Below are 72,089 nucleotides of genomic sequence, written 5' to 3'. Positions count from 1 at the left end.
TATATATATATATATATATATATATATTGCATATATCATGTGTTTTATATTATCTTATCTTTATTATTTGACCATACATTTCATGAACATGTACATTAATATTGTAGTACTCTTTTTGTATGTCATGCATTATTTTATTACTTTTGTATATCATGCATTATTTAATTATTACTTTGTATGTTTGTACGTTTTGTTTATTCATTTCTCAATACATGTTATATATATATATATATATATATATATATATATATCTTTGTATGCATATTGTTAATATTTGCTACGAATATATGATTTTTATATGTATGTATCTAATGCACGATCTTTATATTATTGTCACCATTCATTTAAAGGCATGTATTATTTACCTACTACAATAATATGTTATTATGTATGATTTATAATATAATACAATTAATAACACATCATTTTTTTTTAAAATAAGGCCCCAAAGTTTTCAAAAAAAAAACATAAAGGCAATGCTTGGTGTTCGGAAATTTCGAGAAAGTAGTGCCCTAACTTATTGGGTTGCAGCTTTTCTCGTTAAGTTCGAATAATCAAGTACCCTTCTTAGTTCTTAAATATTTGCAAAATGTGAGCTACTGTCTTGGGATTGCAAAGCACTATGTCCTAACTTATTGGATATAGCGTTTTGTTGTTTCGAGATAGGGATTGCTAAAAAGCTAACTTAATATCAATACGTTGATACAAGTGAACTCTAATTTTCAAAAAAAATTAAAAACATTCTAAAAAGGATTGCATCTTAAAATTTTTAAATCTCCGACATTAAAGACACTTGATAATCAATTTGGTACCAATCTTTGGGCGTTACGAGGGTGCTAACCTTCCTCGTCACGTGCATCGACTCCGAACCCGTTTTCTGATTTCGTAGACCAAAACTAATGATTTTAAAACAAAATGTTTTAAAGGTGATCCAATCACACCTAAAAAGATTGGTGGCGACTCCTGTTTTCATTTTTAAAGTCGATTCCCATTTTCCTAAAACACGATTTAAAAAGGGTTTCGACACTCGATATCTCGCACACTAAGTGCCAAAGCATAGTCGAAGCTATTATAATCTCGCACACTAAGTGCCTTTCATAGTCGAAGCTATCATAGTCTCGCACACTAAGTGCCTTTCATAGCCGAAGGTATCTCAGTCTCACCCACTAAGTGCCATATATAGCCGAACTATTCTGATTCGCACACTAAGTGCTTTATATAGCTGAAGCTATCTCGATACACACACTAAGTGCCAAACATAGTCGATTGGTTGTAGCATACAATCATAGTAGAATATATGCTATTTATACAATATTTAAGAATAAAAACATAATTGTGACAATGTTTATCACATACGAACTTACCTCGGACGTAAAAACGATGAAACTAGTCGATTAGTTGAGTACTTTGTTCTTGCCTTGATCTAAGTTTGGGTTCCTCTTTTCTTGATTTATATTATAACAATTCCACTCATTTAATCACATAATCTTTCAATTTCATCCATAAACATATATTTAATCCAATGTCACTTTGGCCCTAAACTTTCACATTTCTTACAATTTAGTCCCTATTTCAAAAATACACAATTCACACAATTAAATTCAATTACATGGTAGCAAAATTTCCTAGGGACCCCTAGCAGCCCAAAACTTTCCTTTATTTCACAATTTAACCCCTCAATTTACACTTTTCTCAATTTAATCCCTAATATGCATTTTTACTCAAAATCGCTTTACAAAACATGTATATCAAGCACCAAACTTTCATAATTCATCATCAAACATCATAAAACACATGAATTCATCAATGGAAACTTCCAAAATCATCAACCAATTCAATAATTTAGGCATGGGATAGCTAGAACATGAAGCAACGATCACAAAAATATAGAAATTATCAAAAATCGAGCTCAAAACATACCTCAATTAAGCCACACAAGTGTCAAACCCTAAATGAGCTTCAAAATTTTATTTTATCTTGATTTTCGGTGGAATATGATGGTAATGAAGCCAAATTTTGGTTTTCTTTTATTAATAATAACATTAATAACCAAATTACCATTTTAACCTTAATTAAAATCATTTTAAAACATCAAATATAAGAAGATTTATGTCCATTGTCACTATCAATGGTCTATTTGAAACATAAGGACTTCACATTTAATAAGCCATAGCAAATAGACTCCTTTATCATATAGAATGCAACTTTTTCATTTTACGCGATTAAGTCCTTTTTCTCAAATTGAGTTATTAAACGATAAAATTAGCTCACGAAATTTTCACACATATAAATTCACATGCTTTAAAAAAATAATATTAAAATAATTTTTTGACCTCATATTTGTGGTTCCGAAGCCACTGCTCTGATTTAGCTAAAATCGAGCTGTTACACTAGGGTATCTTTTTCTTCCTTCAATGACACAGTAGTACAAGGGGCTTTGGGTAATGATGCACCTGAATTGGGATGAGGGCATTGATAGAAATTCCCCTCTATGAAGCTTCAAGATTTTGCCACTCATACCATTGTAAAAAAAAGTCCACCTCTCGTCTCACCTGCTTCAGAGACTTCTTCATGTACTATATTTACTATATCGTATTATGTTAATTATGACAAATTTATTGTAGAACCCCAAAATTTTCTTGCAACTATTACTGTAAGGGTCGAGCCACAGTTTTTTAAAAGGGCTTGAAGAATGCAGAATAACGTGATGCTATGCAAAATGAGATTTGTGCTCTGGAGGATAATGGTACTTGATCTATGGAAACACTTCCTCTTTGAAAGAAACCACTAGGTAGTAAGTGGCTGTACAAGATTAAATATAACTTCGATGTAAGTATTGAAAGACTTAAAGCTCGTCTTGTTGTTTTTGGTAATCACCAGGTAGAAGGTATTGACTATAATGAAACTTTTGCACCTGTGACAAAAACGGTGACTATTCGTGCTTTCTTAGCTATTGCAGCTTTGAAAAATTTGGAGTTACATCATATGGATGTCTATGATGCCTTCTTGCATGTTGATCTTGATAAAAAGGTTTACATGAAGCTTCCTCTAAGTTTTGCTCCTGATAAGTCTCGAATGGTTTGCCGTTTGCACAAGTCTTTCTAAGGGTTCAAACAAGCTCGTCGGTATTGGTTTGCGAAACTTGTTATTGCACTGAAAGGGTATGGATTTCTTCAATCATATTCTGATTACTCTCTTTTTACATAAATTAAGGGATTTGTACTCATTAATGTGCTAGTTTATGTTGATGAATTGCTTATTTTTGGGAACAATTCCACTACTTTGAAATCTTTTAAGTGGTATCTCAATTCTTGCTTCCATATGAAAGATCTTGGAGCATTGAAATATTATTTGGGGATAGAGGTAGCTCGTAGCTCTTTGGGGTTATTTCTTTGTCAAAGAAAATATTAACTTGATATTATTTCAGAGGCAAGTCTTTTGGGAGCAAAGCCCATCGGATCCCAATAGAGTACAATCATAAATTTGCGCATGCTACATGGACGGTTTTGTCTAATCCTGAGTTGTACAAATAGTTAATGGGTCATTTGATTTATTTGGCAGTGACCTAACCAAATTTGGCATACTCAGTTCATGTCTTATCCCTGTTTATGTATGTGCTGAGGTAGGAGCATTGGGTAGTGGCTTTGTGTGTTGTCCGGTACTTGAAAGGCTCTTTTTGCCAATGGATTCTTTTGAGATTTGATAGTGATTTGTCCTTGAAAAGATGGTGTGATTTTGTGACAGCCCAAAATTGACCCTAGTCGGAATGTGGTCTCGGGACCATAAAACCGAGGCATAAAAATAATTAAAAATTTATTTTGATGCCTATAATATGTGTGTGCTCATGTATGACATTTTATGATGATTGATTTAGTGTTATAAAGGTGAATTCCACTAGAAAGGACTTAGTAGTGAACTTTGAAAGTACGATAGGGAAATGTGTGATGACTAATTAAAGCATGCATGCAAAATAATGGACTTGCATGTCAAATTCCCCTTTTTACAAGTGATGGCCGGCCATGACAAAGAGATATGGGCTAAACATGTCATGAAACATGTTTTGTTTGGCATTAGGGAGAAATAATAAACAAATAAGCATGGGTAAGAAAAGAATGAAAAAAAATGTGTGTGAGAGAGTAGCATTCCCCCCCTTGCCGTGAGTTGAGAAAGAAGGAAGAAAAAAAATTGTTGTGTTCATCCATTTTCACTTCTTGGCCGAAAATACTAAGGAAAAGGGGAGGATTTTTGCTTCATGCTTGGTTTGGAAGAGATCTAGAAGGAGATTTGGCTAAGTTTGCATCAAGATTAAGGTATGTATGAGGTTGTGTTAGGAGTTTCATGCATGTTTTGGTTGCTAACTTGATGTGCATGTTAGCCATGGCTCAAATCTTTGTTATGCCATGGAAATGGTATTTGGCCAAAGTTGTTATGGTGATAAAGCCATTGCATGCTAAGTGTGAAGCTTGATGATGATGCATGCAATGATGGATTGTCTACTCTTGAGTAAGATTTTGAGTTTTCTTTTGTTTAATCATGATTGAAGTTGAAAAGGGCATGATTGTCATATTCGCCATGATGCATTCATGAGCATGGTTCATGCTTCTTGCATGTTAGTTAAAATTTGTGTTTTGGATGGCTATGGACACCTTGAAATTCGGCCATGCTCATATATGTATATATATGTTTGCACATGATGTTTTGGTTATGAATTAAGTGATGAATATGTTTGTTTAAAGAAGAAGATGTTGAAGAATGATTGTGAAATTGCAAGCACATTCGCCTAGCACACATATGAGTGCTTGATGCTATATTATAAGTTTTGAGCTACAATATGCAAAGCATTAACTAGTAAAATGCATGCTGTTTTTGTGAGGTATTAAGTGCATAATTGGCCTCAACATGTACATGAATATTCGCCTTGGGTAGCCTATTGAAGGCCTTAGCTTTTCCTTGATGCTCGAATAAATTGTATTGAATTGCTTGATGTAGTATAAAATGTGCATGACCATTGTGTATTCAAGCTAAAGAGTGGCCATATGACCATTTAAACTCCTTGTCATATTCGCCATAAGCTAGCACAATGAGGTTTTAATAAATTGAATTTGTTTGAATTAGCTCAAGAGCTAAGAGGGCCACAATTGGACAAGGGAAGGAAAAAGTGATCGAATAGCCGTAAAAGCCGTTCGACAACATCCGAGGTAAGTCCTCAAGAAGTGACCTTACTTGAATTATGTGGAATGAAATATGGATGTATTGATTATTGATTTATGTGTGTATGAGTATTGAATAATACCGGGCTAAGTCCCGGCGATTATGCTAGTGAATATAATTGTGTTTGAGCCTTAGTAACGAAAATGAAATATGTATGTCCAATGATTATTGATGTATGTGTGCATGAGAAATTGATTGATATCCGGGCTAAGCCGAAGACAATTATGCTGGAAATTATATCCGGTTAAGACCGAAGGCAATTGTGCTAGTGGCTACATCCGGCTAAGACCGAAGGCATTCGTGCGAGACATTCTATCCGGGCTAAGACCCGAAGGCATTTGTGCACGTGGTTATATCCGGTTATATTCCGAAGAATCTTGGGCTGGAGGTGAGTGTTGGTTGCTGTAATAAATTCAATTAGTACGCTCAAAAAGCCCAAAGAATAAGGTACGTTTATATGTGCATTGGAAAGTCGACATGTTTGAGCAACATTCGCTCAATCGACTAATGAATTTCAGCTATTGAATTGATCGATACTTTGTGAAAGTATATAATGATGAAGTGTGAAGTAAGAATGACTATGTGAATGAGTATTAATGGAATGATGTATTTGGTTATGTGAATGTATTGCTTTAATAAAAGCTGATTATACTCCTTGAGACTTACTAAGCATAAAAATGCTTACCCCGTTGCTTTGGCTCTCTGTTTTATAGATTTCGCTCGATAGCAATCGGATTCGGGGTCAATAAAGTCAAAGTCATCCACACTATCAACGCCTCTATTTTGGTATAAATTTTTGGTTGAACTTTGAAATGGCATGTATAGGACTACCCCTTGTTGGTTTAAATATGTTGTGATGTATATGTGTACGGCCATGCGAAAATGGCTCGTAAAAGTGAAGTATCAACTTAGACTATTTGCGGTTTGTATATATATATGGTGTCATGATGTGACTATGGATTGGGAATGGGAATGATGGTCACATGATCAGCCATTGGCATGGTTAAAATGATCATATGTGAACCTATGTATGGCAAGACTAGTTGGTTCATGGAGACTACAAAATAGGTAAGACCTACCTTAAAACAGATGCTGCCAGCTGCAGTGACGTGAATGTGAAAAATCACCAAAATTTGTAGGAATGGTATTAAATAGTGAATAAGCTATGTAAATGAACCTTGATGAGTCTATTTTCATATGGAAGAAACGAAATGGTCGTAGGAGTTACATGTTAAGAGATATTAAAGCTATTGTGAGACAGGGCCAGAACGGTTTCTGGGTCCCCTGTCGAAACTTTAAAAATTTACTATAAATTATCCAGAAAGAATTAGGAGTCATGCCTTATATGTACAGATTCCATTTTGAGTCTAGTTTCATTAGAAAGAAACGGAACCAGTATTAAAGCCCTGTACAGTGAGATATTCAAGTTGTAACGCGCGAAGGTCAGAGCAGTCGATCCCTGTAACATGGGTGACTTTAAATAATAAACTGTACCAATTGGCCTGACCAAAAATTCTAGAAATAAATCCATGGATGGATATATGAGTCTAAATTCAGGGAAAATTTACGAAACCAGTTTCCGAGTTTTGAAACTTGAGATATGATTTTTAAGGCGACGGTGACGCAGTTTTCCAGCCCGACTGGAAATGTAAAATTGGTGGGCAAAATATGTGGACTTGACTTATTAACCCCTCGTGTCCGACACTGGCAATGGTCTCGGGTTCGGGGTGTTACAGATTTTGATTGGGTTGCTTGTCCGTTAACTCGATTTTCGTTTACCAGTAGGTTTGTCTTTCTGGGACAATCTTCTATTTTCTAGAAAACTAAAAAACAACATAGTGTTTCTCGTTCTTCTACTGAGGCTGAGTATAGGTCTATGACTTCTATTACTTGTGAGCTCAAGTGGCTGAAGGCCTTGCTATTGCGCTTAGGTATTCATCATCCTAAAGTAATTCCTTTATGTTGTGATAGTCAATTTGAGCTGCATATTGCATAGAATCTCGTATTTCATGAGTGTACTAAACATATTGAAGTGGATTGTCACTTTGTTAGGGATGCAATACAAGATGGTTTGGTTGCACTTTCTTATGTTCCGACCTTCATTCAGTTGGCTGACATTTTTACAAAGGCGTTCAGTAAACCACAATTTGAAAATATTCTCAGCAAGTTAGGCATTTATGATCTACATGCTCCAACTTTAGGGAGGTGTTAGACAATTATTATAGGATATTATCTTTTAGCAATTTGATTTCTAATTAGATGTTATAAGATATTATCTCTTAGCAATTTGATTCCTAATAAGATATTATTATGAAATATTATATTTTAGTTATTTGATTTCTACATAACTACTATTATATAGAAATATATATTATAGTTTGATAAAGAACTATATATTATATTATACTATAGCAAGGAATGCTAGAATGATTATTTATTATATTATACAATGGCATGAAATGCATAGAATGATTAATCATTATGCTTTTAGACTTAGTTTATTTGTATAGTGAGAATATATTTAATGTTTATAATTATCTATTCATTTATACACACTAGAATGAAGTCTCTAGGGATTTTGTATTTTGTTAAAATTTACTTGATTAATTATTAGTAAAGTTTACATTTAAATTAAATTAAATTAAATAATAATTAAATTTTATTTATAAAAATATAAAAATAATTTATTTTAACTTATTATTAATATTTTAATATATAAAATATCATTTTGAATATTTGTAATTAATTAATATTAATTATTTTTAAAATATAATTTAAATATAAAATAACCATTATAAATTTAAATATATAATTTTATCTATTTGAAATAAATTTCAATAAAAATGATTATATACTTAAAATAAATATTACATAAATATATGAGAGTATAAATAATGGCTAAAGATGTCATTTTGTTAGAAAATGTTTTTGACAAAGGAAAACATAGAAACAAAATGCTTTTGCTTTTGAGTTTAAAAGTACTTTTAAACTAAAAAAAGGACTTTTAAACTAAAAAAAGTATTTGTTTAACATTGTTTATGGCTACAAAAATATTTTAAAAATTAATTAAAAAAAATCCTAAGCATGCACTCACAGCTACAAATTAATGAAAAGCGATGTTTGATTACCCTTTTCTTACACAATTTCTTGGCTTATTTCTTTTGCTACTTTACCGTCTAATATTCCAGCCTTTAAAATGTAAACAAGAAAAAGAAAAAGCTTGAATCATCCAAAGGAAATGGATTATAAAATCGACATATCTTGAAAATTAAATTATAATTGTTGTCATGTTCATGGCATTCATTATTATAGTTTACCTTTATTTTAATGAATTGTGTGCAAATTATAAAATGTAATACAATAAAAGTTGAAAAATTTTTGGGGCATTAAGAGATGAAACATTTATGGTGAAAATTTTAAGCCTTAAATTTTTAATTTACTTATTTTAGTTTGAATTTTTTTTTCCATATCAAATGCTGAAAAAATATTCTTTTGGCCACTTCCACTCTTGGGCCCTAGCTGGTTGCACTCTCAAACAACCCCTAGGGTCAGGCCTAAGACTACTATTTAGGTAATTTAAATAATTACCTTATTTGGTTTGACAATTTAATGAGGAAGATTTTTGGACCTATTAATGTGTTGTTTTATTGAAGATACTATGGTCTACATTAGTTTTTGAAGATTGGGTTGGATTTAAGTGAATCAAATCAACCTATTGAATGTGCAGGACCGATCAAGACTTTTTCGATGTTTTAGAAATCAAATCTTCGATTGATTATGGTTTGGATGTTGTAATTGTAATTGTTGGAAAAAACGAGTTCGAAAAATGTAGCGAAAAATAAATTTAGGGAAAACAAAGTTTCAATGTTTTTCCCAAAATAAGATCTTGATTGTGATATCTAAAGTAGTGAACACTTAATCAAAATTATATATTTTCGATTCGTCTAGGATGAGTAATTCGACTGAGCAATCTTCTCCGCTATCCTCAAGCTCATGTCTACCGAGTGTAGGCTCACTTCGAATTAGAAATTTTTTCACAAAAATTACCAATGGGGTAATTTTGCAATTTCTCTAAAGTTTTGAATCAAGTTGTAAATGAGAAAAATATCTCTAGAAATTTTCTGAAATAATTTTTTTAAAGAATTTTCTCTCTACAAATTTCTCTTGAATTCAAGTGTATGTCAAATAATGACTCAAGGCTCTCTTTATATAGAAAGAGTTTAGAAGTTCAACTATGATTAAACTTAATCACTTTAATATTAAATTAATATGATAAATATTAGATTAAATTTAATATTAAATCTTATTAAAACAATAGAATGTTTATCTTGGATAAACATTAGATTAAATTAATATTAAATCTTATTAAAATAATATAATGTTTATCCAAGATAAACATTAAATTAAATTAAATATTAAAATAATCACTTTAATATTAGATTAATAAAATACTATTACGATAAGTATTTAATTTAATATTAAACTATTAAAATAATATTATTTTTGGAATCGTTAATTTGAAATCAAATTCTCTGGAAGAGTCCCAGTAGGAGTGTAACTCTTCCACCGCTCAACCATCAAAAACCAACCACCGTCAGCCACTAGGATGCCACTGTCGCAGCTACCGACACCGGCGTGTCTGGTGATGCAGGTGCGACACCCTTACGACACCTCGAGACGGTTCGGCTACTGTCGGTTTGTTCAGGTCAATGACGACCCGATCGGTCTGGTCTAGTCACTGGTTGGACTGTCAGCCCGGTTTTACATATCGGGTCTAGTTCGACCAGTTTTTGGGTCTTGGTCTCAATTTTGGGCTCCTGAGCCCAATTTATGATCTCAGGTTCAATTTTCAAGTTCAATTACCTATTGGGCCAATTGTCTAACTTGAAATTTAATTTATAAAAATATCATATTAATTTTAATTAATTTGATTAATTTAATTTTACTTGATCAAAATTAATATTTCCAAAAATCACTTAGATTTTCCAAATTAATTTTTCAAGAAATTTCTGTAATCAAATTCTCTAGTTGAACAATTCTCACGACCACCTAATTTAATTCCACATCAAATAAATCGACTCAACTAAATCATTTCCAAAGTCGTAGAATTTTATTCAGATTCAAATACAGTCTGATCGAGCTTTTGTTGAGCTAGCAAAGAGACCAATTGGACATATACAATTAGGTCATAGTAATTGCAATTATGTCCAGAAGCATCATTCTGATAATTCACAATTACTTAATCAATGAGTCAGTCCAGAAGAAGTACCATGATTGAAACCTCTTTATTGTATACTCTTTATGAAAGCAATTCATCCAACTACTTTTTCCAATACCTCGTCATGTGTGTGTTACCCTCATATGATATCCTTGATTCCTTTGAGTTAAATCTGTTCATTCAATACAATCCTATTTTATCTCATTGTCATTATTGTATCTTCTTAATGATTAATATGATCACTGTCAACAAATGACTATGATAAATTGCTTGTTCAAGAACAAGTAACCCATGGTCATGTTCTATATTTATCAATCCACATAATGCCAATGAGAGAATATCGTTAACTCTTTCATTGAGCTATGAATTCCACTATTGCTAGTAAAACCATGTCATACATAAGTCATGTACCTAGCATACTAGCTATGGGCTCGATCATCTTTAGAGCATAAGCCTCCACTTTTATCAAAGCACGTGAGTTACATACCCATGGTCAATGACTAACTCAGGATTTAGGTAAATCACACCATGAACGTTACAAATAAATTACTTCACAAACGGATTCAGAATTAATTCATCTTGGGTCCAATCCAATGTATCATTCTACCAATGAATACATTTATGTCTTTACTCGTGGAGTCAACTGCTCTGATAGCCAAGACTAGCCATCTCCTCAATTGGAATTGTAGACAATATAATAATCATTCTCAGTATTTGAATCAAATGATCATTTCGATTCTTTTACGGGATTACGGACTTATTTAGATTATCTATTGAAGTAAGTTCTTTTTCTTGCAATGTAAACGTTCTTATAGTGTCACTTATCTCCAGTTTGAGCTTAAACAATCAATAAGCTAATATTTTCTTTTTGCTATGCATGCAAAATATAAAAGACACAAATACAAAAGAAATAATAGTGAAATGTGAAATTAACTTTATTTATTTATTCGTTGTTCAAATAAATAGAAAATAGTTACATGTTTACCGCAATATGGGCACATTTCCCAATAGTAATAGGTATTTTCAAGGATTTATTTTGTATTCACTTAATTTCTATGTTAGCAAGCCAAAACTTATATATGTTTTGAGGCTTGTCTAGGTATGAAAGCTAATTGAGTGCATTTTATTCTATTAATTGTGGAATTGTTTTGTAAGATAGTGCAAACTGTTACTGTAAACATTTTTTTGTGTTTAGTTCCTAAGTTCTCAGGAGGATTTAGAGATGAGTGTTCTAGTATATAGGTACGAAGGTGAGATCTCTATACTTGGGAGTGATAGAATGTGTATTACTTGTTGTATTTGTGGACAAATATAGTGGAATTACTCACTGAGCTAGGATCTGTAGACGTAGGAAACTAAACTGCGCAAACAAATCTTTGGAATTATTTATTACTTTGTTTTCAAAATTTTCACAGTGGCTAGTCGTGGTAACCACTGCAATCTAACACTTTCATTGCAATTATTGTTTGAAGCAAGAAAATAGCTTAAAATATCCTTAAAATTAAATATTGCTAGGATATTATTATGAGATATTATCTTTTAGCAATTTGATTTCTAATAAGATATTATAGAATATTATCTCTTAGCAATTTGATTAATAATAGGATATTATTATGAGATATTATCTTTTAGCAATTTGATTTCTACGTAACTATTACTGTATATATATATATATATATATATATATATATATATATATATATATACCTTGAGGTCTACCCTAATCTTGTCATGGCTTCTGAGCAATGTTTTTGACACAATTTTTTTTCTTTCTTTCTTCATTCTAAATGGCCGACGATGATACTTCTCCACCACCGCCACCACCTAAAATTGAACCTAACTCTCAATTTTTCTTGGGTCCTCAAGATCAACCCAGTGACTTTATTACTCCTATTATATTAAAGCTCGAAAATTTTGATGATTTGGCTCATGTTATTCATGTCACTTTGTCTTCTCGACACAAATTTGGATTTCTTGATGGTACCATTACAAGTCTTGTTCCCTCTTGCTCAAAGGATGATTGGGTTACCATCCATTGTATGCTTGTGTCTTGGATGATTTACATGAATATTTTTTCATTGTCATTGGTCCACGTATTTAACAATTAAAAGCATATATTAGTCCTTGTGAACAAAAAAAGACTACGAGTGTTGTAGTTTATTAGTAAATTAAAGGTTTTGTGGGATGAATTAGATAATCATGAACCTTTGATTTTTTGTAAGTGTTGACGATGTTTATGTAACTTAAGGAAGGCACATGAACAACATCGTGAGCATGATCGACTTCATCAATTTCTTCTTGGTCCTTATTCCGATTATTATGCCCAGATTAGGTCTACACTACTTTCCTAAGATCCTTTGCCTTCATTTTATTGGGCATTCCAAAAATTACTTAGGAGGAATGCATACATGGCATTACATTGATCAAGAAAGAGAAGCTCAAAATTTTGGTATTTACAGTGTGCACGTAGGTTCGTAGCAAAAGACGAGCTGATCGTATTGATAACTCGACCTTGTTGTGCACTCATTGCCATTGCGATGGGCATGAGGTGTCCACCTGTTTTCACTTACATAGCCGTCCAGATTGGTGTCTTGAGAAGTATGGGAAGCCAAAGATAAAAAGTGATGATCACAGTGGCAAGACAAGTGTCGCATCTTGCGTGCAACAAGTTTCGCGTGACAAAGGAAATGTACGAGCCAATGCTACTGTCGTACATACTAGCTATAGAGCAATATCAACGCAGAACACAACAAAGGCAGCACTAGTGTCGGAGGGGGTAACACTCCTGGTTTTACCACTGAGCAATGGTAGTCTCTTTAGGTGGTGTTCGGTAATAAACAATCAACATCCACTTGGTTGAATGGTAAGTCCAAGCATAATTTGATTATTGATATGGGGTGTTCAAATCATGTTATGGGTGATCTTATGTGTTTAACGAATGTGAGATATGTTGTATCAAGTTCCGTAGGACTCCCTGATGATCAAATAATGGTGGCTACCAAAGAATGGATGGATAAATTGAAGGAAAAAATTCACTTAAAATACATTCTTTACGTTCCAAAATTAAACTGCAATTTAATTTTGGCTTCCCAGTTTATTGATGATATCAATTATTTTGTCCAATTTTCTACCAACATATATGCTATTCAAGACCTTCATTCGAAGGGGCTGATTGGAGTGGGTAAGAGATGGAATGGACTTTACTACTTTCAATAGATTTTGATGGTCAAAGCGATTTCGATTGAAGTTTCATCTTCTTTGGAATTTGGAATAGAAGATTGGGTCACCTCTCTACGAAAATAGTAAAGTTACTTCCTTATGTTAGCAACTCTAGAGATCATTTGAGTAAAGCATGTGAAATTTTTCATCATGCTAAAGAAACTAGAAATAGCTTTCCAACTAGTGAACAGAAAGCCACTCATATTTTTTATTTAGTTCATTGTGATTTATGGGGGTTTTATAGCACACTTTCATCTTGTGGATCTCATTTCTTTTTTACATTGGTTGATGACTTCTCTTGTGGTGTTTGGGTATATCTATTAGTTAATAAAAATGAGGTTTTCAAAGTTTTCATATCATTTATTGCTATGGTTGATCATCAATTTTCTCAATAAATAAAGTGTGTTAGAAGTGATATTGGGGCAAAATTTATTTCTCTTCAGGACTATTTTCTTGCAATGACATTATTTTTCAAACATCTTGTGTTAGTACTCCTTAACAAAATAGGATTGTGGAGAGAAAACATTAGAATATTTTAAATGTAGTTCATGCTTTGTGTTTTTAGGGAAATCTACTTATATCTTTTTTAGGGGAGTGTGTGTTGGTTGCTTCTCATCTCATTAATCGAACTCTTTCACCTCTTCTTCACAATAAAACACCCTATAAAATGTTGTTTGGTAACCCTCTTTTGTTTGATGATCTTCATATGTTTGGTTGCTTATGTTTTACTAATAATTAACGTTCTAAGGGTGATAAGTTTGCTAGTCAAAAGCCAAAAGTGTGTTTTTCTTGGGTACCCTTTTGGAAAAAAGGGTTGGTATTTATATAATCTTGATTCTAAAAAGTTTTGTGTCCTACAATGTGAAATTTTTAAAGGGTTTTTTTGTATTTGGATGAGAATGTTGCAACCATTGAGCCTAACAATGTTCCCTTCCATATGGGAGTGCAAACGCAAATTTTTATACATATTTTTGTGAGTCAGAGGTGTTACAACCCGCGATAGTTCCTCCGCTTGCTACTCTGCAACCTATAAGTTCGCCACCTACGAGTTCTCCGATATCATTGGTTACTTCTTCTTCCTTCAATGACAAGATGGTATAAGGGCTTTAGATAATGATGCACTTGAATTGGGATAAAGGAATAGGGAGAAATTTCTCTCTATGAAGCTTCAAGATTTTGTCACTCATACCGTCATAAAAAAAAAAGTCCATCTCCCGTCTCACCTACTTCAATGATATCTTCAAGTACTTCATTTCATATAGTGCATTATTTTAATTGTGACAAATTTACCATGGAACACTAAAGTTTTCTTGCAACTATTACTGCAGGGGTCAAGCCACAGTCTTTTAAAGAGGTTGTGGAGAATGCAGGATGGCGTATTGCTTTGAAAAAGGAGTTTTGTACTCAGGAGGATAATGGTACATGGTTTATGGAAATACTTCCTCCTAGAAAGAAACCACTAGGTAGCAAGTGAGTGTACAAGATTAAATATAACTCTGATGGAAGTATTGAGAGACTTAAAGCTCATTTTGTTGTTTTTGGTAATCACTAGGCTGAAAATATTGGCTATTCTGAAACTCTCGCACCTGTGGCTAAAATGGTGATTGTTTGTGCTTTCTTAGCTATTGCAGCTTTGAAAATTTGGGAGTTACATCAGATTGATGTCCATAATGCCTTCTTGCATGGTGATCTTGATGAAGAGGTTTACATTGAAGCTTCTTCCAAGTTTTTCTCCTAATAAGTCTGGAATGATTTGTCGTTTTTGTAAGTCTTTCTATGGGTTGAAATAAACTCCTCAGTGTTGGTTTGCAAAGCTTGTTACTACACTGAAAGGTTATGGATTTCTTCAATCATATTCTAATTACCCTCTCTTTACATACATTATGGGATCTACACGCATTAATGTGCTAGTTTATGTTGATGATTTGCTTATTTTTAGGAACGATTTCGGTGTGTTGAAATCTTTTAAGGGGTATCTCAATTATTACTTCCATATGAAGGATCTTGTTTGTAACACCCCTAACCCTTATCTGTTGTCAAATTAGGGTTACAGGGTATCACCAGTCAAAAACACATTTTCAGATAATCACATACACACACACTTATAATAACTAAAAAAGATTATTCCTGAAATTTCAAAATATTAATCACGCATATAGACATATACAGAACGTAATTATTACATACTTTATATCAAATATATCAAGTCAAATTATCATATACAAAAATATTCATAGAATCAATGCCAAGCCACAAATAAACCAAAATTTTCTTATTCAATGCATCTTATAACCGAATATACCAATATATTATTGAGTTAGTTTCAAACTAATTTACGTATGTCTTACCTGTTCAGAACCTTGACCAAATCAATTTAACATGCTATGAAAATGCATACACACAATGATCATTACACCATCCATTTTAAGTTTGCTAACCATTGTCAAACCATTACTAACACATATAGCTTCTATCATGTGAATTATTCTTGCATAGCATATAATATTTAAGCAAAAGTGAGCTCAAACCACAATCCAAAAATACAACCATAATTATCAAAAACCAAGACCATAAGACATTATAACAAAGCCCACATAAAGTCAAACTTAAACATAAATAGCAAGCCATTTTCAGATGGCTAATATACAAACACATTCAAAATAATTAATCCCAAAACCAGTCTATACATGCCATAATTTAAGTTTAGCTATAAGGTACCAAAACAGTAGATAGTGTGATGAGCTTGGCTGACAGTCGCTAAGCTTGTAGCTTGACTCCAAATCTATAAAATAAAGACAAATATACACACAGTAAGCTACTAAAGATTAGTAAGTCATAAGCAATTAAACTAGCTGATAATATAATTAATTTAATTTAATTTAATTTAACCAAATTTCAATATCATTAACAAGCTTACTCTCAACTTATATCTTCAATAATAATATACCAACCACATATATTTATTACCTTAGACGGATATTCACAAGTTAAGTAATAAAACCACTGCTCAATTTTCAAAAGCCAAAATGTCATAATAATCAACCACTGCACAATTATAAAAGTCCAAGAACCTTAATTCAATATTATGTACATATAACTCTTATGAGACCAATTATTTATGATCACTTATATATGCATAACCAAAAATCAATTCCATAATATACTTACCATTTGTACAAAGCCGAATACACTTATTTAATTCATGTATATATTTAACCTTACATCACATATAATTTATCAATGATCAAGTCACATACATACCTTATTATTGATAGCTAACAAGCTAAATCATACCTTGCCTTTTAGCTCATTTTACACATTCGATCAAGATTTACCCTTGCCCGATGAACCATTCGGAATTGGATAGGACACTTGGATAATGCCAACGTCCCAGACATGGTCTTACATGTAGCCACAAATTGATGCCACTGTCCCAGACAGGGTCTTACTCGTAAACACATATCGAAACCACATATCGATGCCATGGTCTTACTCGCACACATATATCAGAATCCTATGTCATGACATATGTATCCTAACTATTCCTAAGGTTCATTCGAGGCTTTCGGACGTCGTAACTCAGTGGAATTGAACTCGGAAGTGTAGTAGCCAAATTTAATCACGTTCGATCATAGCATATTTAAATTCTAATATTTCATAACAGCATATAAATATAACATTAAATTTCCAAATAAACACGTCTATTTGCTTATAAACTTACCTCGGACGGTACAAAACGGAATCGGGCGGCTAGTCGATAACTTTCGTTTTTCCCCGATCCAAATCCGATTTCTTTAGTTCTTGATCTAAAAATATTCAAATTAAGCTCCTTCAAACATATTTTCATTCAATTTAGTCCAAAACACATAAATAGGCAAATTACCATTTTACCCCTAACATTTATAATTTTTACAATTTAGTCCCTATTGCATAAAACACAAAATACACAAAATTTCCAATTACCCATGTTTAGTCGAAACTTACCCATTACCATACGAGTCCATATATTTCATTAATTTCACATTTTAGTCCCTCAAATTATTATTTTTGCAATTAAGTCCTAATTACTCAAAATTATCAAAAATTCCAAAACAAAATATGTTAAGCTAAAACATATCTTTCATTTTTCATCATCAAACCACAAAAATTACAAGCTATCAACAATGGCACAACTCAAAATATTCATCAAAATCAAAAATTCAAGCATGGGTTTTGTAGTACTTGAAGCAACGATCTCAAAAACGTAAAAATTATCAAAAATCGAATAAAAACGAACCTTGTATGGGCTTGAATATTTACCGAACCCTAGCTTGCTTTCTTTTCTTTTTATTTTGTTTAGTTTCGGCTACCAAGAACATATGAACACTCAAATATGGCTTTGTTTATTTTATGTTTTATATTATAATATAACATATATAATATAATATTTAATTTACTTGTATATCTTTACTAATATAATAGAAAACCCATGTAACTTATATCTTATGCCGTCCCACTTACTTATTAATGGGATACTTACAACATAAATGTCCCAACTTAGAAAGCCACTAACAATTTGGCCCTCATGCTTTAAACTATCAAGTTTTTAATTTATGCGATTAAGTCCTTTTATTTAATCAAACACCTAAACGACAAAATTAAATCACGAAAATTTCACAGATATAAATTCATACAAAATAAACACGAAACATAATTTAAAAATTATTTTTTGACTCGAATTCGTGGTCCTGAAACCACCATTCTGATTAGGGTCTAAATCGGGCTATTACATTGTTGCGTTGAAATATTTTTTAGGGATAGAGGTAGCTCATAGCTTTTTGGGGTTATTTCTTTGTCAAAGGAAATATTGACTTGATATTATTTCGGAGGAAGGTCTTTTGTAAGTAAAGCTCGCAGGATCACCAATAAAGCAAAATCATAAATTTGAGCATGCTACATGGACAGTTTTGTCTTATCTTGAGTCGTACAGATAGTTAATGGGTTGTTTGATTTATTTGGCAGTGATTAGACTGAATTTGGCATACTCGATTCATGTCTTATCCCAGTTTATACCTGAGCCAAGGTAGGAACATTGGGACGCGGCTCTGCATGTTTTTCGGTACTTGAAAGTGTAACACCCCTAACTCCTCTCTGTCACCGGATAAGGGTTACGGAGCATTACCGTACAATCAAAAACTTTTAACATCATAATATTCAAATAAATTAAACATATTATAATCCATCCAATCACATGCACTTTATCCCTAAATCGAGCCTTTGAGGCCCTAGAAATAGCTTAAAAGCAATTTGGGACTAACTTAAAACAATTTGGAAAGTTTAGGAAAAAGTTGCAAAACTTGGAAAATAGGGGTCATACGGCCGTGTGGCTAAGCTATGTGGAATCACCCAGGCCATGTTACATTTGAAAAAGGGACACATAGCCATGTTTTATTTCCTCTAAGATTTTGACTTTTTCAACCAAATTTTTGAAATTCCTTTCTTAATGGAGCGCCACTTGAACTTTTAGGTCATATTTTAACCCTTCTTCAAATGTTACACTTTTGTCCTCTTCTTTTGCTACCAAACCGGGAGTATAGCAACTTAATCTTAGAAATTTCGCTTCATATTCTGACACTCACATGTCTCCTTGTTTTAACTCGATAAATTCGTGTCTTCGGGCTTCAACATACTGGGGACTCAAGTACTTTTTCTGAAAAGCTTCTTGGAAATAATTCCAAGTTAGTCTTTCTGCAAGTGTTCCCCTCTCAACTGCTTGCCACCATCTATAGGCCTTGTCTTTTAGCGAAGAGATTGCTCTTTTTAATTTCTGTTCAGGAGTGCATTCAAGGTTATCCATAATCCTTTCTGTCATTTCCATCCAATACTCCGTCACGTCAACATCATTAAAAAAATTAATATTTTAATCAACATTTTAATTAAGAAAAAGTGATTTGACTATTTTTAAAAAGTTAATGAATAGATTTAACTCAAAAAAGTAATGATCAAATTGAAAAAAATATAAATATTAAAGGCTAAATTTATTATTAGGCCTAAAGTTCTTTGAAGTAGTATAACTAGTGAATTAGTCCTTATAAATATGACCCAGACTTGGGAAGTTGAGTAGCTTAACAAAAATAAAGATTTTTCTGCTTATTAATTATATTGTGAGAAAAAATGCAGTGCAAAGAGGAGTGCCAAGTTTTCCATCCCATTGCAACTTTCCCCCAAAACATATGGAGATATCAATTTCCTCCTTTTTCTTCAGTTGATGAGTTGGTAGTCTTCCATTCTCTCCTACATTTCTTTTGTCACCTTTTGCAAATCATTATGCTACTCTGTTTGAAACTCATCCTTTTAAGCTCTTTGGGTAGTCCTATTGCCTTAAAAAGATGATCAGTTTCAAACAAATTAAATGACTTATGCTTTCTTATTTACGATGTAAAACTCTAATTTTTCAAGCAGTCTCAGGTGTTTGTGTAACACCCCAATTTTCGGGAATTCTGTGAATGTTGGCATAGGTTTAATTATGTTGTGGGCCTCTAGAAGGCCCAAGCTTAAGATAGAACCCGGCAATTTTAGTTAATTTTTGTTCCATAAGAAAAAGGGGGTGAAATTATCAAATAGGACCTATGCGAAAATGTTTGAAAATACTATAGGCTAAATTGAAGTGGCCAAATAAATAGGAGTGCAAAATAGGAGGATTTGCATGACAAACCTCCCATTTTACATGAAGTGGCTAGCCATCATGTTGTTGTAGACAATATGACCACTTGATATCCATAATTTATGGTACAAATTGATACAAATTGATAATGGGTTAGGTAAATGTTCCATGATAATGGATTAGGTAAATATTCCATGATAATGGGTTAGGTAAATGTTCCATGATAATGGGTTAGGTAAATGTTCCATGATAATGGTTTAGGTAAATGTTCCATGATGGGAATTTCATGTCTTTTGTATTAAAGAATTAAATGGATGAAATATGAAATTTTATTAAAAGAAAAAGGGGTGAAAAGAACAAAGTTTTGTCCATCTTTGTTCATCATAGCCTAAAGTTAGAGAAGAGAAAGGAGAGGAGAAAGCTCTTGAATGTTCGGTCACTTGGGGAAGAAAATTGAAGGTAAGTTCATGGTAGTTTGCTTCTATCTTGATGTTCATGAGTTCTTCTTGATTCTACCTTAACTCTTGAAGCATATTTTGGTTTTTGGTTGTGTTGTGAGCATTTGGTCATGAATTAATATGAAGGAAATGGTTGTTGTTTCATGTTCTTTTGATGAAAAAATGGAAGATAGGTGAAGTTGAGCCAAACAAATGAGCATGCATGTGCCTTAGATGTTAAATGGAAAAATCAGCTAACATGTTGTGCTTTAAAATGATGAAATGGAGATTATACTTAAGTAAAATCATAGATATGTGATGATTGATTGGTTATATACATGTTTAAATAACAAGCATGCAAGTTAGGTGTGAAAGAGTGATTTGGTAATAAATCTGCTTGGGACAGCAGCAGTAACGTGACTTTGGAAAATCACCATAAATTGTGGAAGATGAGTTAGAAGCTCAATAAATTATGTAATTAAAGCTTAATGAATCTAGTTTCAAATGGAATAAACGAGAACATATTTTGAATTCTGTACAATGAGAAATTTGATTCGTAATTAAGAGTGGTCAGATTAGTCAAACAGTGAAACATGCGAAACTTTGGGAAAAATCTGGTATGGATTGGCCAAACCAAAAATTCTGAAAATTTTATGGATATAATACATATGAGTCTATTTTCAGGGAAAATTAACGGCACTTGATTTGGAGTTTCGTAGCTCCAGTTATAAATGATTTAGTAACTGTTGCTTAGGAAGACAGCTTGTAGTGAAATTATGATTATGTGGTAAACATTGACAAAAATTTGTTAATGAGTTGCTTATTGATTTCTTATAAGCTTACTATGATCTGTAGGTGTGGTTGGCCGAATATTGTAAGGGGTTAATACGTAGTTCGTATTTGAATAGTTAGATTAACGTGTTAGTAATCCAATTGTAGGCAATTCGTGTGTGGATCTCGTCAGCATATCATCGCAAACAGGTGTGTAACTAACACCCTCTTTCTTAGTCTGGATCGGCAAAATTTGAAAAGCCGAAATGCCGAAAACCGGTATTTTGTAGATTTATGAGTGTACGAATGCTCGTGAGGTAAATCGATTAAATTTTTTGGTAAGCTACAAAATTTGGACTGCAAAGTGCATGATTTCTATGCCCTTGATATTTTTGGGCTTAATGGGCCAAAATTGGAATGATGGGCCAATGGGCCCAATTCGGTAAGAACCCTCGGTACGTGATTCTGCTAGTACGTGAAAAGTAGGAATATGCATGAAAAACCCTAAAATAGATAAATTACTGAAATACCTTTAAAAGTGGAAAATTTATAGTTTTACCCTAGTAGATAAATTACCAAATACCCCTAGGTTAAATTGACCTAAATGCATGTTTGATCGTTGTTATTTATCGCATGCCATGTTGTTATTATCTCGATGCATGGGATTGGGATATTGACGGAGGAAGTACTGAAAGTGGCTTGTCCACATCTTGGAGGCTTTGCTTCAATTTATCGTTAATCGAGCAAAGAAGGTCAGAATCGTGGAGTGTTAATGGGTGGGTTGAGCTATTCAAACATGGAGTGTATGGTGGTACGGTGGAGTGTAGTGGTTGGTGGGTTGAGTAGTCTCCCAAATGGGCTTGCATATGTTTATTGATGTTGCATGTATTTTGAAATGGGCCTATGGGCCATATCATTATCTGAATAAGGGCTAAGGCTCGGTTTATTGTAATCGAAAAGGGCTCGCCCAAGATCATCTTTATTACTGAATGGGCTTAGGCCCAATGGGCTTGAGTGACTTGGGCTTTGAATGGGTTTTCCTTACACTGAGTTTCCCCAAACTCACCCTTTTATTTTCATCCACGCAGTAATCCCCAACCATAGTGGGCTTGGAGTCGTGAAGGAATTCGGAGTGGCCACCCATTCGAAAGTTTGATTTTCTTCCGTGAACTGGACATCCTTTTATTTACGTTTGAAGTTTTGGGTTTTTAAATGTAATAAGGCTGCTTAATTATTTTTGATGGTTTTAATATGTATTACTAAGATAGGTATTACTTATTTTAACTGTTAAAATTGGATAGCTTTAGGGCGCGTTTTCAAAAACAATAATTGATTTCAAAATAACACGACAACAAACAAAGCTTCAGCACTGAAATTATTTTCCAAAATTAATCATTTTTCCTAAAAATGACTTAATCAAATTGGTTTCCTAAAAATATCCATGACGTTAAGGTGTGGCAATGGCGGTATGCATGTCTAGGATTGGATCCGAAGGGAGCTTGGTACTTAAGCATTCCGATGGACTCACCACCTCTTTTCCGATTTCCTACCTGGTGCACAGCTTCTATTCACTTTAACCTATAATGAAATTGTCTTTTAAAACACTAAGTAAGTTTTTCAGGATCAACAATATAAAATATTTTGAACGCTTCGATGTGGCATGTTGGATCCGGTCACAACGTCTGGGCCGGGTGTGGGGTGCTACAGTTTGATTCTTTAACCAAAGAACCAGCCCCTTTGAAAGAGAAAGTGAAGGACATATTGATGGGTTCTACTGCGGATCCTTTTGAGAATGTTAAATTCATCGATACTCTACTTCGCCTTGGTGTTTCCTATCACTTTGAGGATGATATCCAAAACCAATTGGAAACCATTTTCACTTCCCACCACAATCTTTTAGCGAAAATCACCATGAGTTGAACTCCACTTCAATTTTGTTTCGAGTTTTCAGACAATATGGTTTCAAGATGTCTTGCGGTAACCATAACACCATTGATAAATGAATTATCTATAAAAGAATAGCTATGTGAATCAGATGTTTTCAACAAATTCAAGGACACTGATGGTAAGTTCAAAGAAACCTTGATCGACGATGTTAGGGGAATGCTAAGCCTATATGAAACTGCCTATCTTAGAGTTCACGGGGAGGATATATTAGAAGAAGCCCTTGCATTCACCAAGATACACTTGAAGTCATTGGAAAACAAGTCGAATCCTCATCTTGCGAAGCAAATAGCAAATGCCCTTGATCAGCCATTGAACAAATGCCCTCCAAGACTAGCCGCAAGAACCTATATCTTTTTCTATGAGGAGGAGGACTTTAGAATTGAGACCCTTCTTAAGTTTGCAAAGCTAGACTTCAATCGAGTACAAGTACTTCATAAACAAAAGATAAGCCAAATCGCAAGGTTAAAATAATTAGAAAACATTTCTTATCAATTTAAGGATTGATTTCCTGATGACTTTTGTTGCATTTTAAGGGGAATTTTGTATTGCAGGTTTTGGGAGGACAGTAAGCTCTCTGAGCTTTCTTATGTAAGGGAGAGATATGTGGAGGCCTACACATGAAGCAATTCCCTATTTTATGAACCTTGCTATGCACAGGGGCGAATATTTCTTACCAAGATGACACTACTAGTATCAATTTTAGATGACACATTTGATGCATACGGGACACCTCAAGAGCTTCAATGTCTCATAGATGCATTAAAGAGGTCATAAGTCATTTCCATCTACTAGAGTGAATGTTCACTCATTTTAATTCATCAACAATGAAACCAGCATAATTTCATAATTTTTAGATGTGAGATAATTAGTGCTATTGATGAGTTGCAAGATTACACAAAAGTTATTTGCAAGGCTGTGCTAGTTTTTTTTTTATGAAATAGCTGAGGAGGTTAAGAAGGAAGGAAGATCTTCTAGTGTCCCTTATGCAAAAGATGTTGTAAGATCAATTATATCAATAGCACACATTTCCCTCATGGTTTTTGTATATTTAACAATATATGAGTATCTCTTAATGTTTTAACATGTTTTTCTTTTTATTCTAATTGACCATATAATTAGCTCATTAGACTAGTGAACAACTATCAAGCTGAGGTGAAATGATCCCATGATGGTTATGTACCAATATTTGAGGAGTACATGAGCATTGCAACAAAGACGTCCACTTATGATTCATCGATAACAATATCATTTATAGGAATGGGAAAAATGGCAGCGATAGAAGCATTTAAATGGCTGCGAAAGGAACCCAAAAGTATGAAGGCTTTAGATGTTATAAGTCATTTCATGAATGATATAGTGTCGCATAAGGTATGCAGTTAATAAAAACATCTCTTTGAATTTGTACTATAATAACCTTATAAAATTTTAACTATTAATTCAATGGTTGCTCATTCTAATTGAAGTTCGAGCAGTTGAGACATCATTGTCCATCTAGTGTGGAATGCTACATGATCCAACATGGCCTTTCAAAGAAGCTTACTCTTAAAGACTTTGAGAAAATCCTGGAGGATGCATGGAAGGATTTAAATAAAGAATGCATGAGACCAACAGATGGCCCGAGAGATCTGCTCTTACGAATTTTGAACTATGCTCGAGCAGCATAGTTATTTTATAAGCATGGAGATGGATACACAAAACCAGAATACGTAAAAGATGATGTCCGTGCACTGTTCCTTGACCCAATACCCATCTAAAGGCGATCGTTTTCTAGCTTTCTTGATGCTCCACCATACTTTCGTAAGTGTGTTTAAACAACTGCTTTTGTCCAAGGGTTTGTATCAGATTTGGCGAAAAATAAATTGTGTTGTATGCAATATGAAAGTGCATTTAAATCAATCAAATTTTATTTAAGGTTGGATATAAATGTAAAATGTACCAAAAAGTGTGGTGTACTACTATAAACTAGTGAATAATCCATGTATGATCATGTATGTTCTTGAATCTTGAGTAATATATCATGAATGATCTTAGGTATTATCCGTAACAAATGTATTATTTTTTATTGCTCAATCTTATTGTGGATTCGGCTATCGAGAGCTTAAAAATACGAATGAAAATCCTTTTCTCCTAAAATAGTTTTGATGCATATGTTGCAAAACCCGAATGCATATGTAAACTTCTCAAACTGTTCCTTGATATAGGTGAGAAAAACCTAAAGTGAGGTGAATGTTAGGAGGATAGATACTTAAGGAAGGAAATGTCACCCCAACTTGATGTAACCATGCAAGGTCAAGAAAAAGTAAGTGAATCAATGCTGAGATGGATGATGGTGTTGGAACAATGCAGCAACAAAAACATAAAACAAAGTTGATTTTTCAAAAAAAACAAGATGAAACCGAAGCAAAAATGGATGAGTTTGAACAAGGAGAGATTGAGAGAAAATCTTGTATCTTTTCATTGTTAATAATTCAAAATATATGTAAGTTACAAAGCAAATGAGTCAGTTACCTACCAACATAACTACTCCCACTAATATGACTAATACAAACTTGAATTACACACAAAACCAAGCTGGCATATCAGCTTCTACATCAATTTCAAATCAAATTCAAATCCTATTGACTTTAAGTACAAGTTACAAAGAAACCAAACTAAGTCACATGGAAACAAAATGAACAAAATGATGTTGCTGCACTCAGTTCTATTCCCTTGCATGTCTGTTGGTGAATTGCTACTGTCTTGCTAGTGGTTACATGTTGCATTGTAGGCCAATGCTCAACACTCCTCCTTGGACTGTATGCAACATACATTAATCTTGTTTCTTAAAACCTCGAACCTTGTTGCACCAAGTGGCTTAGTCAAAATGTCAGCCAATTGGTCTTGTGAGTTGCAATGAATGAGACTGACTTCTCTTGTTTGCTCAGCCTCTCTCACAAAATGAAATTTGATTTTAAAATGCTTGGTTCTCCCATGAAAAATCAGATTCTTAGCAATAGCTACTGCTGATTGGTTGTCAACTTTGACTTTAGTAGGTTCAAGTTGCTCTTCATTTAAATCACATAACAATTTTCTAAGCCAAATGGCTTGACTCACTGCTGTTGCAGCTACAATGTATTCTGCTTCAGTTGTGGATTGAGCAATAGTTTGTTGCTTCTTAGAGCTCCAACAAAAAACTCTTGAGCTAAGAGTAAAGAAGTAACCAGAGGTACTCTTCATGTCATCAACAGAACTAGCCCAGTCACTATCAGAATATCTTGTTAATTTCATTTTCCATTTTAAGCATGACTCCATAGTTCAGAGTCCCTCTGATATATCTGAGAATTCTTTTAGCTGCCTTGAGGTGTATCACATTGCAGTAGTGCATAAATCTTGATAGTAGACTAACACCAAACATAATATCAGTCCTAGTTGCTGTTAAGTAAAGCAGGCAACCTACTAGGCTTCGATATTCCTTTTCATCAACTTTTGCTTCATTCCCATCACTAGACAAAGTCTCCCCGTGTGCTACTGGTGTGCTCACTGATTTGCAATTTGACTTGCAAAACTTGTCAAGGATCTTTAGGGCAAAAGCATGCTGGCTAATGAAGATTCCTCGATCAGACTTGTCAAAACCTCCTTTTTAAAAAAACGAGATTTTTAAAGACGGAAAGGGTATTTTAAGAACGGGAGTCGCCACCAACCTTTTAAAGTGTGATTGGATCTCTTTATAAAATGTTTTGGTCTACGAAATTACGAGAAAATAGGTTCGGGAGTCGGTTACGCACGAGGAAGGATTAACACCCTCGTAACGCCCAAAATTGGTACCAAATTGAATAATTTTGTCTTAATGTCAAAAGTTTGAAAGAATTTAGAAATAAGATCTCTTTAAAATTGTAATAATTTGAGTTTAAAAAAATCAAGATTCTTTAGCTTCGAAAGAATATAAACATCATATCCAGTATGATTGGACACGATATTTTTAAACTTTCGTAACTAAAATCACCTTGTGATTTTCAAAACTTATTTAGAAGGATATTTTAGGTATTTAGACAAACGGAAAATCGCAACCCAGCATGTTAGGGCACTACCTCCAAAATTCTTAAATACCAAAAACATTGCCTTATTTAAAAAAATCTTTTTGGATCGAATGAAATATAGAAGTTCTTTTAAAGTGATGATGCATTTGTCATATTACAAAGGACTAATATTAAATAAATTAACCCACATGATACCTATTTTAAAATTCCATGCAAATATAATATAGATGATGAATACTGGCATAAATTACACAATATATATTGTCATTTTATGCATATAATCATGGATAACATAAAATATACATGCATTATCGTTATATGCAAAATACGACGTAAAGCATAATGAATACAACAATATAAATTGCATGATATATATATAATAATATCAAATGCAAATGTAACTTAAATTAACATAAATAATTAATTTCATTCGAATATGTAAAACAAAAACAAATAATATAAAAATTTAACCTACTAAACAATATCAAAATAAAAGAAAACCAAAAATAAATAAACAAATTATAATATATAAAATATAAATCAAATGAAATAAAAATAAAGATACTTAGAACTATTTAGAATAATATAAAATAATAAAGGAGAACCCCTTGTTTTTTAAAAAAATGGTACATGCACAAATCATATTACAAAGTTTAAGAACTTAATATACTAAGAAATAATGTACTAAATAATGATATTACATATATTTATATAATAATAATAATTTAAAACATATATAATTAATAAGTAATGAGATAATATATATTTTATAATAAAATAGAAGTAACGTAAGGAATAATTTATCGTAAAATATATAATATATAATAAATTTATAAACAATATATATATATATATAATGATATAAACTATATGATAGATCAAATATAAAATAATAAGAATGATATATTAAGTAAATTTACATATAAAATGTAGTAAAATAATTAATATATATATAGTAAAAATATATAATAAAATATAAATGGAATAAATAACATATAATAAAATTTATAAAAATATATATAATATTATTAATAACATAAATAAAATAATATATTATTATATATATAACTAATGTTTATAAAAATATATAGTATTTAAAATAAATTGAATTTATAAAACAAAATTTTAATTTAATTTTAAAATTTTAGGGTTAATTATAAATAAATTTAAATATTTTGGGCCAAATTGAAAGACTCGCTAAATTTGTAGGGACTCACTGGGCAATTAGCCCTAATCCCAAAAATGGCGTCGTTTCAGAATAGGCCTCAAAGGGGCTGTTAGGACTAAATTGAAATAGAAATAAAAGGTTAGGGTCAGATTTTAATAAAAATAAAATGAAATTATAAATATAAAAAATACAGAAGGGTCGATTGGGCAATTAGCCCTTTTATTAAAAATGCACGGATCCTCCCCGGGTAAACAGGTCAACGCGCTGATCCTAATGCTTCGAAACAACGTCGTTTTAGGCTTATTAGATTAAGCTAAAACGGCGTCGTTTTACTGATGTTATAAAAGTAAAAAAAAAAAAAACTTTAAACATTCATTTTAAACATTCAACAAAAAAAAAAGCTCCAAAATTCTCTCAGAGCTCCGGCCAGTGGCCGTCCTGGCTCGTCCCGGAGCACCACCGCCTTCGGCCACACGCGCTTCACTCGTCACCGTCTGAGCCACCGTGCCTGGCGGTTAGGGCTCTAAAAAATTTCCTCTTTCTCTCACGAATCAACAGGTAACCCTTATATTCATTTCTAACACTATTTACATGCAAAAAAAAAAAAAAAGAAAGAAGGAAATAAAGAAAATAAATCACCTTTGCTTTTTGGTATGAAAACTGCTTGTATTTTTAGTTTTTTTATTTCTGTCGATATATGCATAAAAAAACTCTCCCTACATCGTTTTGATTTGGGCTTTTTATAGCCACTGGGAATTTGAAAATAAATGTTACAAAATCTGGTTTTATTCCCTGCCGTATTAGTTTCGATTCTGTGCTGTTTTCCTTCCTTTTGCAGGTCTATACGTGATGATTGCGATGGAGACGAGGGCATGCTGACTTAGGTCTGTGCTGTTTTCCTTCCTTTTGCAGGTCTATACGTGACGATTGCGATGGAGTCGAGCGCATGCTGATTTAGGCCTTTGATTGTGGCAGCAAAACGAGGCTGATATCAGTTGTGATCACGAGGGAGCTTGCGGTGCGAACCCTAGCTAGGGTTTCTCAGAAGCTGAAACTCCTTAAGTCAGTTGGGCTAGCTGGGCTGTGTTTGTTTGTTGGGTCAAAAGGGTATTTTGGGCCTGATTTGGATTGTGAGTTTAGGTATGGGTATTTGGGTTATAGTTCACGGGTAGAATTTTTAGGTTTGATTTTGGGTTTTAGTTTTTGGGCAGTGGTTAGTGGGTTTGTATTTTGGGTTCTGTAAAAGGACTTAAATGGACTGTTTAATTTTATTTTTTTGTTTAATTTTTAATTTTTGTAAGCCCGGGCAAAATATAGGTTCTACAAGACTGGTTCACTTCCATGCCAAGGAAGTATGTCATGACTCCCAAGTCAGTCATATCAAACACTTCCCTCATTTGAGTCTTGAAGTCATTGATCAGATCAATTCTGCTTCCAGTCACTAGCAGATCATCCACATAAACTAAAAAATTAACAAAGTTTCATCTTCAGCTTTCTTCACATAAAGTGTTGGCTCACTTAGGCTTTTCTCAAACCCAAGCCTTGACAGATACTCATCAATTCTGTCATACCAGGCCCTAGGTGCCTGTTTCAGACCATATAATGCCTTCTTCAGCCTATAGACCTTATCCTCTTCTCCTGGGACTTTAAACCCTTCTGCTTGCTCTATGTAAATTTCCTCCTTCATAAAACCATTCAAAAAGGCAGACTTGACATCCAATTGGTGAATCTTCCACTGTTTTTGGGCAGCCAGTGCAAACAGAAGCTTGATTGTGTCAAGCCTTGCTACTGGAGGAAATGTCTCCATGAAGTCAGTGCCATACTCTTGACTATAGCCCTTCACCACCAACCTTGCCTTATGTTTGTTTAAAGAGCCATCAGAGTTGAATTTGGCTCTAAAAACCCACTTGAAGCATATGACTTTCTTCTGGTCTGGCCTATCAACCAAGTCCCAAGTTTCATTCTTCATGATCATCTCAAGCTCAGCTTCCATTGCCTTCTTCCAGCATTTGTCCTTGCAGCTTCTTCATAGCTTGAAGGCTCAACTATTGCTGCATTGCATCTATGGTAGATGTCAGCAATGCTTCTGGCTCCTCTCATAGGAGGATCATCAATGTCTGCACTTTCTGGTTTATTCTCAGCTGGCTCTAGACTGATGTCAAGTTGATCTTCATCAATCTAACTTGCATCTGAACCTTCCCAACTCCAAAACTTTTCCTCATCAAATCTGATGTCCCTGCTCACCAAAACTTTCTTTGTTGAAGGGTCATACACTCTATAGCCCTTTTTTGGTACTGCTGTAGCCAACAAATATCCCAGGGGTAGACCTTTTCTCAAGTTTGGTTCTTCTTTCAACTGGAATGAGAGCATAACACACACATCCAAACACTTTTAGATGGGAAACTGATGGTTTGAGTCCATACCATGCTTCAAAGGGTGTTTTATCCTTCACTGCTCGAGTTGGAAGCTTGTTCAGTAGGTAAACTGAGGTGTTGACAGCTTCTGCCCAAAATTTACTTGGAAGTTTGCTTTGAAATAGCAAACATCTGGCTATATCCATCACTATTTTGTTCTTCCTTTCACAAACTCTATTTTGCTGTGGAGTATAAACAGTGGCGAGCTGATGATAGATCCCTGCATGCTCACAAAGCTTTTCAAACCTCTCAGACAAGTATTTAGCCCCATTGTCAGTTTTTAATGCCTTGATCTTACAGCCTGTCTGGTTCTCCACTAATACTTTAAACCTGCTAAAGGCTTCAAACACCTCAGACTTGTGTTTCATAAAGTAAACCTAACAAAATCTGGTCAGATCATCAATGAAAAGCACAAAATACTTGCTGCTATTCAAAGAAGGGGACTTCATTGGTCCACAAATATCAGAGTACACCAGTTCAAGCCTTTCTCGAGCTCTCCATGCCTGGTTCACTGGAAATGGCAATCTAGCTTGCTTACCAAACTGACAGACATCACAAACAGTGTCACTTGCTTCCACTTTGGACATATCCTCTACCAAATTTTGTTTATGCAATAGATAAAGTGATCTGAAATTAACATGGCCTAATCTTCTGTGCCATAGACCAGCATTATCAACTAGGCTTGTATAAGCTTTCTTCTCGAGTTGATTCATATCAAGCATGAAACATTTGTCTACCATGCCTACAGTGATCATTTCCTGGCCATGAATGTCTTTTATAACACATGAACCATTCTTGAAAACTAAGGAATACCCTTTTTCAACTAACTGACCAACACTCAATAGATTCTGATCAATGTTAGGTACAAAAAGCACATCTGAAATGACTTTATTACCTAAACAGGTGTTGATTAAAACACTGCCTCTGCTTTTGGCTTCAATCAGTTCACCATTGCCAATTCTGATTTTTGAGCCATAACTTCTGTCAAGATCCTTAAACAAGCTCTCATCACCTGCCATGTGGTGTGAGCAGCCACTATCCACCAATCAATTACTTTTGACTTTGCTTGAAAATACAAAGCAAGAGGCTATGAACACATGCTCCTCCTAAGCTTGAAGGTCCTCAGTAGCTTGAGCTTGAATCTGCTGCTGTGCTGGTGCCTTTGGTTTGTTTTTACAAACTTTCTCAACATGGCCAAATTGCTTGCAGCTCCTACATTGAATGTCTGGCCTAAACCAGCAAAATTTTTTAGAATGTGTAGTCTTCTTGCAGTGGACACATGGTGGAAACTTCCTCTTGCCTGAATCCTTTTTAGTTTTGTCCCTCTTTTCAAGCCAAGGCTTCTTTCCTTTTTGACTTGCGCTGGAGCTCTCTTTGGCCTTTGCTTGGAAGGCTCCTTCAGGATGGTCTTCCTGCCTGCTAGCCCTTCTCTGCTCCAATGCATAAAGGGAGTTCACCAATTCAGATAAAGAAATGGTTGACAAGTCCCTTGAGTCTTCAAGTGATGAGATTTTGGACTCAAATCTCTCAGGAAGTGTGGTGATAACCTTTTCAACAACCCTGCTATCATTGAAATCTTCACCAAGTAACCTTATGCTATTGGCAGTGGCCATGATCCTGTCAAAATATTGCTTAATGCTCTCAGACTCTTTCATCTTTAAGTTTTCAAAGTCTCTCCTCAAGTTAATCACTTGTTTCTGCCTAGCTTTATCTGACCCCATGAACTCCTCCTTCAACCTTTCCCATTCTTCCTTAGGTGTGCTGCAGGCCATGATTCGAGTGAAGATTACATCTTTCACTCCATTTTGCAAGCAGGCCAAGGCTTTGTGCTTCTTGGTGCTCTCCTCAGCATGCTGCCTCATTTGAGCAATCGTGGGATTGGCCCTCAATGGAGGTGGTTCGATGTCATTCTCAACTACACTCCACAAGTCTTGAGCTTGAAGATATGTCTTCATCTTGACTACCCAAATGTGGTAGTTTTCACCAGCAAACACTGGAGGTAGAGGTGGAGTGAAGCTCATCTTGCTGAAACAAACTGAACAGCCTCGATTTCTTCCTTCCCAAGCTTATATTTTCTTAACAAAGCAACCAACAAACAGAGGCCCTCAAAGACTTAGGCTCTGATTACCATTTGTTGGAACAATGCAGTAACAAAAACATAAAAAAAAAGTTGATTTTTCAAAAAAAAAACAAGATAAAACTGAAGAAAAAATGGATGAGTTTGATCAAGGAGAGATTGAGAGAAAATCTTGTATCTTTTCATTGTTAATAATTCAAAATATATGTAAGTTACAAAGTAAATGAGTCAGTTACCTACCAACATAACTGCTCCCACTAATATGACTAATACAAACTTGAATTACAGACAAAAGCAAGCTGGCATATCAGCTTCTACATCAATTTCAAATCAAATTCTAATCCTATTGACTTTAAGTACAAGTTATAAAGAAACCAAACTAAGTCACATGGAAACAAAATGATGTTGTTGCACTCGGTTCTATTCCCTTGCATGTCTGCTGGTGAATTGCTGCTGTCTTGCTGTCGGTTACATGTTGTATTGCATGCCAATGCTCAACATGTAACGCCTCAATTTTCGGGAATTCTGTGAATGATTGGCAAAATTTCATGCTTTAATTTTGTCATTTGTGAGTGAAATTATGAAATAGGACCTATGTGAAAATGTTTGAAAATGCTATAGGCTAAATTGAAGTGACCAAATAAATAGGAGTGCAAAATAGGAGGATTTGCATGACAAGCCTCCCATTTTACATGAAGTGGCCAGCCATCATGTTGAATGTAGACAAAATGTACACTTGATATCCATAATTTATGGTACAAATTGATACAAATTGATAATAGGTTAGGTAAATGTTTCATGATAATCTGTTAGGTAAATGTTTCATGATAATGGGTTAGGTAAATGTTTTATGATAATGTATTAGGTAAATGTTTCATGATAATGGGTTAGGTAAATGTTTCATGATAAGAATTTCATGTCTTTTGTATTAAAGAATTAAATGGATGAAATATGAAGTTTTATTAAAGAAAAAGGGGTGAAAAGAACAAAGTTTTGTCCATCTTTGTTCATCATAGCTGAAAGTTAGAGAAGAGAAAGAAGAGGAGAAAGCTCTTGAGTATTTGGTCATTAGGAGGAGGAAAATTGAAGGTAAGTTCTTGATACCTTGCTTCTATTTTGAAGTTCATGAGTTCTTCTTGATTCTACCTTAACTCTTGAAGTATATTTTGATTTTTAGTTGTGTTGTGAGCATTTAGTCATGAATTAAAATGAAGGAAATGGTTGTTGTTTCATGTTTTTTGATGAAAATGGAAGATAGGTGAAGTTGAGCCAAACAAATGAGCATGCATGTGCCTTAGATGTTAAAGGGAAAAATCAGCTAACATGTTGTGCTTTAAAATGATGAAATGGAGATTATGCTTAAGTAAAAATCATAGATATGTGATGATTGATTGGTGATATACATGTTTAAATAACATGCATGCAAGATAGGTGTATGAAAGAGTGATTTGGTAATAAATCTGCTTGGGACAGCAGCAGTAACATGACTTTGGAAAATTACCATAAATTGTGGGAGAAGAATTAGAAGCTGAATAAATTATGTAATTAAAGCTTATTGAGTCTAGTTTCTAATGAAATAAACAAGAACATATTTTGAATTCTGTACAATGAGAAATTTGATTCGTAATGAAGGGTGGTCAGATTAGTCAAACAGTGAAACATGGGAAACTTTGAGAAAAATCTGGTATTGATTGGCTAAACCAAAATTCTGAAAATTTTATGGATAGAATATATATGAGTCTATTTTCAGGAAAATTAACGGCACTTGATTTGGAGTTTCGTAGCTCCAGTTATAAATAATTTAGTGACTGTTGCTCAGGAAGACAACTTGCAGTGAAATTATGATTATGTGGTAAACATTGACAAAAATTTGTTAATGAGTTGCCTATTGTTTTCTTATAAGCTTACTATAATCTGTAGGTGTGGTTGGCCGAATATCGTAAGGGGTTAATACGTAGTTTGTATTTGAATAGTTAGATTAACGTGTTAGTAATCCAATTGTAGGCGGTTCGTGTGTGGATCTCGTCAACATATCGTCGCAAACAGGTGTGTAACTAACACCCTCTTTCTTAGTCTGGATCGGCAAAAGTCGAAAAGTCGAAATGCCGAAAACCGGTATTTTGTAGATTTGCGAGTGTGCGAATGTTCGTGAGGTAAATCGATTAATGTTTTTGGTAAGCTGCAAAATTTAGACTGTAAAGTGCATGATTTCTGTGCCCTCGATATTTTTGGGCTTAATGGGCCAAAATTGGAATGATGGGCCAACGGGCCCAATTCGGTAAGAACCCTCGGTACGTGATTCTATTAGTAGGTGAAAGGTAGGAATATGCATGAAAAACCCTAAAATAGATAAATTATTGAAATACCTTTAAAAGTGGAAAATTTACGCTTTACCCTAGTAGATAAATTACCAAATACCCTAGGGTTAAATTGACCTAAATGCATGTTTGATGTTGTTATTTATCGCATGCCATGTTATTATCTCGATGCATGGACTGGGATATTGATGGAGGAAGTACTGAAAGTGGCTTGTCCACGTACTGGAGGCTTTGCCTCAATTTACTGTTAACTGAGCAGCAAGGCTGCAACTGTGGAGTGTTGGGCTGGGTGGGTTGAGCTATTCCCCACATGGAGTGTATGGCTGGTACGGGTGGAGTGTAGTGGTTGGTGGGTTGAGTAGTCTCCCCAAATGGGCTTGCATATGTTTATTGATGTTGCATGTATTTTGAAATGGGCCTATGGGCCATCATTATCTCTCTGAATAAGGGCTAAGGCCCGCTTTATTGTAATCAAAAGGGCTCGCCCAAGACCATGTTACTGAATGGGCTTAGGCCCAATGGGCTTGAGCTGACTTGGACTTTGAATGGGTTTTCCTTACACACTGAGTTTCCCCAAACTCATCCCTTTTATTTTCATCCACGCAGGAAATCCCCAACCATAGTGGGCTTGGAGTTGTGAGGGAATTCGGAGTGGCCACCCGTTCTGAAAGTTTGATTTTCTTCTGGTGAACTGGACATCCTTTTAATTACGTTTGTGGTTTTGGGCTTTTAAATGTAATAAGGCCGCTTATTTATTTTTGGTGGTTTTTAATATGTATTAGTAAGATAGGTAATACTTATTTTAACTGTTGAAATTGGATAGCTTTAGGGCGCGTTTTCAAAAACAACAGTTGATTTCAAAATAACACGACAACAAGCAAAGCTTCCGCAATGAAAGTATTTTCCAAAATTAATCACTTTTCCTAAAAATGACTTAATCAAATCGGTTTTCTAGAAATATCCATGACGTTAAGGTGTGGCAATGCGGTATGCATGTCTAGGATTGGATCCGAAGGAGCTTGGTATTAAGCAATCCGATGGACTCACCACCTCTTTTCGGTTTCCTACCGGTGCATGCTTCCATTCACTTTAACCCTTAATGAATTAATCTTTTGAACATCAAGTACGATTTTCTGGACTTAGAATGGAAAATTTTTTTTTAACGTTTTTGGTGTGGCATGCCGGATCCGGCCATAACTTCTGGGCCGGGTTTGGGGTGCTACACAACAGATGGAATCTGGAGACAAAAGAAAAGTCAAAGACATGAGGTAGGAGTAGGCCCCCTTGTCCCCATTTGGTTTTTGATTAGATATAAACTATAAAGTGGAAAATGGAGAATTGTTAGGAAAGTGTATGAAATGGTAGCAAAAGGAGAAGCAACATAAGCAAAAATTTATGTTTTAAAGTGTATACTACTCAACCTATTTTTATTTAAGAAATAGAATTATCACTTATCTTTGTGGATACGATTTTACTTGTTACCATTTATTAATTTATATTTTTAAGTAGGCCTTTATTTTTGTAAGTCTCAATAATAACAATGATTGTTACCATCTATTAACTAATATTTTTAAATAGGTCTTTATTTTTGTAAGTCTCGATAACCTAACAATGATTGATAAAAAGAAGATGCAAGATGAATGGGGTTAGTGACAATGTAGTTGGATAGATAGCCTAACCTCATTTTTGTGAGCTTGAACCAACAAATAATTATAGTGATTTTTAATTAACGCTCCCAAATGATTTGAATTAGATAAGCTAAAATTACAAAGAACCTCTTCAGCAATCCTTAAATATTTGAAGCAAAAACCCAATAAAAAAAGAAACTAGCCTTAAAAGAAAACTCCCTTAGAGTAATTTTATTGATAAAAAAATTTCAAAGATACATAATTCTATTACAAAGCATAATATCATTCATATATATATATATATATACCTAAGATACTTGGAAAATAAGGAAACAACCCTTTCTTTATCTTTAACCAACTTGACCTGGTCATATTATCACTTATTAAGCTAAATTAATCTTGTTGAGGTAAATTTTTGAAGTGGCGTAGTCACTTCCATCTTCACTATGATAAGCTGTCACTTGCTATATTTAGAGTTGGTCAAATAAGTCATTATGATTACAATAAATTATGTTTGTGGTTATGTAGCACCCTAAACTCGGCTCAGTCGTTAAGGCCGAATCCGACGTGCCACTTTGAAGTCAAAAACCCGTATTCCCTTTTTAGTGTTTTAAAAAGCCGACTTTTGTCAAACTAACCAAGTGAATGTAAGCTGGGCACCAGGTAGGTATCCATAACAGAGGAGGTGAGCCATGAAGGATGCTTAAGTACCAAGCTCTTCGATTGGATCCAATCCTAGACATGCCCACATCCATTGCCACACTTGGTTATAACAAGTTGAAATTTCTTTGAGTGATTATCTTTGGTAAATCGAATATTCGTGACGTCGTGTTATTTTTAAAAAAAACAAGTATTGTTTTGAAATCACGCCTTAAGTCTAGCCCATTTGAATTAGTATCCATCAATTTAAAGTTGTTTTTAATAATATAATCCCAGAAAAATAAAAGAAGAAAATAAAGTTAAAATGGCCTTATTACAACCCAAAAATTAAATAGCAATTAAAAATAACTTAAGAAAACCAGTCTCTTTTTCAAACCCAAAAGTATTCACCATGGCCACTCTGAATCCCCTCCGGCTCCAAGTCACCCACATCAAGGCTCACCTGCAAGGTTAAAGAACGGGTGAGTTTGGGGAAACTCAGTGTGTAAGGAAACCCATTCAAAGCCCAAGTCACTCAAGCCCATTGGGCCTAAGCCCATTCAGTAATAAAGTGGTCTGGGCGAGCCCTTTCAGATTATAATAAACCGGGCCTTAGCCCCTTATTCAGATAACAAGATGGCCCATAGGCCCATTTCAAAATACATGCAACATCAAGAAACATATGCAAGCCCATTTGGGGAGACTACTCAATCCACCAACCACTACACTCCCCTCGTACCAGCCATACACTCCATGTGGGAATAGCTCAACCCACCCACCCAACACTCCACGATTCTTGCACCTTGCTGCTCGATTATCAAAGAATTGAGGCAAAGCCTCCAGTACGTAGACAAGCCACTTTCAGTACTTCCTCCGTCAATATCCCAGTCCCATGTATCAGATAATAACAACATGGCATGCAGTAAATAACAACAGTCAAACATGCATTTAGGTCAATTTAACCTTATGGGTATTTCGGTAATTTATCTCCTAGGGGTAAAACTGTAAATTTTTCACTTTTAAAGGTATTTCAGTAATTTATCTATTTTAGGGTTTTTCATGCATATTCCTACCTTTCACGTACTAACAGAATCACTACCGAGGGTTCTTACCGAATTGGGCCTGTTGGCCCATCATTCCAATTTTGGCCCATTAAGCCCAAAAATATCGAGGGCACAGAAACCATGCACTTTGCAGTCCAAACATTGCAGCTTACCAAAAACATTAATCAATTTACCTCACGAGCATTCGCACACTCGCAAATCTACAAAAATACCGGTTTTTGGCATTTCGGCTTTTCGACTTTTGCCGATCTAGACTAAGAAAGAGGGTGTTAGTTACACACCTGTTTGCGACGATATGCTGACGAGATCCACACACGAACTGCCTACAATTGGATTACTAACACGTTAATCTAACTATTCAAATACAAACTACGTATTAACCCCTTACAATATTCGGCCAACCACACCTACAGATCATAGTAAGCTTATAAGAAATCAATAAGCAACTCATTAACAAATTTTTGTCAATATTTACCACATAATCATAATTTCACTGCAAGCTGTCTTCCTGAGCAACAGTCACTAAATCATTTATAACTAGAGCTATGAAACTCCAAATCAAGTGCCGTTAATTTTCCTTGAAAATAGACTCATATATCTTCTATCCATAAAATTTTCAGAATTTTTGGTTTAGCCAATCAATACCAGATTTTTCTCAAAGTTTCCCATGTTTCACTGTTTGACTAATCTGACCACTCTTCATTACGAATCAAATTTCTCATTGTACAGAATTCAAAATATGTTCTTGTTTATTCCATTTGAAACTAGACTCATTAAGCTTTAATTACATAATTTATTCAGCTTCTAACTCATCTCCCACAAGTTATGGTGATTTTCCAAATTCACGTTACTGCTGCTGTCCCAAGCAGATTTATTACCAAATCACTCTTTCACACCTAACTTGCATGCTTGTTATTTAAACATGTATATCACCAATCAATCATCACATATCTATGATTTTACTTAAGTATAATCTCCATTTCATCATTTTAAAGCACAACATGTTAGCTGATTTTTCCCTTTAACATCTAAGGCACATGCATGCTCATTTGTTTGGCTCAACTTCACCTATCTTCCATTTTTTCATCAAAAGAACATGAAACAACAACCATTTCCTTCATATTAATTCATGACCAAATGCTCACAACACAACCAAAAACCAAAATATGCTTCAAGAGTTAAGGTAGAATCAAGAAGAACTCATGAACATCAAGATAGAAGCAAACTACCATGAACTTACCTTCAATTTTCTTTCCCAAGTGACCGAACATTCAAGAGCTTTCTCCTCTCCTTTCTCTTCTCTAACTTTAGGCTATGATGAACAAAGATGGACAAAACTTTGTTCTTTTCACCCCTTTTTCTTTTAATAAAATTTCATATTTCATCCATTTAATTCTTTAATACAAAAGACACGAAATGCCCATCATGGAACATTTACCTAAACCATTATCATGGAACATTTACCTAACCCATTATCATGGAATATTTACCTAATCCATTATCATGAAATATTTACCTAATCCATTATCATGGAACATTTACCTAACCCATTATCAATTTGTACCATGAATTATGGATATCAAGTGCTCATATTGTCTACAACAACATGATGGCTGGCCACTTCATGTAAAATGGGAGGTTTGTCATGCAAATCCTCCTATTTTGCACTCCTATTTATTTGGCCACTTCAATTTACCCTATAGCATTTTCAAACATTTTCATATAGGTTCTATTTCATAATTTCACCCCATTTTTCTTATGGAACAAAAATTAACTAAAATTGCCGGGTTCTATCTTAAGCTTGGGCCTTCTAGAGGCCCACTAACATAATTAAACCTATGCCAACATTCACAGAATTCCCGAAAATTGGGGCGTTACAGGTTACATGTCTAAATTTTTTATAATTATTAATTTTTAAAATTTAAAATTATAGAATAATTAAAATATGAATAGAACTATTTAATATTGTGAAATAAAAACATAAGATTATAAAACCTAACATTACAAGAAAAAAAAAACTAAATCCTTACTCTGAAAAAATACCAATGTCAAAACATTATGGGATCCTTTTGCAAATTATCCACACCACCGATTTCTTCATCAGTTTCACTTCTTCATCGTCGAAACAGCTGTCCTACCACCTTTCTCCTCACCTACCCAAATCTCCACTCAATCTCGGAATCCTTGAGAAAGAAGAAAAAAAACATTTCAAATTACTATCTGACTTGTAAATAATGAAAATGAGAAAATACATTATGAAATGTAATTTTCTAGCATTGTTTGTAGTCAAGTCAGACTTTAAAGAATTAATTTGAAGTTTATTTTTGGGAGATAAAAATTAAATTATAAAATTATAAAGAAAATAAAGTAAAATTTTGTTGTTGTATTGTCTTATTATTTTAAAATTTTGAAAGAAACCCTTATGAGGTTTTGAAGAGTTAGAGTGCAATTCTTTTTGTAATTGTATTATCATATAATTTCAATTTTTTAAAAAGATTAAATTAAGTTAAAATTTATCATTTTAAGCCCTAAAATTTTAATGGTTGCAGATCTAATTTTTCTATTCAATTGTGAAAAATCAAATACAAAACTGAAAAAAATGGAAATCTCACCTCCATAATCGAGAAAATACACTTAGAAGTTATATACTCATAAAAGCACTGAACAACTAAATAGAAATATCATAATAACTTATCGCAATAAATTTAAACTGAATTTCTATATCATAATATTTGAATTTAAGCCAACAACCTTTTGGTTCCATGACAATACCATTATGTTTTAAGTATGAGAATTTAAGTTTAATACCAAGTAATCTCATTCCCTATTCAATTATAAAAATAATAATAATAACTAAAAATTTTAAAGTTTTCAAAACTTCCTTCTTATCATTGAGGCTCCATTTGTTTGCCAATAAAATATTTTCCGAAAAATAATTTCTGGAAAATGATTTACTTTTCTGGAAATGATTTGCATTTCTGGTGTTTGGATGAATCTGTGTAAAATATTTTCATTATTTGATGATTTTTGAAAATATTTCAAAAAACTGTTTTAAATTAAATAAATATATATTTAAGAATATATTACATTTTCATTGTTTAATTGAGTTTATTATATATATTAATAAATTTATATTTTCAATTGTTTTTACATATATTAATAAATAAATCAAATTAAATATATAATAATACTCAATTATTAAGCTAGAATATTAACCGTCATAAATTGAAAACAACCAAAGTCAAATAAATTATTTCTAATTGTGTTATAGATGTAATAGCCCAAATTCGCCCGGGCCTTAAACTAAAATAAAAAATAAAAAATAAAAATAAAACAAAGTCCAAGTCAATTACAAAATTACAAACATATAATTTGGCCCAATTAGAATGGCCTATTACTTGAAAAGATTTAAGGTCCATCTATAAGCTTGACTCATATGGAAATATAATCTTTAAGGATATGCAATCTTAGATATGATATGCAATCTTAGATATGATACAATCTTAGATATGATATGCAATCTTAGATATGATATGCAATCTTGAAGATATGATCTTGTAATCTTGGAGATTTAATTTGTAGATATCCTTTAATCTTAACCGTTGATGTAATTGATTTGTACCGTTGGATTTGGGGAGGCTCAACTATAAATAGAGGCCTCTCCCTTCATTGTAAAACACTTGAGTTTTGGGAAGCAATAAGAATTCTTGAGAGCATTCACTCAAATTTCTCTCCCTCTTGCGTCTTACTCTCTGTGGTTTGTTCTTATTTTTATTCTTTGTCTATCTTAGTTTTTCAACCTTTTTTTTTATTTTAATTTCTTCATTTTTCAAATATGTATATTTATTCCTATCTTTTATACATTTGATTATGTATTTTATATATTATAATATTTAACCTTTTATATAGTTTATTTTCAAATATATATTTTCTATGCATGTATATATATTATATTATCATTTCATGTAATTTGAACTATTGCATTATATTTTTATAATTTGTAAATGTTCTATTTATTCATTTTTTAGTGTATGTCATTTATCTTATTTGTGCATAGTTTCATTTTTTTATATGCTATGTTTAATTATTTCTTTTATGTGCTATTTTATGATATATATTGTTGTATAATTTTTGCATGTATTATGTTTTTCTTTTAGTTTACTCATGTTTTTATTTGTTTATCATCTTATATTTACCCTATTATGATTTTTTCCATTAGACATATGTTCATGTTATTTAGTTTTGTCTTAATGATATTATTTATGTTTGTATGGAAATGTTAGAATATTTTGTACATCTATGCTTCATGATGCGTTAATATGTCATCCTAAAACGTCATTTAAAATAATATTCCAAGGTTTTAAAAAAATAAAAGGCAATGCTTGATGTTTGGAAACTTGAGAAAGGTAGTGCCCTAACTTCATCGGGTTGCGACTTTTCTCGTTGAATTGAATAGTCAAGCACCCTTCTAAGTGATTTTGAGTTTTCAAAACTTAAACAATTATTTCGAGATTTCAAAACATAGTGTCCTAACTTCTTGGATATGGCGTTTTGTTGTTTGAGATAGAAGTTTTCGAAAGACGAGCTTAGTTTAGAAGGTTTTAAAATGTTGCGTCCTAACTTACTGGATGTGATGTTTTGACTCGTTTGAAATAAGTGAGCCTTAATTTTCAAAATTGAGACATTCTAATTAAAAGAGGTTTGCATATTAAAACTTTCCAATTTCCGACATTAAAGACACTTGATAATCAATTAGGTACCAATTTTTGGGCGTTACGAGGGTGCTAACCTTTTCTCATACGTAACTGACTCCCGAATCCGTTTTCTCGACTTTCGTAGACCAAAATTAATGTTTTAAAACAAAACATTTTATAAGGTGATCCAATCACACCTAAAAAGATTGGTGGCGACTCCGTTTCGTTTTTCTTAAAGTCGATTCCCATTTTCCAAAACTCGATTTAAAATGGTTTCGACGACTTGGCGACTCCAATCGGGACTAATAAGAGAGTCAAGTGTGTAATTGATTATCTCTTGTCTTAATGTCGAAATTAAAAATTTTAAAATTTAATCCTCTTTGCATTACATGTGTTTGTATTATTACATGTGTTGCTATATTCTGATACGCATTGCATTTGCATGAACGTTGTGGTCACACCCTTAAGTGGGAGTGAGAAGCTACGCCTTCGTGAGGTTTTCGCCTCCATGCAGGATAGTGGATCACTTTCGGGATACATCCGTACCTATGGTTTCATGAGATTTTCATCCCCGTGTAGCCATAGGGAAATGTATTTCCCTGAACTGAACATGATTCAAATGAGCCTATAATGGGTGAGGATCGAGGAATCTGCTGGTTCGGGTACCTCAAACTTTAGAAACAAACCACATATAGAAAAACCATAAGAGCTCAATATAGATAGAATTATACTTAGGTTATCTTTGTGTTTATTAATATCATATGATACTGACTGTTTTATTTCTTTTGTGCATGTCATTTTGCATTTAAAAGGTATCGATTCACGGTCAGTTTCTAAGTTAGAAAGTTTTATTATGGAGAACGGACTTCTTGATAGAATGGAGGGCAATGCTAACGTCCATAAATGGTCAAAGGAAACGCTGAAGGATACACATCAGAATTATAGGGTTACACTTGCATCAGCGTGGCGCAAAATAATCTCCAAGAGTTAAAGGAAATATGGGATCAATGGAGTAATGAAGCCAAGTAGTTGTTCTACAATAACTAAGGGGACTTGTAGTATTTGCTTGAGAGGAGGATAGATGAGAAATTCAAAGTGAGTGTGGGAGTATTGATGGACACTTCTACCATTATAGCATTTCTCTTTCATATGAAGACGGTTGCCATGTGGATGGTAAGGGTATTGGAAGGAAAGTGATTGATAAAGTGCATGAGACCTACAAAAATGAGTTGGATGGAAAGAATTTTGCCTATGATGGTAAAAAGCTCGTTTACTATAGGACCGTTACCAAACAACAAGCTTGAGTTTACTGTTGTACTTATCAGAAACAATGGAAATGCAAGCCCCGATGGCCTGGATAGCTCAAGTAAACGTGAAAGAAAGCGATTAAAGAAGACCGTATCATACAAAGACCTTTAGAGATTAGATATGCTGCGAAGGTACCGAGGCAGGATGCTCTGCGTGGGTTGAAATCTGAAAGCTCTCAAGAAACATTGAGGATATAGGATATTATTTTAAGGTAGCACACTGCAGAACGGGATACCTACCTGCTCGCTAATCTATCTCAAAATAATCAGAACAACTTCACAGGTATTGGAGGAGGTGCCCTTAGCTGCACGGATTACCCCACAGGTGAGGTCGTAGCTCAAACTCAGGAGGCAGCTGATTATTTACAGACATTGGCGGCACAGGCTGACATATTAAGCACCAATATGAGCTACAATCTGATCGTGGCCAAGAGTTTGTTTTGTTGTTAAAACTTTAGGCATTAAGGCGAAAGCGTATTTGTAATCCATTTATATGTAAAGATATTCTTTTTCTAAATAAAGTTTTCTAAATGAGATTGAATCGAGATCGATACCTTTTGCATTCATTTGCATCTTATAGCATTTCATTGCATCATTTGCATTCAAAATTATAAAAAGACCCAAATTAGTTAAAGTTATTAAAAGAGAAAGAAAAAGAGAGAGAAAAAGAGAGAGAGAGAAGAGGGTCACGGCTGAGTGAAAAAGAAGTTGAATGGGAATTAGCGACGTTCCCTTACATATCCCCGACTTTTGTGTCAGGAGGGATAGCTTACCCGGAGAAGGGGGTGTTTAGAAATGAAAATCATCCCATCAATGTCATACATGAGGAAAGGACTGAACAAAGAAACCTTGAGAGCATTCGCCCTTACGAATCGGGAAGTTCTTTAAACAATTGGACTACAGAAGAACTTCCTGTAATCTTTAGAAATTTTACGGAGTAATATTCAGAACACTCTTGTTTCTCTAAAGCCTAGGGTAATGAGATTTCTTTTGAGAAGTGGGCTCATGTTCAGACATTTTTTTTTTCAATAAAACATACTTTTATTATTTATCCGAGTAAATATTCTTTCATTCTGATTCTTTTGACCTTTGACATTCTTTATAAATTTTCATTTCATGTGAATAGTCATTATTGAATTCATTTATTCATTGTATATTCTTTTGTGTGCCTATCATAAATCCCTAGATATCAATGACACGGGCAACGATACTACAGATTCAGAGTTCCTTTTGAGTGCGATATGTGTTTAGAGGAATCTCAGTACTTTGAAGGTGACAGAAATTGTAACTTGGTTCTGAATTTATTGAAAATGGTTTTTACCCCATGAAGTGGTTGTAGCCTCAGAGGAAGGAAAGATTGCAAAATTGGAATTAGCTGAGGAGACAAAACAAGACCTTGTTGAGACTATTATGGGAATTCAAAAATGTGGTCCAAAGACACATGCAATAGGATTTGCAATTGCCAGGATAAACATGAGGTTTTGGGGCATTGTTGGTCCACCATGGAAAGGGATCGTATCAGTTGTACAATGAATGCCAAATTTAAAGGAGTCAAGACTTATGAGGCATGTATGTTATGGGCCCGAGCTCGTCAAAAGTTTCAAGCTGGCAATGACTCATATTTGTGGACGTCAACTACTCCGTTAAGAGGGTGGAGATAGCTTCATATGCCAATATTACAAAGTCAAAAGTTATCCATTTCAAAAAAAAAAGATTATATATAACTGCACAATGCCAAAAGTTTGCAGTCTTTTCAAAGATAATGCGCCATACCACAGTACAACAAAGGTTGCCAAAAGAAAAGAAAAAGAAGAAAAAAAAACAAATTACAAAAGATGACCGAGACTGGTAAAAATTGACATAAGAAACTACTGGCTACTCTCTATGTTACACTGGGGCAACACCTTCAATTCCAGTTGTTTCAAAGGTTCCAACCATCATCCTTGGAATGGGTGCATTGTTTGGCTTTCCTGAACAGTCTGATGTGCCAATCAATAGCTGCGATGGTTAGCTCCAAAGGTGGCCATTGATTTCCACTATGGGGCATCGGCCGCATACGATCTCAAACTTAAAATGATAGATTCTTTCTTCAAAACCAGTTTCTGACAAAGTGGATGACGGTATCATAAAAGAAGCTCTCTTAGACTTCTATACAAGTTTAGGGAAGAGGAAACCTGATCAAATCATTATTTTCAGGGATGGGGTTATCGAGTCTCAATTCAATCAAGTTTTGATCAAGTTATTGAGGCCTTCAAGTTCATTGACGAGAAGTGGAACCCTAAAGATTGTGGTTCTTGTTGAACAAAAAACCATCATACCAAGTTTTTTCAGCAGGGATCTCCTGACAATGTGCTACATGGTACTGTCATTGACAACAAAGCATGCCATCCAAAGAACAATGATTTTTACCTTGGTACCCATGCTGGAATGATCGGAATCACGAGGTAGACCCACTATCATGTTCTCTTAGACCAGGCTGGGTTTTCGGCTGATGATCTGTAAGAGTTTGTTCATTCTCTATCCTATATGTATCAAAGGAGCACCACAGCCATATTTTTTGTGGCTCTTATTTGCTACGCTCATTTGGCAGCTTCACAGTTGGGGGCAATTTATGAAGATTAGGGATGCTTCAGAAACATCATCGAGTCATGGTGGGATATATGCTCCAGGAGTAATCTCGTACCTCACTTTCCGGTTGAAGGATAAAGTCAAGAACTTCATTCTTGTCTCACGAGAATCATTGAACCATCTTTTGTAGGGTTTGACAAACAATGACCGGATCGCTGCTGGGGCAATCCCTTTCTTATGGGTTTATGAATCAAGATTTTTCCTCCAAGCTTTGATGGAGTCAAGAATTGAATACCTCTAGTAAACTTAACTTGAAAGTATTCTTCCTAAGCAAATGTACCAAAAATGGATGACATAGACTTATGACAAAGAAGGTTCGTCCAAAAGAATTTCATAAAGAAAACCTTATGCTGAAAGAGATCCTTCCCATGCAAAAGGATGCCTAATTGGGAAGGGTCATATGTTGCGAAGAGGGCTTTCTCTAGAGGTGCACTGATTTTGACAATAAATGGATAGGAAGAATTTATCTGATCCAGTGAATTCAAACTCGGTCAAGGAGTACTTTGTCTGAAGGAGAAGGGAAGCCAAGGTGAAAACCCGCAAAGGGAGCCTTGAGACCAAAGGGGTTTTGAGTTAAAAACCCGAAAAGACAGCTTAAATTTGGAAAGTCATGCAGTGACCTTGTTATACCGGATTTGACGAGAAGTGAAGTATGTTACATATCGAGGTATCAACGAATTACTTTGGATCTTTTAAACACATGTTGAACTCAAGAAAGTCTTCATAGAGCTGGTGTATAGATGCTCAAGCGGCGATATCTAGGGCATCTGATTTCTGTCCTATTTACTATCTTTGGATTCTTTTTCTTCACAAAGATATGTTCTCAGGTTAATCTTTTTGCATTCCTTCCAATAATTTGTCCAAATCTAATTATCCTCAAGATCAATTTATTTGTCTCCCATTATTCATAAAGCATGTTGCATTGAAATAATGATAGATGAACTAAAATATCTTCACAAACGAAGTTTTGCATATTAATCTGGAAATTTCTAGATAATACAAAAAACTGAAATAAGACAATTGTTTAAGGAATTCTCATATGTATAGGTTGGAGATACTCGAGAGATTTTCTTCTTCAGTCCAAAAGGTGGTTAGACGTTTTAAACAATATTGATCTTAAGAAAGGATCATTTTATAAACATCTTCAGTGGGTCGTAACATTTGGGGAATGGTACGGTAGACCAAATTGATGGAGAAGATTCGAGGCATACGAGCAGAGTATGATTGATATGTCGAGAAGAACGAGGTGGAAAGCTCGATAGATGAATGAGTGATGACGTCCGAAATAGAAGTTATTTTCATAAACATTTTGCATCATAATATGTCTAATTAGGAGCATTTGACTCATTTCGATCATGGCATCTTAATTATTTGGCATAAGTATAAATTCCAGGAAATCAATTCTACAGGTGGATTCCCCAATGGACAATGTAGCAAGGTTGATTGAAAATTACAAAATTCAAAGCCTTAATCCCCTAAGCAAGAGGGTAACAGTTAAATTTGCGATCTTATCTCCTAGCAAGTAGTGGTGTGATAGTACCCAAAATTGACCCTAGTTGGGAAGTGGTTTGGGACCACTAAACCGAGTCACCAAATGTTGAACGTAATATTTATTGTCTAGAATATGTATTTATGAATGTGTGAAAATTTCAAGCTTCGATTTAGTCGATTGCATGTGAATTCAGTTATTAGGACTTGTGTGACACTTTTGAAATGTGATAGGTTAATCTATAAGGACCTAATAGTGCATGTAATCAAAAGGGAGGACTTGCATGTCAAATTTCACCCCCTAATAGCTAGTGGCCGGCCATGACAAGGATTATGGGTAAAACATGTCATAAAACATGTTGGGACAATGGTGTATGTAAGAAAAAAATAAAATAATGAGCATGGGAATTTAATAATGAAAGGGAACAAAAAAAAAAAAAGAGAATGGTGAGTGTCCCCCCCCCTTTGCCGTGAGTTGAAGAAAAGAGAAGAAAAAAATTTGTTGTTCATCTTTTTTTTCATTTCTTTGAGCTGAAATTCTAAGGAAGAAGGAAGGGGTTCTTGCTTCATGCTTGGTTTGGAAGAGGATTAGGAGGAGGTTTGGCCATACTTGTGTCTAGATTAAGGTATGTTTGAGGTTGTGCCATGAGATTCATGCATGTTCTTAGTTGCTAGCTTGAGTTCTAATTAGTCCATGGTTCAAAACTTTGCTATATCATGGGGATGATATTCGGCCAAGGTAGATTTTGTGTTAATGTCATTGCATGCTAAATATGAAGCTTGTTAATGATAAATGTGATGGTGGATTGATGACTCTTGGATTTTCTTTTTAGCATTTTGAGTAAGACATTAAGTTTTGGAATTGATGGAATGGAGAGTATGCTTAAGTTGTGTTATGAACAACTATGTGTTAAATCGAGGTTTGCTAAGCTAGCTATTAAGGTGAAGTGCAATGTTAGTGATTGATTAATAGTGTATATACATGTATGCATATTCGCCATCAAATTAAGAGCATAGGTGATGATGAGTCTATGCTTTGTACATTCGCCATATATATATATATGCATGTGTGATTGGATTATTGATAGTAGGGCTATAGCATATGGTTATGAGCCGAATAGCTAAGAGCATGAGGTAGCAAGATAAAAATTTTTACCATGCCGCTCAGTATGTCATAAAATCATTAAATTGTGAATATCAATATGTGTAGCAAAGCGGTTGAATGAGTTAATTTATTTGTTTAAGCTCAAGATCCTAAAGGAGAGGCGTCCAACAAGGGGAAATCGAAGGTCATCAAGTAGCCGACTTGGAATTATTTTACAACACACAAGGTAGGTCACTAAGCATATATTTTGTATTGATTTAAATAGACATAATGTCTATGTAATTATGCCGAAAGGAATGATAAATTTATATACATGTATGTATGTGGTGATGAAAGTATTGAATGAAAAGAAAAGAGGTGAGATGTATTGAGTTGTTGACTTCGGCACTAAGTGTGCGGGTATAAACATTTGTGATCATGAGAATGGCACTAAGTGTGCGGGTTTAAAATTTGTACAGCACTAAGTGTGCGAGTTTGATCATATAGCACTAAGTGTGCTAGTTGATTATATAGCACTAAGTGTGCGGACTCACTATATGTTTTTGAATCACTATTGACACTGAGTGTGCGACATTATTGAGTCGATCACGGACAGTGGATCGGGTAAGTACCTTGAGTTCATGGCTAATAGGCGCTATGTTTATATTTGGAGTTGAGCTTGGTAAGTTTCGAACCTATGTGACAATTTAAATTGAAGTCACGTACATAAGAATTATCGTGGAATAAGTGAAAAGTCATGTAGATGTATGAATGTAACGAAAACAAAATGGTGTATAAAAATGCTTCAAATATCCTATTGATTAGTATATGGAATGTGAATGTGTAACTTGGTATGAGATTGAATCGAAAGGTCTAAGGAACTATGGTATAGTTCGGTTTGAATGGAGTAATTAGCCTCGTTCCATTTTGTTTCCTCTTGCGATAATGTTATTAATGGTTGGTAGTGCATTACTTATGACTTCATGAGTTATATACTCATTCGGTGTTTGCTTGTCACCTATTTTAGGTTTCTTGGACTCGACTTTTTATGTATTCGGGACCGTCATCAAGTCATCACACCGCTAACAACTTTTGGTATTTTCTTCGTAGTTGGTCTAGGAGTACATTTCGCATGTATAGGCTGTTATGCTTTGTTGAAATTTGGTATGTAAACTTTTAGCCATGCGAAAATGGCGTAAATGTTCGGTTGGAATTGGTTTTGTGATGTTTGGACACAAATCATGGTTATAATTTGGGACATGCATGATGAATTATTAGTTAAATCAAGGAAAAGTCATGAAATGGGCATAGTTTGTTTTAGTAATAGATGCTGACAGCAGCAGTGGTGTGGATGTGAAAAATCACTAAAAATATCAGGAGTGGAATTAAATAGCAAATAAATTATTTAAATGAGCCTTGATGAATCTACTTTCATATGGAAGAAACGAAACGGTCATATGAGTTGTATATTGAGAGATATTTAAGTATTCGTGAAACAGGGCTAGAACGGTTTCTGGATTCCCTGTTCCGACTTTAGAAATTCATTATAAATTAACTAGAGATAATCAGGAGTCATACCATATATTTATAGATTCCTCTTTGAGTTTAGTTTCTATAGAAATAAACGGCATCAGTATTGAAGCCCTGCACAGGGAGATATTCAAGTTGTATCACACGAAGGTCAGTGTAGTCGACCCCTGTAACATGGGAGACTTTAACTAATAAACTGTACTAATTGGCTAGACTAAAAATTCTAGAAAAAAATCTGTAGATGAACATATGAGTCTAGTTTCAGAGAAAAATTACGAAACCTATTTTCGAGTTTTGAAACTCCAGATATGATTTTTAAGGCGACAGTGATGCAGTAACCAGCTTGTCTGGAAATTTTTTTTATGGACTGTGAAAACAATTAAGTTAAGTCTGTGCACCTTGTATTCGACTTGATAACGGACTCGCACGGGTGTTACAATTTTATTGGTATCAGAGCTATGGTTTAGTCGGTTCTAGGACTACCATAGCACGTATGAGTCTAGCTATACATGCCTTAATGTTAATGTTTAAATGTGTGATGACTTCGACGGTTAAAATTTTTGTTTTGATTAGTAAATGGATCCGTGTAGAGGAACCTTGGTGGATGACGTTGAAAGTGTAACGGCTGCTCCTGCACAAGGGACGCCACCGTTGAACCTCATCATCTGCGAATAATCAAGGTGAGGGGCTAAACAAGCCTTCTTTACCATGATGAATGAGTGGGTCGCGAATATGCCCGAACCAATCGGTACTGTCCAACAATTCCAATTTGAATAATCCACCCCAAGCGCCAGTAATGCCATCGCCACTAACCCCGTGAGGCTGAGTAAGCCACCGTAGACTTGATTAGGAAGCGGGCTGAGGAGTTCAGGCCATAGTTACCGATGATGCCGAAAGGGCCGAAGTTCGCTTGATAACACCATTCTACTGTTTGATGAACTGTCATGCACACCGATGAATGTCTAAAGTGTGCTATATCCTTGTTATGGGACTCACCTACTATTGGTGGAGGACCTTGATTTCCATAGTCCCAAACGAACGAGTTACTTGGGATTTCTTTCAAACGAATTTCGAAGAAGTATATTAGTCAACGGTTCATCGATCAAAACGTAAGGATTTCTTGGAACTCAAGCAAGGCCGTATGACAAGATCGAATATGAACATGAGTTCGTAAGACTCAGTCGGTATGCTCGGGAGTGTGTGGCCGATGAGGTTGCTATGTGCAAAAGATTTGAAGAAGGATTGAATGAAGATTTAAAGCTACTAGTGGGTATTTTGGAGATAAAGGAGTTCGTAACACTAGTCGAACAAGCCTGCAAGGCGGAAGAACTTGGAAAGGAGAAGAAGAAGGCTGAATTTGAAGCTAAAGACTATCGTAAGAGATAGACGGGTAAAGCTCCATTCTCGGCTGTAAAGAAGTTCAGGGAGGACACTAATAAATCGAGGACGACTGCGGGAATTTCCATTAGAGCACGACCATCGACGGACTCCCGAGCTACTTCGGTAGCTAGTGTGGGCAATAACAGTCAAGAGAAACCTGAATGCCCCCAATGTGGAAGAAGACACATAGGTGAATGTTGGGGTAAGTCTACTAACAGGGCCTATTACGGATGCGGTTCGAAGGACCACTTCATTAGAGATTGCACGGAGCTTGAAGAGAAGAATAGGATGCAAGGTGCAAGACCTAGTGGAATGACAGGTAGAGGTAGACCACCGAGAATTTCAGGAGGTAAAGGTGGTAGTCAGAGAGGGGCCACTGATACGGCTGTTCGATCTGAGACCAGACTCTGCTAGGGCATATGCCATCCGTGCACGAGAGGAAGCATCCTCTCCGATGTTATCACCGGTACTTTCACTCTTTTGATACTAATGTAATTGCATTAATCGACCACGCTCTACTCATTCTTATGTATGTGAGACTTTAGCATCCAAGAAGACTCGCCTATTGAGTCTCTCGAGTTCATAATTCGAGTGTCAAATCCCTTGGGTCAATATGCGCTTGTTGACAAAGTGTGTAAGAGATGCCCTCGATGATCCGAGAATCTCGCTTTCCGCCCGATTTGATGCTTTTACCATTTGATGAATTCGATGTTATTCTTGGTATGGACCGTTGACCGTATATGACGCAGTGGTGAGTTGCAAAAGAAAACCATTGATTTGAGGTGCGCAAATAACGAGATAATCCGAGTTGAGTCTACGGACTTAAAGGGTTGCCGCCTATAATATCGCCAATGTTGGCTCGAAATATGTAAGAAAGGGTGCGAAGAGTACCTTGCGTATGTACTTGGTGACAAAGAGTTAGAAAAGAAACCCGAATCTGTGCTTGGTGGTTAGCGAATACCGGACGTTTTTCCGAAGAATTACCGGTTTGCCACTGCTCGGGAGATAGAGTTTGGTATTGAGCTTGTACCGGACTACGCCAATTTCGATAGCTCAGTGATCGTATGGCACCAACCGAGTTAAAGGAATTGAAAGCTCGGTTGCAAGAATTGACGGATAGAGGTTTCGCTCGACCAAGTTTCTCACCTTGGGGTGCACCAGTATTGTTTGTGAAAAAGAAGGACGGAACTATGAGATTGTGTCTTGACTATCGTCAGCTGAACAAAGTGACGATAAAGAATAAATATCCATTACCGCGTATTGATGATTTGTTTGATCAACTAAAGGGAGCCTCAGTGTTTTCGAAGATAGATTTGAGATCGGGTTATTATTAGTTGCGGATTCGAGATTCGGACGTACCCAAAACTGCTTTCAGAATGAGGTACGGTCACTACGAGTTCTTAGTGATGCCATTCGGGCTCACTAATGCCCCTGCGGTATTTATGGATTTGATGAATCGGATCTTCAGATAGTATTTCGACCGGTTCGTAGTTGTGTTCGTTGATGACATCTTGGTCTATTCAAGAGATGAGACCGAACATGCTGAACACCTGAGACTAGTGTTGCAAATTTTACGGATAAGCGCTATATGCTAAGTTCAAGAAGTGTGAGTTCGGTTAAGAGAGGTTAGCTTCTTGGGTCATGTGGTATCGGCATCGGGCATTTGAGTCGACCGAGCAAAATTTCAGCCATACTTAACTGAAGCCTCAGAAATATTACCGAGGTTCAAGCTTTTTGGGACTTGCTTACATTACCGACGGTTTGTGAAAGGTTTCTCAATGATAGCGACACCCATGACGAAGCTACTTCAAAAAGATGTTAAGTTCGAATGGACGGAAAAATGTCAGAAAGGTTTTGATCAACTGAAAACTTATTTGACGGAAGCTCCAATTTTAGTGCAGCCCGAATCAGGCAAAGAGTTTGTCATCTATAGTGATGCCTCCCTACTTGGGTTGCGTTGCGTATTGATGCAAGAAGGTCGAGTTGTGGCCTATGCGTCGAGACAATTAAAGCCACATGAGAAAAATTATCCGACCCATGATCTCGAATTAGCTGCCATCGTATTCACCTTGAAAATATGGCGACATTACTTATTTGGTGAAAAGTGCCATGTGTATTCGGATCACAAAAGTCTCAAATATTTGATGACTCAAAGAGACTTAAATCTACGACAAAGACATTGGCTCGAGTTGTTAAAAGATTATGAGCTTGTCATTGATTATCACCCGGGAAAGGCTAATGTGGTTGCGGACGCCTTAAGCCGGAAATCACCGCTTGCTTTTACTGAGCGATGAATGTACACTTGTCTATTCTACCCGACAATGTGTTAGTAGTCAATTAAAGGCCAAACCATCATTGATTCATCAAATTCGTGAAGCTCAAAAAGTCGACGATGAGTTGGTTGCAAGACGGGCTGAATGTGTGCCGAATGTGGAATCAGAATTTCAAGTTGATGATGACGATTGTTTAAGGTTCAGAAATCGTTTGTGTATTCCAAGAAATTCAGAACTTATTTCAATAATTACGAACGAAGCTCATTGTAGCCGAATGTCACCCACTCGGGAGTACGAAAATGTACAACGACCTAAGACGCCGCTTTTGGTGGTATGGTATGAAACGAGACATTTCCGATTTTGTTTCAAGTGTTTAATATGTCGCAAGTGAAGGCGTAACATCAAGTGCCTACGGGTCTACTCCAACCGATCATGATACCGAATGGAAATGGGATCGAGTAACGATGGATTTTGTATCCGGGTTGCCGCGTTTCGGCAAGTAAGTAAGATGCGATTTGGGTCGTTGTTGATAGATTGACTAAGTCGGCTCACTTTATCCCCGCATGCACGGATTTTTCAATGGATAAATTAGCTGAATTGTATGTTTCTCGATTGTGAGATTACACGGGTACCTATTTCTATCGTGTCGGATAGAGATCCGAGATTCACCTCACGATTTTGGAAGAAATTGCAAGAAGCTTTGGGTACCGTGTTGCATTTCAGACCTCCTTTCACCCCAAAACCGATGGTCAATCCGAGCGGATAATTCAGATACTTGAGGATATGTTGAGATGTTGCATCCTCGAGTTTAGTGGTTCATGGAACGGTATTTACCTTTGATTGAATTCGCACAACAATAGTTTTCAATCAAGTATTAAGATGGCGCTTTACGAGGCCTTGTACGGGCGTAAATGCCGTACACCATTGTTTTGGACCGAGCTCTGCGAAAGCAAAATTTTCAGGGTGGATTTGATTAAAGATGCTGAACAAAAAGTAAAGGTAATCCGTGAAAATCTGAAGATAGCCTCCGATCGTCAGAAGTCGTACGTGGATCTGAAACGAAAAGACATTGAGTATCAGGTGGAGACAAAGTGTTTCTTAAAGTTTCACCTTGGAAAAGATACTCGATTTGGCCGTAAAGGCAAATTGAGTCCGAGGTTTATCGGGCCATATGAGATATCCGAACGAGTCACCGATTATGTATCGCTTGATTTTGCCCCGAACTTGAAAAGATTCACAACGTCTTCCATGTTTCGATGCTTCGACGTTATAGATCTGATCCGTCACACGTAATTAGTCTATCGGAGGTTGAAATTCAAGCCGATATGAGTTATGAAGAAGAACCGATTCGTATCCTAGCTCGTGAAGTGAAGGAGTTGCGAAACAAAAGGGTTCCGTTAGTAAAAGTGTTATGGCTCAAACACGGGATGGAAGAAGCTACTTGGGAACCCGAGAACTTTATGAAAGAGCGATACCCAAACCTATTTACGGTAAGATTTTCGGGACGAAAATTTCTTAAGTGGGGAGAGTTGTGACACCCAAAATTGACCCTAGTCGGAAGTGGTTTCGGGACCGCTAAACCGAGTCACCGAAATGTTTGAACGTAATATTTATTGTCTAGAATATGTATTTATGAATGTGTGAAAATTTCAAGCTTCGATTTAGTCGATTGCATGTGAATTCAGCTTATTAGAACTTGTGTGACACTTTTGAAATGTGATAGGCTAATCTATAAGGACCTAATAGTGCATGTAATCAAAGGGGGACTTGCATGTCAAATTCCCCCTAATAGTTAGTGGCCGCCATGACAAGGATTATGGGTAAAAACATGTCATAAAACATGTTGGGACAATGGTGTATGTAAAAATAAAATAAAATAATGAGCATGGGAATTTAATAATGAAAGGAACAAAAAAAAGAGAATGGTGAGTGTCCCCCCTTTGCAATGAGTTGAAGAAAAGAGAAGAAAAAAATTTGTTGTTCATCTTTTTTTTTCATTTCTTTGAGCTGAAATTCTAAGGAAGAAGGAAGGCGTTCTTGCTTCATGCTTGGTTTGGAAGAGGATTAGGAGGAGGTTTGGTCATACTTGTGTCTAGATTAAGGTATGTTTGAGGTTATGCCATGAGATTCATGCATGTTCTTAGTTGCTAGCTTGAGTTCTAATTAGTCCATGGTTCAAAACTTTGCTATATCACGGGGATGATATTCGGCCAAGGTAGATTTTGTGTTAATGTCATTGCATGCTAAATATGAAGCTTGTTAATGATACATGTGATGGTGGATTGATGACTCTTGGATTTTCTTTTTAGCATTTTTGAGTAAGACATTAAGTTTTGGAATTGATGGAATGGAGAGTATGCTTAAGTTGTGTTATGAACAACTATGTGTTAAATCGAGGTTTGCTAAGCTAGCTATTAAGGTGAAGTGCAATGTTAGTGATTGATTAATAGTGTATATACATGTATGCATATTCGCCATCAAATTAAGAGCATAGGTGATGATGAGTCTATGCTTTGTACATTCGCCATATATATATATATATGCATGTGTGATTGGATTATTGATAGTAGGGCTATAGCATATGGTTATGAGCCGAATAGCTAAGAGCATGAGGTAGCAAGATAAAAATTTTTACCATGCCGTTCGTATGTCATAAAATCATTAAATTGTGAATATCAATATGTGTAGCAAAGCGGTTGAATGAGTTAATTTATTTGTTTAAGCTCAAGATCCTAAAGGAGAGGCGTCCAACAAGGGGAAATCGAAGGTCATCGAGTAGCCGACTTGGAATTATTTTACACCACACAAGGTAGGTCACTAAGCATATATTTTGTATTGATTTAAATAGACATAATGTCTATGTAATTATGCCGAAAGGAATGATAAATTTATATACATGTATGTATGTGGTGATGAAAGTATTGAATGAAAAGAAAAGAGGTGAGATGTATTGAGTTGTTGATTTCGGCACTAAGTGTGCGGGTATAAACATTTGTGATCATGAGAATGGCACTAAGTGTGCGGGTTTAAAATTTGTACAGCACTAAGTGTGCGAGTTTGATCATATAGCACTAAGTGTGCGAGTTGATTATATAGCACTAAGTGTGCGGACTCACTATATGCTTTTGAATCACTATTGACACTGAGTGTGCGACATTATTGAGTTGATCACGGACAGCGGATCGGGTAAGTACCTTGAGTTCATGGCTAATAGGCGCTATGTTTATATTTGGAGTTGAGCTTGGTAAGTTTCAACCTATGTGACAATTTAAATTGAAGTCACGTACATAAGAATTATCGTGGAATAAGTGAAAAGTCATGTAGATGTATGAATGTAACGAAAACAAAATGGTGTATAAAAATGCTTCAAATATCCTATTGATTAGTATATGGAATGTGAATGTGTAACTTGGTATGAGATTGAATTGAAAGGTCTAAGGAACTATGGTATAGTTCGGTTTGAATGGAGTAATTAGCCTCGTTCCATTTTGTTTCCTCTTGCGATAATGTTATTAATGGTTGGTAGTGCATTGCTTATGACTTATTGAGTTATATACTCATTCGGTGTTTGCTTGTCACCTATTTTAGGTTTCTTGGACTCGACTTTTTATGTATTCTGGACCTTCATCAAGTCATCACACCGCTAACAACTTTTGGTATTTTCTTCGTAGTTGGTCTAGGAGTACATTTCGGCATGTATAGGCTGTTATGCTTTGTTGAAATTTGGTATGTAAACTTTTAGCCATGCGAAAATGGCGTAAATGTTCGGTTGGAATTGGTTTTGTGATGTTTGGACACAAATCATGGTTATAATTTGGGACATGCATGATGAATTATTAGTTAAATCAAGGAAAAGTCATGAAATGGGCATAGTTTGTTTTAGTAATAGATGCTGACAAAGAAGTGGGTGTGGATGTGAAAAATCACTAAAAATAGCAGGAGTGGGATTAAATAGCGAATAAATTATGTAAATTAGCCTTGATGAATCTACTTTCATATGGAAGAAACGAAACGGTCATATGAGTTGTATATTGAGAGATATTTAAGTATTCGTGAAACAGGGCCAGAACGGTTTCTGGATTCCCTGTTCCTACTTTGGAAATTCATTATAAATTAACCAGAGATAATTAGGAGCCATACCATATATGTATAGATTCCTCTTTTAGTCTAGTTTCTATAGAAATAAACGGCATCAGTATTGAAGCCCTGCACAGGGAGATATTCAAGTTGTAACGCACGAAGGTCAGTGTAGTCAACCCCTGTAACATGGGAGACTTTAACTAATAAACTGTACTAATTGGCTAGACAAAAAATTCTAGAAAAAATATGTAGATGAACATATGAGTCTAGTTTCAGAGAAAAATTACGAAACCGATTTTCGAGTTTTGAAACTCCAGATATGATTTTTAAGGCGACAAAGGACGCAAAGAACCAACTTGTCTGGAAATTTTTTTATGGACTGTGAAAACAATTAAGTTAAGTCTGTGTGCACCTTGTATTCGACCCCGGTAACGGACTCGGGTACGGGGTGTTACAAGTGGAGCAGATCGAAGACTCGCCTTAATCCCCTAAGCAGTAGGGTAACAGGTTAAATTTGCAGATCTTATCTCCCTAAGCAGTAGTGGAGTAGATCGAAGACTTGCCTTAATCCTCTAAGCAGTAGGGTAACAGGTTAAATTTGCAGATCTTATCTCCTAAGCAAAGGTGGAGCAGATCGAAAATTCGCCTTAATCCCTAAGCAAGAGAGTAACAAAGTTAAATTTGCAAATTTTATCTCCCTAAGCAAGAGTGGAGCAGATCAAGACTCACCTTAATCCCTAAGCGGTAGGGTAACAGTTAAATTTGCGATCTTATCTCCTTAAGCAAGAGTGGAGCGGATCAAGACTCACCTTAATCCCTAAGCAAGAGGGTAACAGCCATGGATCTTATCTCCCTAAGCAAGAAGGAGCAGATCGACGATGACTCGCCTTAATCCCCTTAGCAGTAGGGTAACAGATTAAATTTGCAGATCTTATCTCCCTAAGCAGTAGTGGAGTAGATCGAACACCCGCCTTAATCCCCTAAGTAGTAGGGTAACAGGTTAAATTTGCAAATCTTATCCCTAAGCAATAGCAGAGCAGATCGAAGACAATGCACCTTAACCCCCTAAGCAGTAAAGTCCAAGATGATTTGGTAACAGGGAACAAGTCGAAGATAGCAGATTGGGCGTCTCTATATTCTACGGAGAGCAAATCGAAGACATAGCAGATTTGGCTTCCGGATGTTCTCACACCAAAGCAGATCCAAGATGATAGATCTGGCATCTCCATTTCGACGGAAAGCAGATACATAGCAGATCTAACCTTTATATGATTTTACTGAAGCAGATCCAAGATGATTTGGCAACTTTGTGTTCATAAGGAGAAAATCGAAGATATAGCAATTTTGGCTTTTACGTGTTTACGCTGAAGCAGATCTAAGATGATTTGGCATCTTTGTATTGTCAGAAAACAAAACGAAGAAGCTGATTTGGCATCTCTATGTTCGACGGAGAGCAGATCGAAGATATCAACATGACAGTCTTGAGTTTGCAATGAGCAGATTGAGGACCATGATCCGATGAGGCCAGGCAAATTTGGTCTTTCTATGAGTCTTTGCTCGATTCCTGTTACACAGTAATGAGCAAAGAGGGGCAGCTGTAATAGCCCAAATTCGCCTGGGCCTTAAACTAAAATAAAAAATAAAACTAAAACAAAGTCCAAGTCTAGTACAAAATTACAAACATATAATTTGGCCCAATCGGAATGGCCCATTACTTGAAAAGATTTAAGGTCCATCTATAAGCTTGACTCATATGGAAATATAATCTTTAAGGATATGCAATCTTAGATATGATACAATCTTAGATATGATATGCAATCCTAGATATGATATGCAATCTTGAAGATATGATCTTGTAATCTTGGAGATTTAATTTGTAGATATCCTTTAATCTTAACCGTTGATGTAATTGATCTGTACCGTTGGATTTGGGAAGGCTCAACTATAAATAGAGGCCTCTCCTTTCATTGTAAAACACTTGAGTTTTGGGAAGCAATAAGAATTCTTGAGAGCATTCACTCAAATTTCTCTCCCTCTTGAGTCCTTACTCTCTATGGTTTGTTCTTATTTTTATTCTTCGTCTATCTTAGTTTTTCAACCTTTTTTTTAATTTCTTCATTTTTAAAATATGTATATTTATTCCTAGCTTTTATACATTTGATTATGTATTTTATATATTATAATATTTAACCTTTTATATAGTTTATTTTAAATATATATTTTCTATGCATGTATATATATTATATTATCATTTCATGTATTTTGAACTATTGCATTATATTTTTATAATTTGTAAATGTTCTATTTATTCATTTTTAGTGTATGTCATTTATCTTATTTGTGCATAGTTTCATATTTTTTATATGCTATGTTTAATTATTTCTTTTATGTGCTATTTTATGATATATATTGTTGTATAATTTTGCATGTATTATGTTTTTCTTTTAGTTTACTCATGTTTTTATTTTCTTATTATCTTATATTTACCCTAGTATGATTTTTTTTCCATTAGACATATGTTCATGTTATTTAGTTTTGTCTTAATGATATTATTTATGTTTGTATGGAAATGTTAGAATATTTTGTACATCTATGCTTCATGATGCATTAATATGTCATCCTAAAATGTCATTTAAAATAATATTCCAAGGCTTTAAAAAAAATGTAATGCTTGATGTTTGGAAACTTCGAGAAAGGTAGTGCCCTAACTTACTGGGTTGCGACTTTTCTCGTTGAATTCGAATAGTCAAGCACCCTTCTAAGTGATTTTGAGTTTTCAAAACTTAAACAATTATTTCGAGATTTCAAAACAGTGTCCCAACTTACTGGATATGGCGTTTTGTTGTTTCGAGATAGAAATTTTCGAAAGACGAGCTTAGTTTAGAAGGTTTTAAAATGTTGCGTCCTAGTTTACTAGATGTGAAGTTTTGACTCGTTTGAAATCAGTGAGCCTTAATTTTCAAAATTGAGATATTCTAATTAAAAGAGGTTTGCATCTTAAAACTTTCAAATTTCCGACATTAAAGACACTTGATAATCAATTAGGTACCAATTTTTGGGCGTTACGAGGGTGCTAAACCTTTCTCGTAAGTAATCGACTCCCGAATCCATTTTCTTGACTTTCGTAGACCAAAATTAATGTTTTAAAACAAAACATTTTACAAGGTGATCCAATCACACCTAAAAAGATTGGTGGCGACTCCCGTTTTCGTTTTTCTTAAAGTCGATTCCCATTTTCCAAAACTCGATTTAAAAATGGTTTCGACAATAGAAAAATAAAAAACAAAGATTGAATAATTATAAATTAGCTTCCAAACCACAATTAATACTAGAAATTAATAATATTATCCAAATGCATAATTAGTAGTACACCACATGATAACAACAACATTGTCCAAGTACATAACTAATATTATACCACATTAAAGTATCAATATCTTTAACCTTGAGATCATTTTTGAAGCCAATTTTTCTATGCTTCTTACTTTTAACTAAAAAAGCTTTAGCATCGGATTCATGACTCACAAGATAATCAAACACACAACAATGGAAGTCATCATCAAATCCTTCTACCTCCATCGACATCACTTCTTCGTAAAGATGTGGTGTCTTATCCACAGTAAATTGTTCCAAAGCATTAGCAATTTTGCGAAGTTGTTCACCCACAAATTTAATTTGTTCATCAACAAGACTTTTTTGAGCATTTTTTCTTTTACATTTAGATGTGCCAAATGAAGATACTTCTGTTCTTACCTCCTCAATCTCTTCATTGTCGCATTCTATAGGCACTGAATCTTGGTTACCATCATCCAAATCTATGTCAGCAAATGTTCTGGCAAAACTCCTTGTTGCCATATCTTTACCAGCAACCAAAGTCATTTCATCATAATGATCAATGTTTTTATTCAAAAATGGTTCATACTTCTTGTGTGTCTGTTGGATATTATACACAATTAGAATAACAAGTAAATAATTGAAATATACTTAACATATATATACATATATTACCATCACTGTTGCATCATATGTCGCTCTATCACATGTGATCATTTCAATTTTATCATCCCATCCAAAACTACTTTCAACCCGAATTGTACATATAATCTGCCACTAATTTTTTACAGTCCTCAAATGATTTTCCACATGCTTCGCATCGCATTGGACTTGAAATCTTTCAGAAATAGCTACGGCAACTCGATTAATTGAAACTACTTTGAAAGTGTTAGAAGGCTTATTTCCTTTTTGGGCCTCCCCTGCTAGAATTTCAAGAAAAAGATGTTTCATCGGTTTTGTCCACCTGAATTGCTTAGAGGTCTCTTCTTTGTTGCCCCTAGTCATTCTACACTAATAAGTGTCATTATCAATCATTTTAATATCCAACAAGATTAAAACATAATAAATTCAATATCTAACAAATTCAAGACATAATAATTTCAAAATCTAACAAACTAATTTCAATATCATTATCCAACCAACATTAACAAAAAAAAATTTAATACTAAAACATACATAACATAGAAACAATAACCCTAAGCCCTAAACCTACCTAATAATTCTAGCCATATAATCAGCCCACATAGTTTGTGCAATTTCCTCTCTCTTAGTAGACCATTCTCTTGCTTCTTCTCTTTCTTCTCGCTCCGTTAGAGTTGGTTTTATCAAATTAGACTCAAGCTCCTCGTATAATCCTTGATTAAGTAAATTACTAGGATCAACTCCCATCATATGATTATGAATGATACAACAAGCCAAAACTATATCTACTTGAGTTTGAAAATTCCAAAATGGTTCAACATTTAATACATGAAACCGTTTCTTCAAAATCCAAAAAACACATTAAATAGTGATTTGCAATGATGAATGATGAAGATTAAAGAGTTCCTTTGCATTTTCAGGCCCCTTAGCACTAAACTCTTTTAAATGATATCAGACACCATGATATGGGGTAATATATCCATTTCGGATGCCATATCCAGCATCAACAAGATAATATTTACCTACAATTTTACAAACATAATTATTATTAATAAATTATGAGCTTACTAGAACTATTTGGTATTTAATGTTAATGCTTACCTTCCAGAATTCTTAATCCTCTTAGGCGTGAAAGTGCATCACTTAAAATACGAGAATCATATGCACTACCTTCCAAACCAGCTAGAACATAGGAAAATTTCAAATCAAATGTAATGGTAGCCAATACATTTTATGTCATCCCCCCTTTACGGCTACAAAATCTTCCTTGAATGCTAAGTGGAACGGATGCACAAACATGAGTTCCATCTAATGCTCCAATACAATCTTTAAAATAAGGATAAAACCTTGGATTGTTTCTAATTTCACTAGGAGTTGACTCATCAGGTAATCTAATAACTAGTTTATACAATTTCAAAATAGCTCTCAATAAACCCAAAAGTAATAGTGAATTGTCTCAATTGATCTATAATATCTAGATCCAATCACTCGAAACCTTACATTATGACCAATTATATGTAAAAATATAACTACTTGCTCCCTAATATTCACCGATTTAGTAGATTGTAACAAATTATTCCTACTAAGAATATCACACAAATTAAAAAAGACAATCGGTCTCATCCTTATCAAATCAATACAATACTGGTCACCACTATATAAAATACTATTAATATAATTTTTTCTTTCATAATCTCAATTCACACAAGGGTGAGAAGCAATTTCCTTCCTAGTTTTTAATTTTTTAATCTAAAGAGCCCCAAAAGCTAAAACTGAAGCCACGGCTCCAACAATTGCATTTTGATCTTGATTACGATCTATCTACACAAAATAATACCACACAAATATTTGATCACAAACAAGTCATTAGGGTAGCTAACAATTATCAATTGTAATTAGTTTATAGTTATAACCAACGATTAAAATATATGAAAAAAATAATACTCCAACCAAAAGAAGCACAAAAATTAACTCAATAACTAACTAAAATTAGAACAAATCTGAAAAAAAAATCAAACATTTATGGTGAGACTTCAACATTAACATTGAGAAAATATTCTAATTTTTTTTATTAATACAACAACATATAAATATACCTCATATTATCTAGATACCCGAATATTGAAAATATCATCTAAATACAAAAAACCAAGACCCTGACAAATCTTAGCAGCATGTATTAAAATGAAATATCATTTGTCTGAAATATCTTTTGCTCTTTCCTGATAAGCTTGGATTAGTTTTGAATATGTTATCCAAGGGTGGCACCAAACCCCAAATTAATTGGATATGTATGAAAAATGAAGGGAATCAAACCTTTTGTTTTTTTAGAATTTAATTATCAGACCAATGTTTGAAAACTGAAATATAATTAGTAAAAGAAATCATTGATACTATCACCATTAAATAAAGAATTTCGCAGCCTAAGGAAAAATAAATCTTTAATGGAACATAAGGTAACGGTATGTAAGAGCTTTTTTTTCTTGTTTTTGTAAACATAGGATTCACAAAAAGTTGTTATTTCATTATTATCAGTATCATGTTATATGCTAATATTTGTTTAATGTTCATTTTCAGATCAGTCCAAAGCTAAGTGTTATTTCATTAACTATTGCTTGCAAAACTGCCAAACCACAATCCTCAGAACAGCAAAAGGAAAATATGAAGGGGGTTATGGACCATCTCCATTCACTACTAATAGTCACTTTTAGACGCTTACAAACTTTGTATTTGCAACTAAATACTCAAGGTATACTAAAGTTATATATATAATGTCGAAACCATTTTCAAATCGAGTTTTGGAAAATGGGAATCGATTTTAAAAAACGAAAACGGGAGTCACCACCAATCTTTTTAGGTGTGATTGGATCACCTTTAAAACATTTTGTTTTAAAATCATTAGTTTTGGTCCACGAAATAAAAGAACGGGTTCGGGAGTCGGTTACCTACAAGGAAGGATTAGCACCCTCGTAACGCCCAAAAATTGGTACCTAATTGATTATCAAATGTCTTTAATGTCGGAAATTTAAAAAATTTTAAGATGTAATCCTCTTTAAAATACTTTGATTTTGAAAATTTGGGTTCACTAGTATCAAAACATTGACACTAAGTTAACCTTTTGGAAATCCCTATCTCGAAATGACAAATCACCACATCCAATAAGTTAGGACACAACGCTTTGAAATTCCAAGACAGTTGCTCGTATTTTGAAAATCTTAAAAACTTAGAAGGGTACTTGACTATTCGAACTCAACGAGAAAAGTTGCAACCCACTAAGTTAGGGCACTACTTTTCTCGAAGCTTTTAAATACTAAGCATTGCCTTTTTTATTTTTATAAACTTTAGAGTCTCGTTTTTAAATTGATGCATGAATGAGCATATTTACATTATGGAATAACATACAATATAACATATTATTATAATAAGTAAGTAAAAACATGAATTTAAACAAATTTTAAACAACGAACATAGCAAATTAAAAACAAGTAAAATATACATACAAAAATATACGATATACATTAAAAATGAATAAGTAAGCATATAAACTTATAAGATATAATTCTATATACATTTTAATAAACCAATAGACACAAAGAAAAAAACGGTGCATAGCATACAATTTAACATAAACATGTCTAAAATCAAACCAACATACATACCAATTCTAAAATACGACTTCTAACAATAATTATAAAATAACATTATAAATGATATGTAGGATTTAATCAACTAAACAATATCAAAATATAAAAAAACAAAGATAAATAAGTGAAATGTATAAAATAAAAATAAATAGAAATAAGACATTTAAAAGTATAATATAAAAATGATAAAAGAGAACCCTTTTAAAATAATGATATCTACATATAAGTTATATTATAAAATATAATAGTTATACATAAAATGTACTAAATATTAATATTACATTTATTTATAAAACTTTAAAGATGTATATAACTAATAAAATAATATAATATATACTTTATAATAAAATAAAGGTAATATAAGGAAATATAATATAATATATATTAAAGAAAAGTATTATGATATATAGTAAAATATAATATGTAATAAAATATATAAATAGAATATGACGAAATACAATATGATAAGGGATATAATAATAATATAATAAGTATTTTCATATAAAATATAGGAAAATAAATAATCTATAATATATAACCTATAAAATTAATAGAATAAATATTATATACATATTTGAAAAATGATGAAATTAAAATAAAAAAGGGTTGAAAACTAAGATAGACGAAGAATAAAATAAGAACAAACCACAGAGAGTAAGAATCCAAGAGGGAGAGAAATTTGAGTGAATGCTCTCAAGAATTCTTATTACTTCCCAAAACTCCAGTGTTTTACAATGAAGGGAGAGGCCTCTATTTATAGTTGAGCCTCCCCAAATCCAACGGTACAGATCAATTACATCAACGGTTAAGATTAAAGGATATCTACAAATTAAATCTCCAAGATTACAAAATCATATCTTCTAAGATTGTATATCATATCTAAGATTGCAATCATATCTAAGATTGTATCATATCTAAGATTGCAATCATATCTAAGATTGTATCATATCTAAGATTGCAATCATATCTAATATTGCAATCATACAATCATATCTAAGATTGTATCATATCTAAGATTGCGTATCATATCTAAGATTGCATATCATTGAAGATTATAATTCCATATGAGTCAAGCTTGTAGATGGACCTTAAATCTTTTCAAGTAATGGGCTATTCTGATCGGGCCAAATTATATTTGTAATTCTGGACTGAACTTTGGGCTTCGTTTTTTTTTGGGGGTTTATTATTTTTGTTTTTGGACTTATTTCTGGGCCCGGGCAAAATTGAGTGTCTACAGCTGCCCCTCTTTGCTCATTGCCGTGTAACAGGAATAGAGCAAAGACTATAAAAGGACCAATTTTTCCCGGGCTCGCCGAGTCTTGAAATCTTGATCCTTGATCTTCTTTGAATGGCCTCTTGACGGCTTCAATCTGCTTCACTGCAACTCAGGAAGGCGATATCTGCTATCTTTGATCTGCCCTCCGTAGAACACAGAGACGCCAAATCTGCTTCTTTGATTTGTTCCCTGACAATACAGAGATGCCAAATCATCTTAGATTTCCTTCAGCGTAAACACGTGAAAGCCAAATATGCTATGTCTTCAATTTGCTCCTTGTAAGCACAAGGATACCAAATCATCTTGTATCTATTTGAGAACATCTGAGAGTCAAATCTGCTATGTCCTCGATTTGTTCCTTGTAAACACAAGAATGCCAAATCATCTTGGATCTGTTCCAGTCTAATCGTCTGAAGGTAAGTTCTGCCATGTATCTGCTTCCCATCGAAGTGGAGATGCCTGACTTCGATTTGTTCCCTGACAATACAGAGATGAAAAATCATCTTAGATTTGCTTCATCGTAAACACGTGAAAGCCAAATCAGCTATGTCTCGATTTGTTCCTTGTAAGTACAAGGATGCCAAATCATCTTGAGTTTGTTTGAGAACATCTGAGAGTCAAATCTGCTATGTCCTCGATTTGTTTTTTGTAAACACAAGAATGCCAAATCATCTTGAGTCTGTTTGAGAACATCTGAGAGTCAAATCTGCTATGTGCTCGATTTGTTCCTTGTAAGCACAAGGATGCCAAACCATCTTGAGTCTGTTTGAGAACATCTGAGAGTCTAATCTGCTATGTCCTCGATTTTTTCATTGTAAGTACAAGAATGCCAAACCATCTTGAGTTTGTTTGAGAACATCTGAGAGTCTAATCTGCTATGTCCTCGATTTGTTCCTTGTAAGCACAAGGACGCCAAACCATCTTGAGTCTGTTTGAGAACATCTGAGAGTCTAATCTGCTATGTCCTCAATTTGTTCCTTGTAAGCACAAGGATGCCAAACCATCCTGGATCTACTTCAGTATAAACATCTAAAGGTTAGATCTGCTATGTGTCTACCCTCCGTAGAATATGAAGATGTCAAACTTTGATTTGTTCTCTGACAATACAGAGATGCCAAATCATCTTAGACTTGCTTCAACGCAAACATGTGAAAGCCAAATCAGCTATGTCTTCGATTTGTTCCTTGTAAGCACAAGGATACCAAACCATCTTGGATCTGCTTCAGTCTAATCATCTAAAGGTTAGATCTGCTATGTGTCTAAGAACATCTGAGAGTCAAATTTGCTATGTCCTCGATTTGTTCCTTGTAAACACAAGGATGCCAAATCATCTTGGATCTGCTTCAGTATAAACATCTGAAGGTTAGATCTGTTATCTTCGATCTGTTCCCTATAAACAGAGGGATGCCAAATCTGCTATCTTCAACTCGTTCCCTATGAACACAGGGATGCCATGCTGAAATCTTCAATCTACTTCGCTATAAGCACAGGAATGTTAGATCTGCTATCTTCGATCTGTTCCCTATAAACACAGGGATGCCAAATCTTGTTTCTTTGATCTACATTGTCCCATAAAAGACATAACCTGTAGAATGCGTATGAGTTCATGCCTCATAATTAGGATGCTATGATCGAAGTGAGTCAAATTCTCCTAATTAGACATGTTATAATCAAAATGTTATGAATATGACCCCTATTTTGGACGTCATCACTCACTCATCTATCGAGCTTTCCACCTCATTCTTCTCGACATATCGATCATACTCTGCTTGTATGCCTCGAATCTTCTCCATCAATTTGGTCTATCGTATCATTCCCCAAATATTACGACCCACTGAAGATATTTATGAAATGATCCTTTCTTAAGATCAATATTGCTTAAAACTTCTAACCACCTTTTGAACTGAAGAAGAAAATCTCTCGAGTATCTCCAACCCATACATATGAGAATTCCTTAAACAATTGTCTTGTTTCAGTTTCTTGTATTATCTAGAAATTTCTAGAGTAATATGCAAAACTTCATTTGTGAAGATATTTTAGTTCATCTATCATTATTTCAATGCAACATACTTTATGAATAATAGGAGACAAATAAATTGATCCTGAGGATAATTAGATTTGGACAATTTATTGGAAGGAATGCAAAAAGATTAACCTGAAAACATATCTTTGCGAAGAAAAAGAATCCAAAGATAGTAAATAGGACAGAAATCAGACGCCCCAGATATCACCGCTTGAGCGTCTATACACCAGCTCCATGAAGACTTTCTTGAGTTCAACATGTGTTTAAAAGACCCAAAGTACTTTGTCGATGCCCCGATGCGCTTCACTCTTCATTGAATCAGATATAGCAAGATTACCGTGTGCTTTTCAAAATTTGAGCCGCCCTTTCAAGTTTTCAACTCAAAACCCCTTTGGTCTCAAGGTGCCCTTTGCGGGTTTTCACCTTGGCCTCTCCATTTTTCTTTTTCTTTTTTCTTTTTTTTTCTTTTTCCTTTTTCTTTTTTTCCTTTTTTTTTTGAAATAGAAGTCCCAAAGTGCCCTTTGCGGGTTTTCGCCTTGGCTTCCCTTCTCCTTCAAACAAAGTACTCCTTGACCGAGTCCGAATTTACTGGATCAAATAAATTCTTCCTATCCATTTCTTGTCAAAATCAGTACACCTCTAAAGAAAGCCCTCTTCACAACATATGGCCCTTCTCAATCCTTTTGCATGTGCAGCACAAGGTTTCTCTTATGAAATTCTTTTGGACGAACCTTCTTTGTCATAAGTCTGTGTCATCCATTCTTGGTACATTTTCTTAGGATGAATACTTTCAAGTTAAGTTTACTAGAGGTATTCAATTCTTTACTCCATCAAAGCTTGGAGGAAAAATCTTGATTCATAAACCCATGAGAAAGGGATTGCCCCAGCAGCAGTCCTGGCTGTTGTTTGTCAAACCCTATAAAAAGATGGTTCAATGATTCTCAGCAGACAAGTATGAAGTTGTTGACTTTATCCTTCAACCTGGAAAGCTGAGGTACAGAGATTACTCCCGGGGCATACATCCCACCATGACTGGATGATGTTTTTGAAGCATCCCTAATCTTCATAAATTACCCCCAACTGTAAAGCTGCCAAATAAGCGTAGCAAATAGGAACCACAACAAATATGGCTGTGGTGCTTCCTTTGATACATATAGGATAGAGAATGAACAAACTTTTGTAGATCATCAGCCAAAAACCCAGCCTGGTCTAAGAGAACATGATAGTGGGTCTGCCTCCTGATTCCAATCATTCCAGTATAGATACCAAGGTAAAAATCATTGTTCTTTGGATGGCATACTTTGTTGTCAATGACAGTACCATGTAGCACATTGTCAGGAGATTCCTGCTGAAAAAACTTGGTATGATGGTTTTTCGTACAACAATAATCACAATCTTTAGGGTTCCATTTCTCGTCAAAGAACTTGCAAGCCTCAATAACTTGATCAAAACTTGATTGAATTGAGACTCTCTAACCCCATCCCTAAAAATAATGATTTGATCAGGTTTCCTCTTCCCTGAACTTGTATAGAAGTCTAAGAGAGCTTCATTCATGATACCGTCATCCACTTTATTAGAAATTGGTTTTGAAGAAAGAATCTATCATTTTAAGCTTCAGAGGCTGTGTACAGCCTGATGCCCCATAGCTAGAAATCAATGGCCACCGCCTGGAGCTAACCATCGCAGCTATTGACGGCACATCAGACAGCTCAGGAAAGCCAAACAATGCACTCATTCCAAGGATGATGGTTGGAACCTTTGAAACAACTGAAATTGAAGGTGTTTGCCCCAGCGTAAGCATAGAGAGTAGGTGGTAGTTTCTTATGCCAATATTACCAGTCTCGGTCATCTCCTATAATTTGTTTTTTTCTTCTTTTTTTTTGGCAACTTTTGTTGTACTGTGGTATGATACATTATCTTTGAAAAGACTGCAAACT

At 34.5% G+C, this 72,089-nt stretch overlaps 1 protein-coding gene, 2 long non-coding RNA genes and 1 pseudogene across 4 annotated transcripts; 2 read left to right on the top strand and 2 right to left on the bottom strand.

The window, feature by feature from the left end:
* The first annotated feature begins 19,801 nt into the window (after nucleotides 1-19,801).
* Nucleotides 19,802-25,200, top strand: LOC108481605 (probable terpene synthase 6; annotated as a pseudogene).
* Nucleotides 25,201-32,150: 6,950 nt separating this feature from the next.
* LOC108477478 (uncharacterized) lies at nucleotides 32,151-33,065 on the bottom strand. The gene has a single exon (XM_017780025.1). The coding sequence runs from the start codon at nucleotides 33,063-33,065 to the stop codon at nucleotides 32,151-32,153; it is 915 nt and encodes a 304-aa protein (XP_017635514.1).
* An 880-nt stretch (nucleotides 33,066-33,945) lies between these two features.
* Nucleotides 33,946-36,287, top strand: LOC128285125 (uncharacterized). 2 transcript variants are annotated; one of them, XR_008275548.1, is made up of 3 exons: nucleotides 33,946-34,210; nucleotides 35,126-35,167; nucleotides 36,046-36,287. It is a non-coding gene; the product is annotated as an uncharacterized LOC128285125 (long non-coding RNA). The 2 variants fall into 2 exon arrangements; XR_008275553.1 differs by having other exon boundaries at nucleotides 35,126-35,274.
* A 1,692-nt stretch (nucleotides 36,288-37,979) lies between these two features.
* On the bottom strand, nucleotides 37,980-40,153 carry LOC128285091 (uncharacterized). Its single transcript, XR_008275515.1, has 3 exons — nucleotides 40,011-40,153; nucleotides 39,052-39,093; nucleotides 37,980-38,169 (listed from the first exon to the last, which is right to left on the bottom strand). It is a non-coding gene; the product is annotated as an uncharacterized LOC128285091 (long non-coding RNA).
* Between the last annotated feature and the right edge of the window lie 31,936 nt (nucleotides 40,154-72,089).

Source organism: Gossypium arboreum, chromosome 1, assembly GCF_025698485.1.
Source record: "Gossypium arboreum isolate Shixiya-1 chromosome 1, ASM2569848v2, whole genome shotgun sequence".
NCBI classification, from domain to species: Eukaryota; Viridiplantae; Streptophyta; class Magnoliopsida; order Malvales; family Malvaceae; genus Gossypium; species Gossypium arboreum.
This window is presented reverse-complemented; position numbering and strand designations above follow the sequence as displayed.

Excerpts from the sequence above, each read along its gene's own strand:
- LOC108477478 (XM_017780025.1), bottom strand. The coding sequence starts at position 33,065 with ATGAGCTTCACTCCACCTCTACCTCCAGTGTTTGCTGGTGAAAACTAC.